This window comes from Rattus norvegicus, chromosome 4 (assembly GCF_021556685.1).
Source record: "Rattus norvegicus strain SHRSP/BbbUtx chromosome 4, alternate assembly SHRSP_T2T, whole genome shotgun sequence".
NCBI lineage: Eukaryota > Metazoa > Chordata > Mammalia > Rodentia > Muridae > Rattus > Rattus norvegicus.
Window position 1 is genome coordinate 161,224,706 of NC_141537.1, and position 72,089 is coordinate 161,296,794.

At 43.5% G+C, this 72,089-nt stretch overlaps 1 protein-coding gene across 2 annotated transcripts; it reads right to left on the reverse strand.

Moving 5' to 3' along the window:
* Window positions 1-18,912: 18,912 nt before the first annotated feature.
* Window positions 18,913-19,278, reverse strand: Psmg4l1 (proteasome assembly chaperone 4 like 1). Of its 2 annotated transcripts, XM_087659881.1 has the most exons (2): window positions 19,099-19,278; window positions 18,960-19,034 (listed from the first exon to the last, which is right to left on the reverse strand). In XM_087659881.1, the coding sequence occupies exons 1-2, from the start codon at window positions 19,276-19,278 to the stop codon at window positions 18,960-18,962; spliced, it is 255 nt and encodes an 84-aa protein (XP_087516007.1). The 2 variants fall into 2 exon arrangements, with proteins under 2 accessions (XP_087516006.1, XP_087516007.1); XM_087659880.1 differs by having other exon boundaries at window positions 18,913-19,278.
* Window positions 19,279-72,089: the final 52,811 nt, after the last annotated feature.

Consider the following 72,089-nt stretch of genomic DNA (forward strand, 5'->3'; position numbering starts at 1 on the left):
TGGTGCTCTTCAGAGCCAAGCACATCTGCGTCAGAGAAGGCGCCATGCTGAGGGACTCCCTGGAAGCCAAGGGTGGAGGAAAGGGGTGGGGGTGATGAGTACGTCCCTCAGAAGCTGAGGACACACTGAAGAGCCTGCTGCTCAGGGTTTACCAAGATATTTGCCCGGAGGAAGGCCCACATTCCTGTGGCATGTGCCTGCATGCATCTTGCCTCCCTCAGTCTCTTTTGCCTGGAGGGAGAAATAGACTTCATCAGAGGAGACTCTGACAATTCCAGTGGGTCCTTCGAGCAGATTCTTTCCATGGGTGATAAACGCATGGGGACTAAAGAGAAACAGAGCCTGCCGAGTGACTGACAGATTTGCTATGACCCCCTGTCCTCATTTGACTAGACACTTAAACCAATCATTTACAAATAACAAATATTTATATAATTTTTCCTTTTTACTATGAAAACAGTGCCTCTTTTGTTACTTATTCTAGGGTGTTATATGTGGTTTCCTCATGAGAGAAATATCAATGCCACCTATGGAAAGAGAAAGTCAAATTTCTCTTTCACTTGCCCACTCTTTTGGTCTCTCACTCTCTGTGTCTGTGTCTGTCTGTCTGTCTGTCTGTGTGTGTGTGTGTGTGTGTGTGTGTGTGTGTGTCTTTCTTTGTCTCTCTCTGTCTCTGTATCTTTCTTTGTATATATCTCTCTCTGTGTGTCTTTCTTTGTCTCTCTCTGTCTCTGTGTCTTTCTCTGTATCTCTCTCTCTCTGTGTCTTTCTTTGTCTCTCTCTGTCTCTGTGTCTTTCTCTGTATCTCTGTGTGTGTGTCTTTCTTTGTCTCTCTCTGTCTCTGTATCTTTCTTTGTATATCTCTCTGTGTGTCTTTCTTTGTCTCTCTCTGTCTCTGTGTCTTTCTCTGTATCTCTCTCTCTGTGTCTTTCTTTGTCTCTCTCTGTCTCTGTGTCTTTCTCTGTATCTCTCTCTGTGTGTCTTTCTTTGTCTCTCTCTGTCTCTGTGTCTTTCTCTGTATCTCTGTGTGTGTGTGTGTGTGCCTTTCTTTGTCTCTCTCTGTCTCTGTATCTTTCTTTGTATATATCTCTCTCTGTGTGTCTTTCTTTGTCTCTCTCTGTCTCTGTGTCTTTCTCTGTATCTCTGTGTGTGTGTCTTTCTTTGTCTCTTCTGTCTCTGTATCTTTCTTTGTATATATCTCTCTCTGTGTGTCTTTCTTTGTCTCTCTCTGTCTCTGTGTCTTTCTCTGTATCTCTGTGTGTGTGTGTGCCTTTCTTTGTCTCTCTCTGTCTCTGTATCTTTCTTTGTATATATCTCTCTCTGTGTGTCTTTCTTTGTCTCTCTCTGTCTCTGTGTCTTTCTCTGTATCTCTCTCTCTGTGTCTTTCTTTGTCTCTCTCTGTCTCTGTGTCTTTCTCTGTATCTCTGTGTATGTGTCTTTCTTTGTCTCTCTCTGTCTCTGTATCTTTCTTTGTATATCTCTCTGTGTGTCTTTCTTTGTCTCTCTCTGTCTCTGTGTCTTTCTCTGTATCTCTGTGTGTCTTTCTTTGTCTCTCTCTGTCTCTGTGTCTTTCTCTGTATCTCTGTGTGTCTTTCTTTGTCTCTCTCTGTCTCTGTGTCTTTCTCTGTATCTCTCTCTCTCTGTGTGTCTTTCTTTGTCTCTCTCTGTCTCTGTGTCTTTCTCTGTATCTCTGTGTGTGTGTCTTTCTTTGTCTCTTCTGTCTCTGTATCTTTCTTTGTATATCTCTCTGTGTCTTTCTCTGTATCTCTCTGTGTGTGTCTTTCTTTGTCTCTCTCTGTCTCTGTGTCTTTCTCTGTATCTCTGTGTGTGTGTCTTTCTTTGTCTCTTCTGTCTCTGTATCTTTCTTTGTATATCTCTCTGTGTCTTTCTTTGTCTCTCTCTGTCTCTGTGTCTTTCTCTGTATCTCTCTCTCTGTGTCTTTCTTTGTCTCTCTCTGTCTCTGTGTCTTTCTCTGTATCTCTGTGTGTGTGTGTCTTTCTTTGTCTCTCTCTGTCTCTGTGTCTTTCTCTGTATCTCTCTCTCTCTCTCTCTCTCTCTCTCTCTCTCTCTCTCTCTGGAACATGCAGTTCCATGGGCTTCATTCATTCATTTTGGGTAAATGAGGAAACCACTGTGCATCATCTTCTTTGGACACCTCCCCTGAGCTTTGCTCAAATGGACTGTCTACCAGGCAATATTTTCTTTAGGTTCAATCAGGCATTAGTGCTCTGTGGTTTCCAACTAATTTCTTCCTTCCCTTTGGTACAGTGCGTCTTCTCATGGCAAGAGGGCCTTGAGGGTTACTTGGAAGCACCACAACTTTCATTTGATTAAAAACATAGCAATAGCATCTAGAATTATGAGAGAGACCTGGGGGTGGAGTCACAAAAAACAGTTGCTTTAGGGAATTAGAGTCATCCAAGCTCATCCAGAAGCTTCCCAGCCAAGTCATGCCTCCAAGTAAGATGAAGCCTTCCATTGGGGCACACAGATGCCAGATTCAAGGGACCCAAGGGAGACTCTTATCAGAGTAGAATAAATAACAGAAGTAATGAAGGAGCACCTAAGACTCGGCTTCATTTTGAAATGGCCTCCGTGGAGGTGGATAGGAGGTCTGTGTAAATTCTGAGCCATATCCATATAGATGTCCTCCAGCTTTGGTTAATCGCAACCATATTTAACAGCTAACTTCCAGCATAAAGCTTCTAGATTTGGTTGGCTAAAATCAACACAAACTGCTAATGTCGCTATCGTCTGACTATAAATTCATAATTGATTATCAGTCTTTTGAGTGACCATAAGAATGGCTGGCAAGTCTTCACTCATTGCACCCAACACCATAGGGCAATGTGTCTTCCTTAAGTTTCATGATAGTTCTTTAAGCTCAGCACTTGCAGTACGTCTATTTCCTAACTGAGGCTCATAAGCACCATATAATTTATAGGGTCACTTCCAGCAGACTTCAAAGCCAGGCAGACTCCAGAACAGAGCCTGATTTCCAACTTTTAGGTTATTCTAACCTTTGCCAACTTAGAGACCATAATCACAGTTCTGAGAGGACCCATAACTCCCTCACTCCATGGATCTTATTAGGACACTGTAATAGTCTTCTTAAAGTTAGAAATTAGCTTCTGATCTTCTTCCCTTTTCCCTCAAAATACTCAACACAGAACTGTGCACAGAATGAGCTAACTCACGTCGCCTCCTTCATTCAGTGGGGGAACGTGGCCAACAGCTCACTTTTATCTCCTGCCATCTTTGCTAGTTGTTGGCAATTCTGCCTCACTCTTAACTGCTCAGGGCTGTTAAGATGCTAATGGGGGGATTGGAAACAGAATTGTATGTTGATAATTATTTCTCTCAGATAGATAATAATATTGAAGAAGCAAGAGCTAAGAATGGGGTTGTTAAGGGAAATGAAAATAGTAAGGGGATGGTTCAAAAGATAGGAAGAGGGAAAGAGACAGCGGGAAGGGAGAAGGTGGCAGTGTAGAGGCACCAGGTCAACAAGAAGGCTCAGGCAGGGTTTGCACTACGGTATGTGTATAGGGGTGCCACTTGAAGTTTTTTTGATACGCAGACTTCTGACATTTTGTTTGGATAACTTAAGCTTACAACAACTTGGCTCCGAATCTAGGCAAGAGAATAAAAACATAGCAAACAAATTCAACACTAAGAAATCTGGGGAGAGAACGAAGGGATTCGCTTTGTGGTCCCCATATGCTTGCAGTAGAGACTAGTGAGATGGGTTTCACATCCAGCCCCCATCCGGTCCCACGTAAGGAAACCCTTTTCTCCACAGGGATAGAAGAATTTGGCAAAAGCTCTTTGCTGTCACTCTCCTGGGCCATATTCTCTTGACATTGAATGACAGTGTTCACCCACACATAAATGTCAACTAGACAGTCCATGCATATTTATCAAGTACCTGCTTAAGTTTGGCATAGGAAGATCCAAAAGACATTCATTTTGGTGCCTCCCATAGAATCTAGCTGAAAGACCTCAAAACAAGGATGGTGAATGAATGGTCCCCATCCCACCTTTGTTAGTCTCATTCTTGCAACAGAATTTTAAGCAGATTGTGACATACACTGTCATTTATCATGCTGCCTGCAAATCTATCATTTTCCCATTCTACCCACCCATACAGATTATACAGCATTGTATCAACATCTTTAAAAAAAAAAACTCTTTGATATCTTTGGTCTGGACTGTTACATGTAGAACAGCAGCCTATAGAGTGGGTTACTCCTATGATGAACTGTGTGGTCTAGGGAGTTCAGAAGAATTATATATTATTCAGGTCCATAGTTTCCAACATGAACCACATGTCAGAAGGGTTATAACCTAGATTGGATGGAAGAAAATGGGTGCTTACCTAGTAACAAGAGCAGGAACAAGGACGTGGTTGTGACATAGCAAGCCCAGAAACCACCGAGCCCAGGTAACCTTAGGGAACAGCTAGTTTGTAGCCATGTAACAAAGGATTGAGGAAGTTTGGCTCTGGTAGGTGCTGAAGAGGACACAGATGACTGCCTAGCAACCATTGTTAAACAGTACATGATATTTAAAAAGGAGGGGTGCAGGCAGAAAGGCCAGGGGCCAGGAAGTATGTAGTCAGATATGGAAGCATGCTGTGCTTGAGGCTACCAGTCTAGAGAATGTTAGAAGTGATGAAGCAAAATGATCAGATCAGCTTCCAAAAACAGTGTATGGGAAATCTTCAAAGAGCTAAATCTGCTGCAGAAAACGTGCTGGGAGTGTAAGAGATCATGGGGACAATGGGGATACCTTGTGGGTTTCTATCACAGAGAAGAGAAAGCAGGAAGGGCAAAAGGTATTTACAGCTGCCTTCAAACACTGGCCCAGAACCAGCTGTTTTCACTTCCCTGGAGAACAATATAGAAGGGTTATCTGGTAGCAAGAGAAATTTAGGAAAGACATATATATAGATATTTTATAACAGACCTGTTGGAAGGTGGTTTGACCCAACAAGAATACCGTGGTGTTTCCCTTACTGGCCATTGAAAAAGAAAAAAAAAAGAAAAGAAATAGTTGCTAATTTGAGCTTTGGGCTGTGGTACACAGACAGGTCTATCTAGAGACAGAGAACAACTTTCATGGGTTCTGAAAATGCAGTGTACCATGCTAAGTAAGGCCATATGTTGGAGCCACTCTTCTGTCTATTGTGTAATGTCTTACAAGCTGTCTCTCCTAGCTCCTTCATCCTCACCTGTAACCACCTCGCTGCTCATGGGACTCCACAAAAACAGAAAGCAATTGGTTCAGAGATGTGGAGTCTCTCTAAATACCTCTTCTACAGTCTGAGCTGCTGGCAACTTTTTTCATAGGTATCCCCTCTTCTCATCTGAGTCGATTCTATAGCTGAGTGGAGGTGACACTGTTTTTTGTTTCGTTTTGTTTTTGTTTTGTTTTGTTTTTTCATGAAGGATGTGTTCCTATAACACTTTGAAGATATGATATGGGAAATGCCCTCAAAAACCTTCGATAGGGTTGGTGATGCCATTTGATCTAGATATTGTAGTCCGGGCTTTGTCTAATATAGACGTTAACCCTAGTGTTCCAAACCAAGGACACAATGCAGGTGTAATGGTTAGTTCAGATTCTCAGAATTCTGTTCCTGATCTACATTTAATAATCTCAAATAAGGAATTTTAACTTGCTTAGAACTCTATTCTTTACTATGAAAGTGGGCTAAAAGCCCACATAATTATCTGAGCGGAAAGAGATTGTACCCTGGCTAATCTAAAAACTACAAAGACAAACCTATTGGGCTGATAGGAGAAACAAGGGGAGCGATGGAAAAGGAGAAGAGGGAGGAGAAGGAAGAGAGGGAGGAGAAGGAAGAGAGGGAGGAGAAGGAAGAGAGGGAGGAGAAGGAAGAGAGGGAGGAGAAGGAAGAGAGGGAGGAGAAGGAAGAGAGGGAGGAGAAGGAAGAGAGGGAGGAGAAGGAAGAGAGGGAGGAGAAGGAAGAGAGGGAGGAGAGGAAGGAGAAAGAGGACAGGGAGGGAGGAGAAAGAGGACAGGGAGGGAGGAGAATTGGAGAAGGAAGCAAAAGATATGGAGGATTGGCTTGGCTACTCAGGGTCTGAACACCTTGACAAAGTGTAGAAGGGGGCTCAACTAATAAATTAAAGGCAGATGCTGATACCAGGAACAAAAGGAAGACACCAAAAATATAGCCACAATATCACCTAAAATATAGCTAGAACAACACCAAAAATAAAGTTATAACAGCACCAAATATATGGCCACAATATCACCAAAAATATAACCACAACATCACAAAAATATAGCCAAATATCACCAAAATATACCTAGAAAAACACCAAAAATAACAGAGTCACAACATAGGTTTGGAGGGAAACTGGATTCCAGATGGAGAGGATTCTAACGTGGCAGGAAGTCTCTCCTGTGCGCCGGGAAGTCACAAGTAGACCTGGGGATCTACATCTCTCCAGCTATTCTGATTGCTTTCTTTAACAAATACCTGTTTGTATGTGTGCACATGCATTGTTCTGTAATTTAACTCAGGTGCTCATGGAAGACTGCAGAGGATGTCTAATCCCCTGGATTATCCAGTGAGCCACTGGAGCTGTGTGCTGGGAACTGAACCTGGGGCCTCTGTAAGAGCTGTATGTGCTGAGCATCTCTCCATGACCTTTGCTTTCTTTCCAAAAGAGGGTGGAGCATGAAAAACTGCTACTTACAGAAGGATGACTCCAAGATGTACAGAGAGAGTTGGTACAATTGGGTTGCCCTAGTAAGTAAGATTCAGGGACCCTCTCAAAGGAAGGGAAAGATACGTATTGTAATTCGCTGAGGAATACTTTCTGCCTTTGAGATTAGGAAAGGAAATATTTCAATGGGAGCATACAAAAGAAGTAAGGAAGGCACAGGACCCTGGAAGCCAGACCTTGGGGATTTAAGAAATTGTTCAGCAGAGCCTAAGGAGATGTCTTAGTCAATCAAGTGCTTGTCATGAAAGAATACATGAAGACCCCAGAACCTATGATAAAAAGCGGGGGATAGGGCGGCATGCTAGTTCATGCTTACGATCCCAGAACCTCAGGCAAAAACCCTGAGCTTCCTGACCAGTTAGCCTAGCCATGTCATGGAGTCCTGGGCTATCAACAGATTCACTCTCACACATCCACTGTATTGTTTTCAACCTTAAACTTACTTGCACAGTGTCTCCTTATTCTGCACAGTGCTGGATGCTCAGAATTTTCCAGAGAAGATTTGTTTTATTGCTGTTGCTGCTGCTGATTCCCTCACTTCCATCATGAAATAGGGCTCCGGGCCTCTCCAGAGGATGTACAGAATTCCAGCACCAGAGAAGGACTACTGGGTCATCCTACCGTGAAGATTGAGTAACTACTCAGTGAAAGATGGCTATTGTGGGACTATTCTGACTATTGAGGCATTCAGCCTGGACAACCAGGTGACACCAGCTTATCTGCTTCTCAGGTATGATTTGGCTATTGTTTTACACACACACACACACACACACACACACACAAACACACACACACACACCATGCACCACACACACACACACACACACACACACACACACATATATATATATAATATATAATATATAATATATATAATATATATATATATAATAATATATATAATAATCTCATTGACTAAACCTCTAGGGACCCCATCAACCACTCTGAAAGTTGAACAAAATGTATGGCAGATGTTTCTCTCAGCCTTTTCTTCTGTGAGGTTACTGTGTACATCCAATTAACTCTGCCCATCTTGTGAATGGTACATGGTCCTGAAAGCAGGTTAAACTAGGGAATAGGTAGGAGTATGTATGATCTTTCAGGTCACCCTATAGTCCAGTCTCCTGTGGACCACATTGTCCTGTCTTACATTCATGAAGACCTCTGCTGGGCAGACTGCCATCTCTCTGTGGGAAAGTTAATCTCAGATCCTGTAGCAGCCCCTGCCATCTACAGGCAGAGAGTAAAACACAAAGAGAGCAAAGGGAACGACAGGACTCCAAATACTCCAGTTCATGGACTTCTGGAGCTCCCGTTGGATCAGGTGTATTGTTTTCTGTGTAAGAAGTCACCACAAATTTAAACCTAAGATGATGAATATGTCTAGAGATTCAAAGTCCAAACTCTTGCAGAGCTCTGGTCCTTCCACACACAATAGAGGAGGGTGTTCCTCAATGTCTCCAACTTTGGTAGCTTCCCTGGTCTTCTAGGGTTTGTGATGGATGGCTTGAACTAATCCCTGCTTCTGTCTCTGTACCATCCTTTCTGTTTGTCCTTTTCTGGGGTCCTCTTTTTAAGTATAAAACTAACTATGTCTAGGGAGTCTAGGAATGGCTCAGGTAATCCAGGATTGGTTCCTTCAGTCGACATCCTTAGCTTAAACTAAACCACGAACCCTCTTTTCTATGTGATGTTCTGGGCAAAAGATCCAGAGTCTTGATGTGGACTTCTTGAAGGAACTCTGGTTTTGACCCACCTGGTGGAAACAAAAATATAATTTAATTTTGCATAGCCCATGATTTCTCATATTGCCTTTTGTGCTCTCTCTGTCAGGTTTGAACTTTTATTTGTGTTAGAAACTTGAAACTCAGGGACACTTGCCCATGAATACTGAGACAGAAATCAGAGCCTCCACATTCTGTCTGGCTTCAAATTCACTGAGTTCTGTGGGTTGTGGAAGGTTGGGGGACATTACATTCTTACTAACTGTGCTCTTGGGTAACACACCACCTCTTTGTGGCTCAGAGAATCACTGGGTGATAATGTCAGTCACATCCTTTTCATTGTTCCCCTCTAGCATCAAGAGACATCTAATGCTCAAGCGGAATTGCAGTGTGCTTTAAACAGTTATTGTCAGATGAAAATAAAAAACCCTCTTTGACTTTGAAGCCACTTATAAACACTTCATGAAAAATATTCTGCTTGTGGAAGAAGGGGACTCTTAGTTTAATCCAACTGTGCATCTCCCAGCCCTTCTATCAGCCATCATTCACTCAGTTAAGGTTTCTAGGACATGATTTGTGATATCTTCCATAGCTTCCAAGGACTTCAGCAGCATGCAACACACTCCGGGCATTCGTATTGGGGATGGGGAGTAGCACTGGGTGGCCAGAGGATAGCATTGTTCACTCAAGTAGGCTCTGCTACTTGCTCTGTGAACTCCAAGGATCCACCTGTTCTGGTCTGCCCAGTTCTAGGATTATTAAAACAAACAAACAGCCCAGATTTCTTAAGAGGTATTCTGAGATTGACCTCCAGTCTTTGAACTTGGAAGGTCTGCAGTTTCCTGACTGAGCTGCCTCCCAGTTCATGAAATACCCTTTTCAGTGCCGAGACTTAGGGCTAACAAGGTGACTCAGTGGGTAAAATCTCTCATGGTGCAAGCCTGATGACTTGTGTTTGTTGCCTGGATCTCATGATGGAAGGTAAGAAACAACTTCTGGGTGTTGTTCTTTGATTGCAAAATGTGAGCCATGGCATGGGCGTACTATCTGTGCACTGATAAGAGAGAAGGCAGAGAGGGAAGGGAAGGGAAGGGAAGGGGAGGGGAGGGGAGGGAAGGGAAGGGAAGGGAAGGGAAGGGAAGGGAAGGGAAGGGAAGGGAAGGGAAGAGAAGAGAAGAGAAGAGAAGAGAAGAGAAGAGAAGAGAAGAGAAGAGAAGAGAAGAGAAGAGAAGAGAAGAGAAGAGCAAAGAAAAGTCTTAGATTTAAAGATGAAGCTCAGGGGTAGAGTAATTGCCTGGGTGCCCTCCAATATCATAAAAGATAAAAAAATTGAAAAGAATAAGGAAAGGGGTAAGAAAGAAAGTAAAATAAATTTAGCTCAATAAGACTATAGAATTCAACTGACTTTGAATGCGTTCTCGTTAATTCTAGAAAGCTGGAGAGTGATGGTTCTTAAGTATCAGAGTCTTTGTCAAAATCACCTAGAGAGTTTGTGATAGCCAAAATTCTTATTCGGAAGGTCTGGGGTGAATACTGGGGATTTGCATGTCTAACAAGTGCTGGGTAATACTGATAGACAGACCAGGGATAACACTTGGAACATCCCTATTCTGGGCAAGCAAACCCTGACTGGGGGATTTGGGACCTCTGCTGCTGTGGTATTTTATGAGCAATGAGTGTAGTCTATTGGCTGGATAAATACAAGTAAAACTATCATTCTGTGGGCTTGTTTAAATATTTTGATGTTGAAAAGAAATCCTCACTCTTAGAAGATTTTAGTAATCCTTGAACAAAAGCCAGAAAGCCAATCAGGCTTCAGCCCTGCTGCCAGCGCTGCTCTATTGGCAGGAGTTTCATCAGTGTGGTGCTGAGAATGACTCACACTGTGCACGTCGGTGCAGTGGAAAAGCCTACAGTGTGTCAGAAGTGTTTGTCTAGACAACGGCAAGAGACGAGCAGTACCTGTGCCTCCTATTTGTCGGTGCTTTTCATTTAAACACTGAAGCAGTTGCTCTTTAAGACGTGCATCCCCCTCTGGCAACTCTTGCACTTGGACAGCTCTGAAGATCCCCTGCAGGCAGATGATGCCCTTCACACCTCCTGCTCTGCCACCCCTCTCTGACTTCTCTGACAGAGATGCTGTTTCCAACTGTCTTTTTGACACCTCCCAAGGATATGGCACCTGCAAATTATACTTAGCACTCTCAACAATGAATTGTCGATTCTCCTTGCTTCAACTGCTCTCATCCCATCTTTCGTAAATGTTACAAACAGCTACCCTTGTGTCTGAGGGAAAGTTCAGGAGTGCTCTCCTTAGCTTGTTTGTAACATCCTACCCATCCTGAAGGTAAGGCTGGAGAACTGGTTGAGCACTTGGCCCTGGCTACTTAGCCAGAGAACCAGGATTTCATTCACAGCACCCACATGGTGGCTTACAACCGTCTTTGACTCCAACATGTAAAAAGGCTTATTGATCTTACACTCTGAATGCATTTTCTTCTGACCATCGTCAGATTTCCTCAAAATCATTGTCACCTCTCCTCTTTGTTAAGCCAGCCTCCTCACAATGGTTGTCCTTACTTCTATTCTTTTGCTATTCCAACAAAGAGCCATGAGTCTTACCTTAGCACATTAAGACCTTCTATTATTTCCTATTTTGTGCAAGGGAAAATTCTGATACCCATTGTCCCACGTGGTCCTACCTTGTCCAGTTGCTGCTTGGCCCACATCTTAGTGCTACAAGTCTCTTGCTAATTCTGTTCTTTCTCCATTTCTCAAAGGTCCTTCTCCACTGTACAGCTGCTCCAATTCTCTGTTTCTTCCAGGCCTTGTTTGTTCATCTGATGCTGGGTAAGGTTCATGCCAAGGTGGCTGGTCCTCCCAATGACGCCAGCCCCTCTCTAGAGGTCCCAGAGTAGGAACTCTAAACCACCCAGCTGCCCTCAGAAGCCTCAGGATACCATCCCCCTGGCTACATTGGTGAGTGCTGTGGTATGTCATGGAGGGACTGAAGTGCCTTTTACTCCAGACCACAGTGTATTCTGTGGGAGAAGGGAGCTGGCTTGAGGCAGGAGTCTTGGGATTATCTCCATGTCCTGGATTTGTCTGGGGTTTGCACTTGAGAAGCTTTACGACTCTCTAGGCATTTCTAACGTCATCCACAGTTTTGTTGCACATTCTGTAAACCAGCTTTGAGAGTAAAATGCCTCTTATTTTAAGATAAACACTGAAACAGAGAGCAAGGGTAATATGGCAACGCAGAGTGTTGCCGTGGGACACCAGAAGTCTGGGATGGCTGGAATGGAAGAAGGTAGAAAACATGGACAGAGTCCCAGGACTTTACCTGTGAAGCGGTGAATGACCCACAGTAGTAGCCTGGTATTCCTATTTCAGAGACCAATTCCTGCTACCCTCCTGTACCAGGCTCTCTGAGTGTGAGCAGGGGTAGCCCTTGGAGTTTCAGCAGTGCAGTTTGAAGTGGTTGGAAATTCTGTTCACTCCCAGGGCAGGTAGAGAAGCTAAGACAAGCTTGACAAGAAAAATCATGCATTAGGCCTGAGGTCTTAGATATCTCTTCTTCCTGTTTGCTGTATGTTTGGTTTCCAAGGGCATCAGTGATTAACAAGTTGGGCATTTAGCCCTGAACACTGGAAAGTATCAACTGCTTCTTCACTGCAGGGAAGCCTTTATCCACATCATCAAGATTCCTAGAGCCCAGGGAAGTTGAAGCTCTAACCCCCTAGTGTGTCTGGATTGAAAAGGGGACCTCAGAGAAAGTAATTAGAGATAAAGGCAGTCATGGATAATGCCTTGATCTTGTGTTTCTACGAGGAGATATCAGAGACTAATTTATTTGTCTCTCTCCCCACTTCAGTTTCCCCCCTCTTCTTCATATTTACCCTCTCCTCCCTACTCTCTACACTTCCCCCCTTTTTACCCTCTCCTCCTCTCTTCTCTCATTTCTTCCTTTTCTTCTGTCCTTTTTTCTGTCTCTCTCTCCCCCTCCTGCACCCTTTCTCCCCTGTCTTAACACGCGCATAACGAAAAGGCCAGGAGTGCATAATATGCACTGTTGAAAAAGTGTAAGGACCTAAGTTGAGATCTTCAGAACCCATGTGAAAGTCAGCATGGTAGGGCATGCTGTAACCTCAGCACCAGACAGACAGACTGGCAGCTTTCTGGGGCTTGAAGGCCTCCAACCTGGCCAATCAATGACCTACAATTTCTGTCTGTCTCAGAAACAAGGTAGAGGGTGATAAAGACAGTCAGCATCAACCCTGGTCTGTGGAGGTGAGTGCACACATGTCCCCACACACATGTACAAACATACACTGCAGATACACTATCACACACACACACACACACACAGAGAGAGAGAGAGAGAGAGAGAGAGAGAGAGAGACAGAGAGAGAGAGAGACAGAGAGAGAGAGAGACAGAGAGAGAGAGAGAGAGAATGAGAAGATAGCCATAGGCAAGGATAAATGTCTTCATCAGAAAACAGCCCTATGAGAAAGGGAATAACACTCGAAATGTATATAAGAAATACTCAAGTTAATAAAAAAAAAGAAGAAAACAGCCCTGTTATTAGTCTGATCTTGGGTTTGCAGCTTCCATAACTTCAAGAAGGTGGATACCTTTATGGAAGCTTCCCAGTTGGTCGCTGTTATGGCTTCCTGAGCAGACTAGTACAAAGAGTTCACCAAGTTGATTAATATAGATATAATACTTGAGAACAAATTTCAGTCTCCTTCATCTCCCAAGACACCTAACAGGACATAAGGCTCTTGACACTCATCATCTCAAGCAATGTAGGGACTAATTGCTTGTCTGTTACACTATGGCACTGGTTTGTTATGGTCTAGCTTGGGCTACTACAGAGAAAGCAAAAAATGAGGTAGTATTAAAGGAAGGGCAGCAGACACATTTTGGACATCTCCTCATATATGCACATGTGTGAGCTTAGTGTTTTTCTAGGCACTAGGAAAGCAATGATGAGTAAGTGCTCCCCTACCCCTTGACCCCTCATTTTAGGAAATCATCTACTGAAAGGTGAAATGCTAATTGCTAGTTATATTTTTTCTGTTATCTATGAAACTTGACTTATGAGTCTAAGCTATAATTTTCTTCTTTAAAGTCTCAGGTATTATTCAATTTTTTTTCATTTTTTTCAGAAGACAAAGAGAAATTTTCTTTAATATATTCTACCTGGAAAGCAGCCAGGTAGCTAATGAGAAATCTAGAGAAGTCCAAATAGTACATCCTGTATAGCTATCTCTCATTCTATCTGTCTGTCTGTCTACCATTTCATGGAGAAGCAACATGAAGCCAGTAAGCAAACAGCAAAGTAGGTGTTAGCAGGGTGCAAAGAGGGAAGAATGGAAAGAAACAAAGAAAACCTTACACTCGGCCAACTCTTCCTTCACAATACCCCTGAGACCTGGGGACAGGGAATGACAACTCCATAACTACACAGAGCAATTTCCAACCTAACATGTTCAGGGGATCCTGGAAGTTCCTTTGCCTCTAATCCCAGGTTAGGAAGCCATGAATTTAGTCAGGAAGATGCTTGACTGTATCTTCTACTTGTATGCCTTTATAGACTATGGTTTTTAAAATTATATACAAACACTTAGTGCATTTTTATGCTTAAGGCTTAATGCAACACCAATGAGTGACAGGATAGAAAGCAAGAGGAGCTGCACCATGCAGAAACCAAGGGAAACCTTCCAAGTTAGAGCACAGAGGCAATATCCCCAAACACCACCTTAAAGAAGGCAGGGTCCATCCTCATCTGGGCTTGCTGAATTGAGAAGTGACAGTAGGTCACACTTTGCTTACCTGCAAAACAACACCTCATGGCCTAAGAGGGCTAACATTCCCTCAAAGTTTCTTCCTTCTATCAGCTCAAGAATTTTACAGAATGGGCCTGGCTTATGAGGAAAGCAGGAACCTAAAGTTTGAATTTTGATTTAGACTTTCAACACAGAGGCCTAGGTAGGAGATACATGATGGGTTGGGAACATGTGTAGAGGAAGGATTGTAGGAAGGAAGAACTGGAAAATTCTCTGAAGCACAGAAGAATGAAACAAAGTAGGCTTCATAGCACTTCATCAGACACCTACATGCAAGTTTGTCTGCAGACAGAAGAGGTTAGCAATTTGTGTGAAGGTCAGAAATGGAAATGAGGACGAGTAGCTGGGTCTGTCACACCACACGTGAACGGGAGATAATCTAAGGTCTAGAAGAGGGACATGAAGAGCCTCTGACTGGTGCTTTGAGGTTGTCTGAGTCTGAGAGGATAATTCCTTTAGTTCCAAGAAAAGAAACTCCTTCCCATGTGTTCTGAAAATCCGAGATCAGCTGTGAGAAGCAGGCCAAGAGTCCTGATGTCTCAGAACACTCATGATGGGCTCCACATTCAGAAGTATGTGGTGTTCCTAGCATGGATGGGTCTAGTCTAGCCTCTGGTTCACAAACAACAGGTCCCCCGATAAGAAGAACTTTGGACTAAGAACTGAATGTTCAACATGGTTTTATCAATCGACCATTCAGTCCCATGAGCCAGATTTCAGTGCACTGTGGCTCTGCTGTCCGTTTAATCCCCAGAACCCATGTAAAAGATCAAACAAATAAACAATCAAACGTCATCTGCACATTGTCTTTAAAAGGATAATGGTGGGTTAAGCAACCACATTGGAGGTTATTCTCTGGTCTACACATGCATAAGTACACATGTAGAAACTCACCTATACCTTGTACACACACACACACACACACACACACACACACACACACACACACACACATGCAAGATTGCCAAGAAGGCAACTGAAGAGCACTGTGTTCCATGCCTCCTGGCATGGGGCTCCGTGTGACCACATGGTTGCTCTTCAAGATGTCTGCCTGAAATGAAACCACATTGTTTAAGTAAACGTGGTTGTCTTTTGTTATTTACAGCCGTGACTCTAAATAATAGAGAAATTGGTACTGGATAGCATTATATAAGAAGCTATAATTCGGAGATCTGGGCCCAGTAGGACAAAGAGCAATATAAGCAGTAATGATTTCCCGATCCATGGCCTGGAGTGTGAAAATGAATGCCAGGATTATTGTCCATAGTTCTCTTTAAGATTGGGCTCATAAAAGTCTTTCAAGACTACTGCTTTGAAAGAACATGAAGCATGTGAGACTACAGAAGGGGATGGGGTAGAACTCCTGCTTCCTGGCTTGGGGTACCTAGTGAGGTTCAAGGACTTTCCATGACCTTGTTAAAAGAATCTTCACACAAAAAACAGCCTCACCATGTAAACATATAGGATGGCAACATACAACCGCTGAATTCACTTCCTTATGATGCGCTCTAAATGGAAGTAGTCGGGGAACGAGCTATGAGTGACTGACAAGCTGGGAATCGGAATGGGACATAAGGAAGGGAGCCCTAGGGGCCTTGAGAGCCATTCTTGTATCCATGAGCAGAAGGCTCTCTGTCATCCCACACATCAGTTAGGCTTAGCCTGAAAGCCATGCAACTCCTTTGACAAGTCACTTCTCTCTGTGCCTCGTCCCAATTGTCCACAATTATCTGCTCACCTAGAACTACAGACCAATTTCTAGATACCCCAAGGTGTCCAATTCCAAAGCAGATTCAGAGCAGGGCTGTCTCACCTTCCTTACTTGCATTAAATGCATCTGGATAGTTACAGAGAAATCATGTGGAGGCTTACAGATGAAGGGGGTATAGGTTCACTTGGCCTCTGTTGTCAAGACACAGTATGCAAGTCTGAACAGCCAAGCTCTATTCTTATACTCTTGGTTGGCATATGGAAATCCATATTATACTGTACCACAAGTAAAATACAGCGTATATGCCATAAATTCTCTAGTGTGTTGGAGAAAAGAAGAATCTGAGAAATCTGAGAGATGGAAATGCTGAGAAAGTTTATCATGGGTGAGTGCCTTCACTCTATAATCTGGAGAAATTGGAGCCTAGCGCACTGCTGTCAGGAATGTAAAGTGGCACAATCACAGTATTAAAAAGTACAGTAGCTCATCGAAATCCTTGAAACAGAACTATCTTAAACTCACAAAACAATACCATTCCTGCATGTGTGTCAGAAGGATTGAAATCGGGACTCAAACAGATCACATGCGAACGTGTTGCGTGTTTGTAACAAAATCAGTCACAGAGGTAATAAGTTAAAAGCAACACAGTCTGTCATCTACGAGTGAGTCAACAGGAGCTGAGGTAGATAGATACTATGCACATATATAATTATAAAGTAGTATGTTCATTTAGTCTTTAAAAGAGCATTCTAACACATTCTACAACGTGGACAAATGTTGGGAATTTTACAAAGTAAAGTGGGCCAATGGCATAATGAACAAGGTCTATATGGTTTCCCCTTGTGATGGACCAAGAGCAGGAAAATTCACAGGGAGGGAAAGTACCATGGAGGTACACTGGGGTGAGTGCAGTGGCTAAGGATTATTTAACAGGTGGGGACTTTCAGTTTTAGAAAATAAAAAAAGTTTTGAGGTAAAAGGGGTACTTGCTGATAGATGTCAAATCACATGAATGTACCAAATAAATAGTTCATATATAAACTGATGAAAATAGTAATTTTCCCACAATGATGGAGTAACAATCTAAAATTAAGATTCAAGTCAAGTCATGGCACCTCAGTGGGATCCAGTATAGTCATGTGTCGCTTAATGATGGGGGTGTGCTCTGGGAAATGTATCTTTGGGCAATCGTGTCATTGTGCAAACCTAATGGATTATGCTTAAACCACCTAAGGTGGCTACAGTGTCAGTAGACAACCTTATCTGGTAGGACACCATTGGGTATGTGGCCCATCACTGGCTGAAGTGTCATGCTGTATGAAGTATGTGACTGTATTCATCGCTGGGTTTCTGAGACTTCAACAGTATTTCCCCAGAAGTGGTCTCATGGCCAAATTATGAAATATGCCTTTTTGCTATAGGAACTATTAAGTCCAAGAAAAGGTCAAATGGCAGTTCTGAGAACTCCATTTCCTTATTAAAATACTGGGTCATTAGCAGCATCACACTCCAGAATGGAACACAGTTTTCAACACTACAAATGTAGTGGTTCTGACAAATCCCTCTTTAGTACACGCATGCGGACCAGTGCACTGGTTACTTTCCCATTGCAGGAACAAAACATCTGGCAGAAATAACTTAATAGAGGAGGGCTTTCTTTTAGCTCACAGGTTTATACGTTTGTCTGTTTATCCTGGCTGGAGTGGCTCAGTTTGTGACAATGGGGACTTGCAGCACAGTATATTCATATCTCTGTGGCTCAACTATGAAGCAGCTCAGAGCAGAATCCAGAGGACATGTCACCTTTAAGGCTTGTTCCCCTGGGACCTATTTCTAGTAACTAGGGTATAGTCCAAAATGTTTCAAAGCCTCCAAAAGAGCAGTATCCAGTGGGAAATTAATGTTCTAACACACAACAAGCCTGGGCAGAAACCGCTCACATTCACAAACCCCAAATTAATAAATGAAAAAGACTTTTCATGAAAAAGAAGGCTCAGGATGCTATCTTATCAAGGGATCCTGTTTATCTTGTCCATCTGGAGGCTTCTGCTCATTTGATAGAAGAAATTAAGTCTTTAGGCTCTAGAATGTAGATTTCTCTACTAAATAAAAATACATGATGGAAATGAACACGTTCTCACTGTAGAGGGACAGTAGTCCAACTTCTTGGTCTGTCAAATGCTGGGTAACTCCTGTGTCCACCTGTGGAGTGCATGCTTAAATGAGGAGAAATTCAGTTCCCATGCTGGTCCACTGCTTTGGTGACATCATGGTGGAAGAGGCTCTTCTGTCTCGGTCACATCATTCCTCCATAAATCGTGGATTCCATGCAAGATCCTGTGTACTCACTTGTCATCTCTGAGGCTTATGAAAAAGAATCTGTGTGTAATCTGTGCCTGTAAGCCGTAGAAGTTTTCCGTTGGTCCAGGAATCTGGGTCATTTTCTTCCAAAGAAGACAGGGCTGGAGTTGTTATCATGCATTGGTGAGAAGGAGTTCTTTACTCAGATTTGATTTTGTAGGCAGCAGTAACACATCTGCGTGTGCAGCTCCAATCCACTGTTCAAGGGATCCAAATACATTCCTACTGGTACCACAAACCAGAGAAGTTGTTCAGATAGTCCAGGTCTATAACACTGTTCCGAGTTCCAAAACTGTTGAGACTGTCAAAGACATGTATCAGTTCATGTCAGGCACAGTCCTTATAGTGCCTGTGAAGCCTCAGGAAGACCATTGTTGAGGACAACGTTTAAGATTTGTGAGAAAAAAACAAGTAATTACAAGATTTTTTTTTTGAGGACAAAAAGCAACCTGTTTATTTCAATGTAATTTATATACAAGTTACAAACTCTTCCTTCTGCTGCTCAGAACTTTTCCAGAAAGGTCTCCATTTCTGCTTTGATCCTGTTTTCTATGAGTAATGTGAAGTTATTGTCTGTACTGGAGAGGTTGTAGTTGACAAACACCTGTTTGCTGGTCTTCCTGGCTAAGCACTGAGTGAGGTCGGTGGATGTCATATCAGAAGTGTCTCCAAAAAGGGAGGTGAACACAAGGATGGAGTCGAAGCAGCTGCACATGGCCACTGTGAAGTTCCGTAGATGTGGCATTGCCCCCACCCACAGGAAGAGTGAGTCCATCAGCCTCATGACATGAAAGTGGGCGAGCTGCTCCCACTGCCTCATGCTGAAGTTGTGAAGTGACACGTCCACAGCGGCTGGAAGTTCCTCCATCCCTCCAGCCACCGGGCCACAGCAAGGAGACCAGGCAGGCACCTAATTACAAGATTGATGTGTTAAGATGTTCCCCATGCCCATGAGACTCCAAAATTGAGTGAAGGTTCTGTGTATAGAACCAGGGTTCATACAAGTAATAAACACATTTGTCACAAGTGTGATCCTACACATTCCTGAGCACAAATTTTTGACTCACTGTGCCATCCCTCCTGAATGTTTTGACATATACTAGAGATTCTATGCAATCCCATGTAATCAAATGATCCATGATGAAACATCACTGGAGCCTGGTTTATGCCTCTGAAGACAGTTCTGATTTAAATCTAAGCATGACAACCTGAATCAAGGGTGCCTCCATTTTATGGGAAAGAAAAGAGCTCTGAGGAGGCAAACTAGCAAGTTTTATTTTCTTGAAAATGAAAACAAAACAGCTTGCTCCCTGAGGTCTCCTGCTGGAGGGATTCAAGTTCTAGGAACAGGATGGTCTATGACCCCAATTCTACAATGACCTTATGAGACCCACCAAGATATACTCCAACACTGTGATCAATGAGGACCCATTAAATTTTATGTTCACATCATAAAATAAGGAGAAATGATGGCCTCTGTGGTGGTTTGAATAAACTTGGCCCATGGGAAGTGCTACTATTAGGAGGTGTGGCATAGTTGGAAAGGATGTGGCCTTCTTGGAAGAGGTGTGGCCTTGTTGGAAGAGATGTGGCCTTGTTGGAAGAGGTGTAGCCTTGTTGGAAGAGATGTGGCCTTGTTGGAAGAGGTGTAGCCTTGTTGGAAGAGGTATGGCTTTGTTGAAAGAGGTGTGGCCTTGTTGGAAGAAGTATGGCCTTGTTGGAAAAGGTATGGCCTTGTTGAATGAAGAGGGCTCTGCGTGCTCAAGCTCTACCCCCTGCTGAAGAGGGGTGCTCATATCTGTCCTCATACAGACCAAGATGTAGAACTCTCAGCTCTTTCTCTAGCACCATGACTACCTGCCTGCTGTCATGCTCTCTCCATGATGACAATGGACTGAATCTCTCAAAATGTAAGTTAATGTTTGCCCTTATAAGAGTTGCCTTGGTAATGGTGTCTCTTCACAGCTATAAAACTCTAAGACAACCTCCAAGCAGAAGACACCGAGCCCACAGTTGTCTTTCCAAGTAACTAGAGAAAGTAATTCAGAAGAAAAGTCACTGGCCATGGTGCTTTCTGAGTCCAACACTGTGTCTTTGCTGTGTCTTAAACTTATCTCCTTCCTATGATGAAACTGGATTCCTTATATCTTATCACCAGAGCTGCTGGTTCCCCAAACCCTTGGGAAACCAGAAAATGAGCGTGTGTGTGTGTGTGTGTGTGTGTGTGTGTGTGTGTGTGTGTGTGTGTGTGTTTGTGTGTGTGTGTGTGTGTGTGTGTGTGTGTGTGTGTGAGAGAGAGAGAGAGAGAGAGAGAGAGCCATTGTTGATAGCTTTTATGTGAATGATTTATCAGTAAAAAATGACAATAGGAGACCTCTACTTCTGGAGCAAAAAAAGAAGAAGAGTGAAGAATAAAGCAACATTTAGCAGAAAGTTTCTTTGCATTAAAATATAGTGGCAGACCAGGCCTATGTTTCTTGTCAGAATGTAAAGGCGCATATACGGCGGCATCATTCATTGCCATGAGACGCGAGCCAAGCAGTAACAATCATAATAAACTAAGGAGACCTTGGGTTAAACAAATCATTACAGTTGACAACCGAGGTGTAAACATGACCTTAATTAATGAATCTATAATCTCTCTTTTCAAGTTTCTGGCCCTCAGCCACACTTCTAATTGAACTGAGTGTGGGAGCAGCAGGTCATTTCCCGTGGTGGAGAGGCAGCTTTGGGTTCCTGGGCAGGCTGACCACCCTGCGCTTCATGTTTAGTTTCTGTTTTATAATCTGATAAAACTCACATATGGCATTCCTTGCTCTCTCCCCCACAGCCTCTGTCAGTCTTTATCTTTATTCAGCTAGGATACAGAGCACCATGGGTGCAGAGCACAAGCGTTCTTGCTGCAGATCCATCCAGTGGCTCAGGCATGGACCAGAGAAACCAAAAAGGGAGCAGGCCCTGGTCTGTTTAGAGAAGTTACAAATGTGTGTGTGTGTGTGTGTGTGTGTGTGTGTGTGTGTGTGTGTGTGTGTATGAATGAATGAATGGGGCCTGGAGAGCTGGCTCAGCAATGCAGAGCATTTGCTATTCTTCCAGAGGACTTAGTTTCAATTCCCAGCACCCACATGGCACCTTACAACCATCTTTAACCCCACATCCAGGAGATCCAGTACCTTTTTCTGGCCTCCTCATGAATCAAGCATGTATGTGGTAGACATAATACATACATGCGCAGGAAAGAGACATATGAATGAAAAATTTTAAAAAATCAATAACTTCTCTTTAAAATAAGAGTGAAATGCTGACAGTGTGACCCCCCCTCCCCATCTCAGAGTAAGGAAAAGGTTAAGACTCTCTTGCAGGTTAGTAAGTTTGCCCCATCTCAGATCCCTTGTATCTACTAATATAGCTTTCATGCTAGTGTTGTTGGAGACCAACGCTGCTCTGAGTCCATTCTTGGCCTCCCAACCTCTGTTTGCAGAACCATGTCAGACTCCGTGAACCATGTGGGATTGAACAACTCCAAAGAATTAGTGGTTTTCTCACATACACTCCTTGGCATCTGTTCTCTAGCCTGACAGCCATTTTTGATGCTGAGGGAGGAGAGAGAGCTGTCTCCCAGACAGAATCCTTTGCCATACATCTATCGTGTGGTGTTGACAGTCCTTCATGCAGTGCCATGCGGGGGCACTGACGTCTCAGTAAAAATTCTCCCTGAGATCCAATGATTTATTTAGCTAACAGCTTAGTTAATTATGTCACTTTGACAATTTCAAGAGGGAATGAGAAAGCCACATGGCCAAGATGAGGAGTCTGACTGTCAGCGATATTTAATGGCATGGCATGGCTAGCTAAGCCAGTGAGTTCTTTGTGCAAAAATTTATCTTGAAGCGATCAGGCATCCCCCTAAAATCAAAGACCACTACTGCATTTCCAAAGAAATGTGTTTTCTCCCCACAACTGAGCATGGCAATTGAAAAAAAAAAGGAGTCAAATATTTTTCAAATGACGTAAAATTTCTCTATAAAGCAGAGGAGTGTTTGTTTTGGAATCTAGAGGCATAGATTCCAGTTTCTGTTCTTCTTCAGAGTCCCCCACTGCTGGTTCTTAGCCTTATCATCTCTGCAAGCAAAAGACGAGCCAAGTTGGAGTCAAAGAGCTCTTACAGAAACATATTCAATGGTGGTATTAGGTCTTGAATATTGAAAGAACTTAGGGCCCAAGCTGCCTTGGATGCTCTCTCCTGTAGGGCCTGTCCTTCCTTGTTAGTCAGCATGACCTCAGCACCTCTACTCCATTTGAAATAAAGTATATTTTCATTACCCTAAATTTGTTCATATATTTCATCTTTATACCCCACACGCAGGTTTGATTGCCTGCTGTAAGAACAACACCGTTCTCAGTATTAGGGATATGGGGGCAAACAAAACAATACCTGTTGTCATGGAGATATCTAGTAGAGTTTTAATACCTCCCTGTATGAAAAAGGAAAAAAATGGGCCAGGTGTCAGTTCTCACATTAGGGCTGGAAGACCAATTCAGCACTCTGGAGGTGGGAGACAAACATAGCCTGTGCGCAAACTATAGCCGAATCATTTGGAGGAGAGTGTGTAACAGAACAGCGTCTGCAGAGCCCTTGTTCTCTTGCACAGTATGATAGTAGGCGTAACTGTAATAACTAACATATGCACAGCACTCTGCGGCTGAAAAGTCCCCTTTACAAACACTCCACCATTTCTTCAACAAAAACCTTTCGCAGTATTAGTATGCCATTTAATAGGTGAAGTTGATGAATGTCCAGAGTGTTTTAAATGACTGGCCCAAGATAGTGGTTAAACAGCTGAGCTGAGATGGACTCTGGTGTTTACTCAAACCCCATACCCGTTCCATTATGATAAAACTTCACTGAACACGTCTTCTTCCATTTTCTTTCTTCAAGGACTGTTTTAGTAAGTTGATGCTTGCCAAAACCTTGTCCTGACTGCACATCACGAAGCCCATTCCCCAACACACACCGTGAACTTACAACCTGTTCCCACCACTGCTTCTTCAAGATTGTTTTAGACAATAGGTTTTTGTCTCATAGGTAAAGCAGACCTTTTAATGATATAAGAGAAACTAAGCTAAGGAACCGATGATAACAAATCCCTCTGTTGCTCATGGAGTGAGAGTTCAGGATTCAATTCAGAAAAGGACTCATGGTTCTGAGGTTGATGCAGTTGGCAAACCGAAGTTAGGGACCATAAAAGATGCACTGTTGCATGTGCAATAAGGATGGAGAAAATGAAGTGTTAAACTTGTAACTCAGGGATGTAAATGGGAGACGCAACAGGACTTCAGGACAATCAGATCTGTGGCTCACTGGAATGCATAGATGAGTTCAGAGTAGGTAGAACCTGCTTGCTGTGTGATTTCTCTACAGGGATTGAGTTGAAAGATCAAGAAAGGATGGTGATGACCCAGGTGAGTTCATGCTTCTACCTAGTAATCACTGTGTAGTTTCAAAGCAAAATGGTACTATAGAGAGAATGATGAGCAAGGACTCAGGGTGTCTACATGCTCCAGGCTCTGCTATTCTCCATCCCTATATACTTGGGCAGGATAGCAAAGAACTGTCAATGAGTTCTTCAACTTGTCCATGAAAAAAGACTGCTGATTTTTGTCCCCAGTGGTTACCGATAAGAAGGACTTGAGATAACTCCCACAATAAGGCTCATGAGGGCAAAAGCATTGTATTCATTTGTAGTGCTGCCATGTCCTGAAAAGATGGCTTGGCTATACAATGAACCTCATGCACTGTAGGCATTCAGTAAAGGCTTGGCAGATGGATGGACACACAGCACATGTAAGAGTACATTGAAATGTAGGGAAAACTGAGAAATGGAAATCCCCATAGCTATGTCCAATTTACATGTAGGTCTCCCAAGCTCGCTCTTATGAACAGCTTCATGGGAAAAATTCAAAAGGAAAAAAACAACAATATACTCACTGTCTTACTAACTTTTCTATTGCTGGGACAAAACACACACAGTCAAGGCAACTTATGGCAAAAGATGTTGTTGGGGGCTTACAGTTTCAAAGGGTGAGTCCATGACCTTTATGGTGGGAAATATGGCAGCAGGCAGAAATGGCACTGAAGCAGTAGCTGAGAGCCTAATTTTGATCCACAAGTACAAAACAGAGAGAGCTGCTAACTGGGAATGGTATGGATTCTTTGAAACCCTAAATCCCATCCTCCCTGATACAGTTCCTCGAACTAGGCCACGCCTCCCAATCCTTCCCAAACTGTTCCAACTACTGAGCAGCAAACATTCAAGCATTTGAGTCTATAGGGACATTCTTCTCAAACCACCACAGTCTCTGCAATAGGGTAAAAGTGGCAGCTGTGTGAAGCAAAACACAAAAACTCCATGCACAGTTGACAGCAGACGTAGTGCTATTGACTTCTCCTCTGTTTTCCTTGAGCTTGGTGGAAGGCTGGTGGTGTAAAGAACCCACCAGAGCTCGGTAGGAATATAGGCATGGAAATGAGGAGTGAAAATCTCCAAGCATATCCCCTCTGACACATCTTCTTTTAGCTCTTAGAAGGAGTAGCATTATAGTTTGGGTTGTATTTCTGGAATAAACACCATGAGCAAAAGCAACTTGTGGAAGAAAGAGTTTCTGGCTTACATGCCCTGATCACAGCCAGACACTGAAGAAAATCAGAGCAGGAACTGACACAATCAGGAGCCATGATAAAATGTTACTCAATGGTTGGCTCAGCAAAATCCAGGGCCACAAGCTCAGGAGGGCTGGGTCCTCCCACATCAATCACTATCAATGAAGAAAATGCCTTGCAGACATGCCCATTGGCCAATTGAATAGATGTAATTTCTCAATTAAAGTCCCTTCTCCTCAGATGACTCTAGTTGAAGATGACAGAACTAAATAGCATAGCTAGTCTGTTTGCAACCCTGCTGACCATAAACTGTTCCAGTCATATGACTCAATGAACATGTGCACTGGGTGGTGTGACCAAAAGGAGCTAATACTTAGCTAGCTCTCCACTTGATATGAGGTTAGCATTTTTTTTAATCAGACACCTCACTGTGTGATCACAGAGTTACCTCTCAAATATAAATGTCATGTGAGGCAAAAGAAATTAATTTAATATGCTTTATAGGCACTAGGTAATACCCAGAAGGCTAACAATGGCAAAAGAGAATTATAAAGGATTTGGGAATAAGGCTGCTTTATAGTCTCTGGCATATTGCCCAGGGCAGTAGAGTAAGTGAGAGAAGGGAAAGACTGTTAATTGGGGTCAGTGGTCAGCCTTTTCAGCACAAGTCATTTTTAGAAACGTCAGGACTTTTTCTAAAACAACCACAAGCCTCTTCCTTCCTTCCATTCTTTCTTCCTTCCTTCCTTCCTTTCTTTCTTTCTTTCTTTCTTTCTCGTTTTTTGTTTGTTTGTTTGTTTCCTCTACGACACCAGCATCCTAGATTTTCTGATGTGGTAGCTATTAGGTCCCTAGAGATGGCAAAGAGCCCATGCTACCAATTGAGGATCTCTTTATGCGAGGACTATGGACAGAAGGAACTAAATGGCCTTCTCTGCCCTGAAATGGTTTTAGTCCATAGTTAACTGTCTGCATCTGAAATTAAGTCACTGAGATCTATGTAAACTCAGGTCTATGTTGGTGTTCATCCACCTCAGTTTTCATATCTATAAAATAGAACTAACCCACCACATAAGAGAAGACCACATCTGTTGGTGTGTGTACGGAAGAGTTCCTGACATAGAGTAAGGACTCAGTCGGAATTGATTACAGTAACCATCCTGCCAATGGAAAGTGTGCACTTTGAGCTTTCCAGCTTTAGGTGGGAGAAAGCTGTCTTTTCCAGCATCCTTCTATCTTCTTCAGCATCAAAGACTACCATGTCTGTGATTCCATGCCCCTGTCCCCACAAGGACATCTCAGCCTTCCTCGATGAAGAACAAAACTGCACAGGCCTTTCTGAGAGGCACAGCGTGGCTGCTACCCACTCTGAGAATCACAGCATACTCTCCCATGTAGTCTTGATTTGCTCATTTTTTAGATGAGACCACAGAAGAGAAAATGCTTCTGAGTCCCAATTCTTAACACAGCTAGTACCTCTTTGGAAGCTGGGAGTTCACCATAGGTGACTTAACTTGGCTTCTGTTTTGTGCTGGGTTCCGGAAGCATGTCACCAATTCTCTGTCCTCAAGTTACATTTCAACATACTTTCTGCCTCCCACTGCCCTTCCGTGTCTCTGTCACTTAGCAACTTGGGGTTCCAGTGATAGGAGGAGGAAGTGGAATTTCCAGAGACTAGCCACCCTGAAAAGGTCTCCATTCTCTTTCCTAGGCCACCCCTGTGTTTCTTTCAGTGTCTGGACCTTTTATCCCTCGAGCATCCTCTCAATTCTGGATGACAATTCATGTGGAGAGTGTCTCATGTAGCCACAGAGCCATCATCTGCCTCTTAGTTTATCATCAAGTCAGATAGAAACATAAAATTCTAATAACATGTGCAGTCTGCATGTGTATAACACTTTATAACATGGTATGATTTCATGTGTGTGTGTGAGTGTGTGTGTGTGTGTGTGTGTGTATTTGTGTGTGCATTTGGGTTTGTGTATAAGAATTCATGTGGGGGTTGGGGATTTAGCTCAGTGGTAGAGCGCTTGTCTAGCAAGCGCAAGGCCCTGAAGCACAAGGCCCTCGGTTTGGTCCCCAGCTCCGGAAAAAAAAAATTCATGTGAAGGGAAATGTGTTGTCTGTATGTGTGTGTGTGTGTAGGCATGAGCATATATTTGTGTGTGAAGGTGTATGCATAGTATGTATACATGGGCAGTGGGTTTACTGCTGAAGCATATGTGTGTGTCAGCTAAAGGATACTGGATAGCCTCAGGTATCAGTCACATCTTCCTTCTTTTCTTTCTTTCTTCCTTTTTCTTTCTTTCCTTTTTCTTTTCTTCCTTTCTTCCTTCCTTTCTTTCTTTTCTTCCTTCCTTTCTTTCCCTTTTTTTCTTTTCTTTCTTTCTTTGAGCTCTGCTGGCCAGGGTCCGTCTACCTCTACTTACTCAGTGCTCCGATCACCATCATATATTCTCATATTTTGATTTTATAAATGTAGATTTTTTTTTTGGAATCAAATTCCGGTCCTTGTGCTCCCAAGGCAAGAACTTTACCTCATGAGCTCTCAGCGCAGCCACTATGACATATTTTACTTAGGACTTTGACATACAGAAATAATACTGCAAAGAGATTGTCAGTGCTCCTTCCCCACATCTGTATATTACTTAGCATTTGGTTTCCTCTACCATTGTATAAGTTTAAGGAAGGCAGATACTATATTTTTATTTATCTTAGTACCCCCAGAGCTGAACAGAATACCTTACAATAATGCATTCTCAGTAAGCAATTGTTGAGTGAACAATAGAATAAATATAGTTTATTCATTTCAGACCTAGAATTGTACAGTGTTGTAGTCTTGGGAAATTCTGAAGGGAAAATTCTACCAGAACGAATGGGAATTGTATAAGTCAATACCTTCTGATTCCTAATTTCTATTTTTCCTGGTACATGGCAAGAAGTTTGTCTTTGTGGACTGCACACTGCCTCTGAACTCTGCAAGTGAGCTCAGAAGACTGTGTGTCTAACCAAAGGAGCTGACACCCATGAAAATAAGGGACGTGTTTGAGCCAGTGTTATAGGTAGGTCATGGAGAACAGAGCAGCCAAAAGGCAGTTAAAAAAGAACGCAAGCATGAAATGAAAAATTAACCTGACAAAGTGGGGCTTACTCCAAGAATGCAATATTCCAGAGCAGTCAGTAAAATCCATCACATTAAAATGAAAGGGGAAAACCCATAAGGCACGCTGTCTACTAATGCCAAGGAGCATTTGACAAAGTTAAATATCCATCGGTGATAGAAACTCTCAGCGCACCGAGAGTGAAAAGGAAATCGCCCTTCTGATAAAAGGCATCCACAGAACCCCTGTGAGTCATATTACACCTAATGGTGAAAGACAGAACACTTCCTCTCTCTTATCAGACATGGTGAGACTGTCTGGTCTGATCAGTCCTATTTAACATGTACTGGAAGTCTTTTTCAGTAATGCAAGAAAGGGGAACAAAGGCTGTTTAAATTAAAAGAGGGACAATAATCCCAGTTTTGCTATATTCTAATGACTCATTGTAAGACATCTGCACAAAACTTCTTTAACTGATGAGTGAACTCTCAAGGTGACAGGATACGAGGTCAAATCATAGAAAGCAACCACACTTCTAGATCCATCCAACAATGACTGGAAACAAATCTAAACAGAAAAATCATCTCATATCTACAATAGCTTTAACCCGTCTGTACAACCTCTGAGCCCAGCACCCATGTACAGAATATGCATGTTCCAAAATGCTGGTCGGAAGAAAGCAAAGGCTTCAATAAATGAGGAGACACAGTCACCAAGTAAAGGGGTCAGTCCTGGTCAAAATGCCAGGAGGCTGTTTTTAAAAAAAGAAGCCGAGAAGCTAATTCTAAAATTCATATGGAAAGATAATGCCATAAGAATAGACAAAACAATGTGTGTAAGAAGGACTGAGTGGGTGTACTCACCCCTCTTACCTCAGATTTATTATAGAGCTATAGTAACCAACACAGATATTTATGGGAACACACAGAAATAGATCAATGAAACGGGATGGAAGTTTAGGAACACTCCTACACAAATATGGCCCACGGATTTTTAGCCAAGGCACCAATGCAATTTAATTGTAAGAGAATGGTATTTTTAGCAAACAATACTGAGACAATTGGATTTGTATTCACAAAGAGATGAACTCTGGTCCCTCACACTCAATGCAACTCCATGAACTCAAAATGCTTCACAGACCTAAGTCGACATTTAAAATGACAAAAATTCTCAAAGGAAGCATAAGAAGAAGTTGTTTTGATCTGGGAAAAGGCATAGAATTCTCAGATAACTACTGAAAGTGCGACCTCCCCCCCAAAAAAATATTGGGAATTTAACCTTTAACACTATGTATAAAATATTGGGAATTTGACCTGTAACACTATGTATAAAGTATTGGGAAATTGACCTGTAGCACGATGTGCTTCTACTCTTTGAAAAAGTAGTAAGACAAATGCAAAGGAAACGCTTGGAGAAAAAAATCTAATCAAGGGCTTCTGCGGAGAGCCCTCAATGCTCAGCGAATAAGAAAGACATCAGCTTAGAAATGGGGCAGATTTCCCCAGAGTAAAGTGGACCAGTAATCAGTCACATGGTGAGACATCCACTGTCACTATTAATTAAAGGGAATTCATCATTAAACACAATAAACTGTCTCTACTCCCTTGCTACGGTAGCTCAGTATTTTCCGTTCATTTGTTTATTTTTGTTTGTTTGCTTGTTTGAAACAGGGTCTCCCTATGTAGCCTTGGCTGTCCTGGAAATCACTATGTAGGTCAGTCTGGCTTCAAACTCACAGAAATCCTCTGCCCTGTGACTGCTGGGATTAAAGGTGTGCACCACACCTGGCTTCAGCATTTTCTGGATGGACACAGTCATATCCCGATAAGGGCATGGCACACCTGAGACTCACGCCCTGCTGGTGGGAACACAAAATATCACAGCCTCTCTGGTGACCAGTTGGACGGCTTCTTGCAGTATTAATCGTCTGACTCTGAAGTCCCAATCCTCAGTACTCAGCTGTGAGAAATGAAAATTTGTTATCATAGATGTAATGGCTCCAGCCCCAGTCACCCAAACAGTGGAAGCTACCCAGGAAGTCACGTGACCAGGGCTCCTCCGTCCTAATAATGATAAGATAAGGAACGAAGATAACAGATAACAACAGTCAACTTGGATCACTCTCAAAAGACCTCTGCTGAGTTACAGAAACTGAACTTAGAAAGTTATGTGCTGTGTGACTTCATTCACACCATCGGTTCTGAGTCATAAAACTGTGATGCTAGAAAACTGGTGGTTCAAAGTCTGGAGATCCAGAGAGAGACTATGTAGGGTGTGTGCGAGTTGTGGAGTCACAGAACTGAGCTGTATTCTGACCACAGCGAGCTGATCAATAGATCTGAAGCCACCAGCAATGTCCGTTTGTCTACACTTTAACTGCAAAACAAAAATACACACTGCTATTTCAAGGGAGATGAAAGCATATAGAACAGCCAGCACGCATCCAGGAGAAGAGGTGGAGGGAGAATTCTGGTTTATCAGCTCCCTGTGAAAGAGGAGTTTGTAAAACAACCCTGAGAGAGCTACACCCATTTCAGGCCTTTGGCTGCCTCCTTGGATCTGTGTTTCCCTCCTACCACCAGAGCAGGCATTCCACAGTGGACGCTTCTCTGCAGGATTTAAGCACAGGGCATGTCAAATTGTCTAGCGCACTACCAACCAGCAACAGCGGTCTCCGTCTTGCCCAGGTCCTCTCCTCCTGTGTACCCTGGATGCCCTCTCAGTGTCACTGACCCAAACTAGAGACAGGCACTTGTTCACTCACTTCCCTGGTATTTACGGAGTCCTGGCTGAGGACCAGGCTCAGCCTGGGACCCTGCTGCCAGGTTGAGGCCCACGACATATTCTGGAGAGCAGCTGCTCTCTTGAGGGCCAGCCATGGTATGCCCTGCTCTGTTATCTCATTCCCCAGCTTAAACAGACTCCGAATGCTTTCCAATGCCTCATTCCTTTAGTGGGTGAAGATTTAAGTGAGGGCAAACAGATCCGCAGCAGCCAATATGGCAACAGCTCTCTACGGACTACCGAGCCCATCAGCTCGTGCTTCTCCGCGCTCCAACCAGTCCAGTCTGTACTACTATGTAAAACCATTTCTCAGCTTCCTAGCAGAGAAAAAGCATCCATTCCCTCTCAGCTCCCAGAAGTACAACTAGAGGTGAGTGAAATTCGATGGCTTATCGAGGTTACACAGCCTATTGGCCTGGGACTAGAATTTAGAGTGTGAAAGCTTTGGTTTCATTTTTCCATAATCACACCAGAGAGTGAGATTTGCACACACCAAAGGACTGCTCAAATCCTTCTCTGAAAACGAGGCAGAAATGGAAGGAATAATCTCCTGAGTATGTGCAACTTTGGACAGAAATGCTTTGAAAACAGTTGTGTCCCGGGGGCAAGAGATGCTTTTGATATAAACGACGATGACAGCAGTTTGTAATAGACCCACATTCAGGGAACTGTTCCAGCATGCCAGAGGTTTGGAAGCTTTTAACTCTCATAATTCACCCTAACACACGCCAACCAAGCTCAAGCAATGTTAAGGAGCTGACAAACCACAAAGACAGGAAATGCAGAGCAAATACCGATCGGAAGAGCAATAGGAGGTAAATGCTTATCAAAAGGCGATCTGGGAGCATGGACCAGCCTTAGGATGCTCGATTTCAGAAGCACGTAGAGAGTCTTCCAGCCTGAAGGGGCCCAGAGGAGGAAGAAAAGAAAATGGAACAGTTTTGCCTCCTTGTCCAACATGCACTGCAAATGTGCCACTCGGGGAGAGTAGGCAGCGAGGCTGACCCCATGCTGAACTAGACCAGGGCCATTTCCAGCGTTCCCTTGAATTAGCCTCCATTTCCTCATGAAGAACAGAGCTGAAGGGACTGGTTTCACTCAGGGCAGTTCAGTCATATTGAATAATTTGACCCACCCATTCTGACAGCACTAACCTCCGAAGCACAGCCAACCTGGACCGGTGCATCTTCCTTCCCTTTTGTCTATCGCCTTCAGTTTCCTCGGCAAAGAACAACAATAAAGATTTTTATCCTCAAAATCACCCCTATCTCCCTGCTGCTTTGATTTCTATTAATAGTTTTGGGGAAAATGTCACCCTACAGATTAAAGACTTGAGCCACGGAGAATTAGAGAAGGCAGGAGGGTATTTTGTAGGACTCCATCTCCCACCCTACACCTTGGGGATCTCTAGCCAGTTCTGTTCTTTTCCCACTTCCTATGTGATCTGGAATACCGGGCAGCTTCTGTCCCTCCGTGAAGCACCCACACTTTTCTTCTGGCTGTTCAATAGGATGAAGTCAATGGATAAGCTCAGCGCCTACCAGATCACTAAGTAAACTTGTGGGACTAGCCACGGCTGGGAATTAAATTATAATACCTCATCTGCCACCACCATTCCCTGAGTGGTCGGGGGAGCTCTTGAGGGACCCAGGCGGCAAACTTCAATGGCAGTCCTAGCTCTAAAAAGCTGACTGACCAACATGTCACCTAGCCCCTAAAGATCTTCCTCAGATCCGGTTCCCAACCAGGTAAGGGGTGCATTGCAACATGTCCTACCCAGACAGTCCTTTTTCTATACATTTTGCATACTATCTAGCACCTCTCAGGCTTTGAGGCCCCAGAACTTTGCTTGGGTCCTTAAATATCAAAGACCTGAGTTCTCTAATGTCATCCAATGAGACCAGATTCTCAGGCCCCCTTGAGCAAATGACACACCAAAGACATTCTTCTCTAGCATACTGGTCATGTGACCCCATTCTTCTTCCCCAGCAAATCCCAGATCCCTAGTCTGTTTCTTTCCAGAGCATTGCAAAGGATTTCACAACCAAAGGAAGGAAATACTAAGAGGCTGCTGCCCCCTTCTGGTTAGGAGACATCCAAAGGAGAAGGGGAGAAGGAAAAAGACTCAAAAGGACTCAAAAGAGCATGGATTTCCTAAGTTAATATGGATGCAAATCTCATGACGGAAAAAAATGTAATGTCTGTGTTCTGGAAATGGTTAAGGCTATTCTTAACATGGAGTCACTTGAAAGCAGAAGAACTATAGATAAAATTTATAAATCATAATTATGAACACATTTACTATAAGATAGAAAAAATGTGAAAGCAAAAACAAGCTTAAGAAATGGTACAGTCACCCCTCAGCCAGTGAACAAGAAGTCAAGCATGGCATCGTCCCCAGCACTCTATCAAACAGAAAACTTCCCTGGGTGAAATTCAAACTCATTTTTCCTCTGGGTCAGTGAGAAAGTAAGTGAACTACAGTTTCTCTCATGTTACTGCGACCAAAGCATATGAACTACTGCGCATGACCATGTTGTATGAACAGGTGGGGGGGGCATTGCCCGTTCAAACCTCAACCTACTGTGTGCTTACTTAGCTTGAAGACATAAGCTGTAGCCTTATCCTCACGTGGCTGGTGGTAACCCTCACAGAGACAGAAAAGTAGCAGAAGAAATCATGGGATGTGCATGTGTGTTTACATAGGAGAGGCAGGGAGCACCAACTGGATCTATGTTAGGATCTAGAAAGGCATGTCAAGTCAGCCGTGGGGAATACATGTTACACAGGGAACATGGAGAAGAAAGGAGCTGAACTGGGGAGCGTATATGTACAGGCATGCACATGGGAGAAAAAAATCATCCTTGGTCTTTCTTCTTTCTTGATGTCTTCTCTGCGAGGATGAGAAAACAATGGGCCATCTCTGAAGGCAAGCTGGACCGTGTAGCGCACTGCAGAAAGCAGTCATGGGCTGTCAGAGTTTACATACAATCCCTTGTCTATAAATAGTGCTTGCCTCTTCTTCCACACCCCTCTAAAAATAGTGCCTGTCAATCTCACAGTGACTTTGAACTTGGTGGCAGGGTGTTATATTTGGTTTACTCTTTCCTGTCTATTTATATTTCTTTTGTTTACACAAACATCCCTGTCCAGTCATCGCTGCCATGTCTGGGCACCTGCTGCCATTAGAAGAATGCATGGTAACTTCATTCTGTGCAAAGGACAACTTCTAACTTCTCCCATCCCGCCCTCAGTTCCAATCTGTTCTTGAATACACTCAGGATTCCATGGTCTTGGGTCTGAAAAGAGAACATTCCTCTCTCCATTGCCTCCAGCTAGATTCCCAGAGCTGCTCTGTTTATACTTCACAGGCATCCCAGGAAGGGAACTGCATCCCACCCACTCTGTCATAAATCGGCTTTTTGCAGGACTGGTCTGCCTTCTGATGGCTAAAGCATCCTTAACCTGGTTCTCTGCTACTAAGGCCCATGACATTTGCACAGGTCCCACACCCATACTTATACCCTTACTCAAGCAATGTCTGTCTTCCGATCCTGGGTTCCCAGCTTCTGCTTTTAGCTTCTCTCAGCCCTTTCATGGGTTCTCAGAAACTCTGTTTCACTTTCTACTGGGTTGAGGATTCAGAGTCTTAGTGTAACTTTGGTCTTGGTTGAAGACAGAAAATGGTGCCACTGACTCCTGGGATAGAATGTTGCCCAGCTGTGGGTTCAGCAGTTTCCTCAAGGAGTCAAGGGCCTCTGAAGGATGACTGCGAACTCCAGACAGTTCTCTACCCATTCTCCCAAACATAAGAACAAAGGCTTTTGAATGAGGTCCTGACCTATCGCTCTGATGTTGGTAGTTACATACAAGCTCACAAACCTCTTTGAGTTTCAGTCTCCTCATCTCTTTGTGTGTGTTTTCATTTTATAAAGTTTATTATTTTAAAAATTACACACAAAAATTGACCAGACTCATAAGCTAGACGACTCAATGAAGTTTTCTACAGCTAGAATAAACATTCAGAACATACGCTGTGGGGCTTCATGTTAAACTTTACCCTTTTAGTATAAAATATATACTATATAGTGTATTTATAAATGTGTTTATCAAAATCATCAATAAAATGGAGACAATGACAGGTCCCTTTTAATGTTGTGAGACATAGAGTAGGGAGATGGAGTACCCAGTAATTAACTATCAAATAACACTGCGTCCCTGGAAAATCCTTAAACTCCCACACCACCCCCAGATCATTTTGAAAACTCTGGGGTGTAGAGAAGCCAGCCTGATCTTAGGTAGAACCCACACAACATAGGGCACAGGGATTGTATCATCGTCAGGGTCTCTAGAGAATGAAATAAATGCCCAGCCTTAGGAAGACACTCTTGATTGGAATTCATAATGTGATACCCAGCATCCTAGGTGGGCAGCTTTTCCACCTCTAATAAGGAATGAGCAGAGAGAGAAGAGCTAGGGTTGGGGCACCCGAAGGAAGCATGCCAGGTTGAGGATGAGAGAAACCATACCACAGAGGGGAGGCAAGACAGTGGCCATCTCTTCTCTCAGATGCTCTTTCACAATTTTGGCTCCCACCACATCTTCTCCTGGCTCCCTCATTGAGCACAAAGCCAGTCTGGTATTTACTGCAGGTAACCATGCCTTTTATTGCAGTCTCAAGCCAAGGGAGGAGAGGAGAGAATAAAAAACTCTGGGGAAAAAAACATAGTTTAAGTGTTTCCAAGTTAAAAGCTCTTCTCAGTATGTGTCTTGGATATGATAAATCACCTGATAAAATGAGGCCTTCTCTAGCCCAGTCCAGTCCTCCTGACTTCCGGGAGGCAGGTAGGAATTAAAGCTGTAGTCATTGAAGGGATACAGTGGCTGAGGCAGACCAACACCGAGGAAAACAGATTCCCTTTCCATGGAGGCCATTCACCCTGAGACAATAGCCTTGAGGAGGCCAGCTTCATATTAAAAATAGGAATTGAAATGGCTTGTGCTCAGCTGTCTCTTGTCCTCCTCCTTCACCTAGAGGGCACCTACTTACAGCAATTCCGAAGTAAGGTGTGGAGAATTGGCTCCTCACCCAGGGGATCCTTACCAGGTCTCCTCCAGAGGTCAAGGTGCGTCACTGTCTTTCGTAAATGCCTGTCCCTTTCTTCTTAAGTTTACACTGTGTACTCTGCTTCCTCAACCGTCGCCTTTTGAGTCTTCCTGGCCTCTTCTACCTCTACCCAAGGGACCTGTCACACTAGCTCCTAAGTCCTAGTGTTCTCCAACCTGGAAGTTGGTCAAGAAAGCATTGTGTCTTCCTCAGGTGTCATTTGTGAAGTCCTTTCTGTGGGCCAGGCACTGTTAGCAAGCTGTGCCACCCACTGGTGCAGTAAACAGGGAAGTTCTCCATGACTATAAAGTTCACATTGAGTTTTTAATCTGTGGCTGGTCATAATCTGGACATTAATGAGGCCCTTTGGGAGGTGGAGCCTTGCTGGAGGAAGAGGGTCACTGTGGGGTAGACCTTGGTATTTTATGGCCAGTCCCTGCTTCCTGTCCCCTCTCTGATCTGTACCACTAAGATGGGAACATGTAACCATCTGGTTCTGCTGACACAGCCACAACCTTCTCCCAATCATGTCTTCCCTGAAATGAACCATGAACCAGGCTAAATCCCTCCTCCTTTCAGTTGTTTCTTGTAGGGAATTTGGTTATTGTAATAAGAAAAGTAACCAGCGAAGTTGTGATCTGCATCAAGAACTCCTCATGTATCCTTTCACGTAAAAATGACTGGGCAGTCCTACTCACATCCCTGTCAGAGCACAGATTGACACGTGGGCATGGCAAACTGACTTCTGATAATGAGTTCAGTGCAAACATGTCGAACTGTCTGACTTACTCTGAGCTGGGAATGCTGGTAGAAGTATCCAGATATGATAACCAGGGTCAAAGCCTAGAGCAGTGAATGAGCTATTGGAAGGTGCTCAGCTTATATGCATCAGAGCGGGGTCAGGGCCCAGGCTTCCCTTGACTGCTCCAACGCATAGGCTGTAAGAACATGGTCATTATGATTCCAAAACAAAGCTCAGAGTTGTGGAAAGGGCGTGTTTCCTGTCCCCTGTTGGGGAATTCTGGAGAATGTCTATCACAGAAGGTGTACACTAATTACAGGGGAAAAAATGGCCTTGAATTTTCCATAGTTCAGCAGATCACAACCAGAGAGGAAGCAGGAGAGATCAAAGGCCAAGTTATCAGAAGATCGGTGTGTGAACCTGTGGTTTTCTAGTACATAACAGTTTCTTAACAGTTTCTGGCTATTGTCATTGGTCTCAGATGGCCAGCATCTCAGAAAACAGCAGAGGCCACTTGAGCAAAGTCTCCATTGCCACATAAGGCAGCATCTCTGAGGGTGTTGGGGACACCAGAGAGGTTAGAGGTAGGATTTCATTGGCCATAGGCATCATGCATCCTCATGTCCCGCCCCTGCCAGCATGACAACGCATGCGTATTGGTGAGAAGGGAAGCTGATGGAAGCCAAACATAAACACTGACATGCGACGCAGCCTATGAGATGCTGAGCTGGTGTGCGGCTGACTTGTTCACGGGTACATCTGTGCAGCTGCTGGTTAGGGTTTATGGAAAGAAATTGTGATATGCTAGAAAACCACAGGCTCACAGCCTGATCCTTAGCTCAGTGGCTGTGGAACATTTCGAAGTTGCTTACCTTGGAGCCCAGCTTTCTCATCCATGAAGATGTACAACGCTTAGAACAGACAGCCTATAGTCTCTTATATTTCTGACATAATAGCCAGTCTTTCCCATTTGATGGATTTAAATCATGGGAAATGAAAAGCGATTATGAATTCACATAGGTACACTAGTCTTGTTTATCTCTAGAAAAAAAATAAATATATATTACTACGGTGACTGTGCATGGTTAGAATAATGTCTGACATGTAGTGAGGCACTAGTAAGTGTTTATTAGGTGGGGGTGGGGACAGGACAGGAAAGAAGGGATGAAGAAGAGTAGGGCATGGGAACTGAAGGGAAGAGGGAAGAGGGATGTAAGGGAGGGGAGAGAGGGAAGGAAGGGATGAGGGAGGGGATGGAGGGGAGGAAGAGAGGGAGGAGGTAAAGATACAAAAATACCAGTAGAATCTACCATTGTATTTTTTCTAATAGCTACAGGTTTTGATCCCCACTGAAAGGCTAGAAGCTAATGTTATTTTGGGTTTTATTATTTCAGGTGCTGAGTGAATTGTTGTCTCTGTACTTCAATCACAAGGAAGAAACACGTGTCCCAGTTGAAGAAATGGAAGCACAAGAAGGCTAGGGAGATGAGCCAGTGGGTAAGTATTGCCACCAAAGCATAAGGAACTGGGCTCTAACCCAGACCCTACACTAAAAGGCTGCTGTGGGGGTATGCACCCTGAACGGCAGCACTGGGGAACCAGAGAAGAGGATCCCCCAAACTCACTGGCCAGCCTAACTAGTCATCCAGGGAGCTCCAGGTTCTGTGAGAGACTCTGTCTCAGACAACAAGGTAGAGAGGAAGACACGTGTCTCAACTTGCTTTCTATATCTGTGACAAAACACCACGAAAGAAATCAACTTAAGAAAAGAGTTTTATTTGGTTCACACATCCCAGGTCAACAGTTCGTCACAAAGGGAAGTCAGGATAGGAGCTCAGGGCGGGAACCTGGAAGCAGGAACTGAAGCACACAGAACATGAAGGAGGTCCGCTTACTAGCTGGTTCCTCCAGGTTTGTTCGGCAAGCTTTTTGATGCAATCCAAGACCCCTAGCTAGGGTGGCACTACTCCCAGGAGACTGGGCCTTCTCATATCGATCTCTATATGTGCGTGAAAATGTGTATGTGTATGGAAACGGGGAGAGAGAGAAAGAGAGATTCCTTCTACAATTCTATAAGTTCTGTTACTCGAGAGAACCCCGAGGAATACAGTCACTGAGAAAATGTCCCACAGACACCACCGCTAGCCAGTCTAATCAGACATTTTCTCATTGAGGTTCTTTCTTCCCAGATGATGCTAGTCTGTATCAAGTTGGCAAAGCAAAGTAACTTGCGCAACACCCGGCATCACTTTGAGTGTAAAGGTAACTTTGATTCTCCTGCTGCAATTGTCTGGAGGGTTTACTGCCTCGGTCTGCTAGCCGTGAGCTAGTCCTGGAAGCTTCTAGCTTCTGTACAATCTAATCTATAGAGTGTTTTCGGCCTGTGAGACTGACTGCTGAATCAGCTCGCCCTTTCTTGTTCTTTCTGCTCTCTGACTGGCTGGGTCAACTCAGCTGTCCTGGCTCAAACTCCTCTCCAAGCTGATTCAAACTGCCTTCTCTCAGCTTCTCAACGTGGCCTCGTGCTGGCTTTTGCAATGTGTCTAATCTTCTGGCTCCTTCTTATTCTCCCGCTTGTTCTGTCTTCACCTGTGTCTAGCTTGTTCTCTCTTCAACCTGTCTCTGTAGAACTGTCCTGGTAAAACTGCCTCCGTTTCCCTCTCTCTGCTGCTCTACTCCCTCTCAACTCTGCTGTCCTGTTCTCCATGCACTCTACTGTATCCTGTACTCTCTTCCTCACCATCAAGTACCTTCTCTTTCCTCTCTCTTCTCATGACAGTTCGGCATATTCCGTTCTGTCAAATCTTTCTCTGGCCCACCATTTTCTGCCACTCAGTTAGACATCACTTTCAAATATGGGGCACTTCCTTCTACAGACTAACTTTACCCTCATTGTTTGGGAATGAAGGTGTATACTAAGGACGTGTCCGTATTCCAGCCAGAGAGATTAAAGGTGTGTGTGGAGGACTGAACCACATGACAACTAGAAATAGTCTTTTTAAAAAAATAAATTACACAATCTCAGTTTCACAGTGTGCTCAAATATCCCATAACACTTTAGCATACACATGTACATATATGCACACACACACACACACACACACACACACACACACACACATGCAGGCATGCATGCACACATCCAAGACACCTGGATTCCTCCAACACATTCAGCCTCTACATGCACACTTCGCACATGCACACAATAGAGAGGTGAAAAGATTCCTGCCCATGCCTTCATACCAGGACTCAATATTTTAGTTCTAGGAATGAAGTGGAGGAGAACAAGGAAATGTTTGCAGTGATCTGTTTCTAAATTAGATGGTCACGGTCATCCTTGTTACAGTGGTCAGAGTCCCAGTGGAGGCCAACCTAAATGAATGACAGGCAGGAATTGTCCATCCGGCCATAGCAGTCCTGAGGGATGATGTACTAGGCAGTAAGAACAAATATGCAGAGAACGGACTTACTGAAAAGGCCGGGTTTTGATGTTAACCACCATTAGATGAGACGTACCGTGCAGCATGCTTTTGATAGTATCATTTCAGCTCTGTGAGTTTTATCTGTGCGTCTCCAGAGGGAGGCGGGCAGCAACAGAACTTCTACACAGTAGGAAAGCCAGGGACGTGGGTGTTAGGGACTCAGGCAGCTGGTGAATTCCTGCACACACATTATTCATGAATACAGGGACAGCGACTGCCTCAGGTTGGTTCTGTTGTGGCAGGTGTTTATGCATATTTGTGCTCTGGAAGTTTCCAAAATTTTACAATGAACAAATGACACCTTTTTTAAAAAAAAATTAAAAGTGAACTTACTTATTCAAAGCCAATATATATTAGTTATGCAGTATCTTAAACACATGGCTTGAAAGGGCTGCCATATACCTTACCACCTGTCAAGTGTTCTCGTGTGTGTGTGTGTGTGTGTGTGTGTGTGTGTGTGTATAAAAATCACTCAAACACACAGCCCTTTTGAATATTAGAAATCTCTGCATTGTGCCCTGTTAAGTTCGTCACACTTAATGGAACCTGGGGTTGGAGTAGTGAAAGTTCAGGGTGACTGAGAAGGAATCCCCAGCCTGCTCACAGGGAGCCAAACAACTGAGCCTACAGAGTGTCTAGAGACTGAAAAAGGGGATGAGGAGGAAAAGAAGCCTCAGCCACAGGGCAGGGGGATGAGGAGGGGATCCAGCCACAAGGTAGGGAAGATGAGGAGGGGACCCAGTTAAAGGGCAAGAAGGATGAGGAGGAGACCCAGCCACAGGGCAGAGTGAATGAGGACCCTAAGTAACATTAGAGAGTGACAATCTTCTCTCCTATAGTCAAGGACATGTTCTCCATTGAGAACAACTTCACGAATGAGTCTACAGGCAATACAGAATGAAGCCATGAGGAGGAAACGGCTTCAAAATAATCGGGTTAAGGGAATAACACTTCACGCTTAACACCAGCCCACTCTGGGCTTCATATCTGACCAAAGGACTTCCTAATTTATTTATTTGAATGGAATCAGGAATTCTATCACATCATTAATTCATCTAAAGAGCATCAGTTCATGAAAGTTCATCTTTATGATGATGTGCAGGAAATCTGATCAATACAATGAATTGGGCTAATGCCTGGGGATTATTATATTAATTTAATAATGACAGAAAAGGCATATCAGCTGCAAGAAGAAATTCTGAGATGAAGTCTCTTTGGGACCTTGCCTCATAGAGTGCTGTGCCAGCTCCAGAGCTCACCCATCCCAGACCATGCAAAAAAAAAAAAGGTGGGCTAGCTTAGTCTATCCTAGATGGCTCCTGACAAAAGGGGGTGGTGTGGGGTGTGTGTGTGTGTGTGTGTGTGTGTGTGTGTGTGTGTATTATTTTAGGAAAACATAAAGTGGTTCCTTATGGTCTTTTCAAACATTTTTGTTATTTATCCCACTTCCCTTCACCTCCCCAACTAAGGAGTACCCCTCCCCCTTTCTCCCATTTTCTCCCTCCTAGCACCCATGTCTTACTACTCCCCTCTCTAGAACTCCTATCCAGGCCCCATCCACAGTCCATTTTCTTTCTTTCTAGATTTTCAGTTATTCTAAGTTATATAGTCACATGTAAAGGACTCAGTGAAAGAAGAAATTACAGGTAAGTGGATTGACAGGGTTAGAAAACACAACAATGAGTGAGGCGACCCAGAAAGACACATGACTCACGCTCTCTCTTGTTTGTGACTCATTACTTCTCGGCTGGCAATCCAGGCCTGCTCTCTCATCACTCACCTGGTTGACGTGTGAAAAAAAAATCTTGAGCAGTTGTTTTCTTAATTATACATTTTGAAAATAATAATTTGTTTATTGCAGTGCAATAGTAATATAATTATTAGAAAAACAAGTAAATTAAGTGCTAGACAAGCTTGCCTCCTTCTCTCTAAAGCAGGGGGACTGTCCATATAGTCTCCGTGTTTAATTTTTACTTACATAAGTAACTTATATAAAATATAGTCAATTACATAAGAATGTGTTTATATATGTAATTGTAGTTAAAATTGTACCATACTCTTACGTTTCTTCAGTTATTTAACATACAGTGAAGCTAATTTTAGCACAACACTTCTACACACTTCCAAAATTATACTAAACTATTGAGTACGATGCTAATAGGGTATTGGAAGAGGTCTCCATTGTCTGTAGGTGGATAGGCTAGGCAGGATGTATTTAAATTTACAAATGCATTCATTAAAGCCAAATTCCCAGTCTCTGTGAGCGGTTAGGGTGTCTGCCTACTTGGTCCCCACCTGATGGTTCTATGTGGAAAGTTTGAAGAATGATCATGAGGTGGCGCAGGAAGGGAATGTGTCACTGCAGATGGGCTCTTAGTGATGGCATCTTAACCTGGATTCCATTCTGTCTCTATGTCCTTACCTACTAAGATGTAAGCAATCCCCCACCTTTACGGCCCCAAGCAGCCTCTGCCTCTGTTATCTTGGCATAGCAAACTATACCTCCTCAAACTGTGTGGCAAAGAAATCCCCTACTTACATTTGCTTCTTGCCAGGTATGTGGTCACGGCCATGAGAAAAAAAATCATGTACTATCTCACAGGTTCTCAACCGGTGGGTTGCGACAACAGACATCCTGCATATCAGACATTTACATTATTATTCATAACAGTGGCAAATTACAGTTGTGAAATAGCGACAAAATAATTTTATGGTTGGCGGGGGTCACCACAACACAAGGAACTGCATTAAAGGGTCACAGCATTGGGAAGGGCTGAGAAGCACTATGCTATCCAATAATGTCAGCAAGAGATTTGCCTTTCCAAACACATACCTCCTTCCTCAGTCAATGGATCCTAGGTACCCAACCTCTTGTGCCCAGCAAGAAAGCACTTTTGTGAGGGCAGCATAGAGGCATAAGTTAGGTATAAACAGGACGAAGACGGAGAGCCACAGCAGTGGGTGGAGCTGTCTATAGTGGGGGGAACTTGTAAGTGGATCTGTTGACTACTGGTATGAGAATAGAAGGTTCATTTGATAAATCCTTGAATCTTTCAGTGCAGCTTGGTCCTGGAGCCCTGGATGAGGAACATCAGGAGGGGAGAAATGAAGGACGGGAAAATTGGGCTGGGTGGGATGTGACCAATCTGATCGAGAGTACCAATTGTGCAACAACCAGGGAACTCAGGGCAGTTACTATGCACAGCACCAGGAGAAGGGGTGAGCTTGTCTTAGTGGGAAGTTCCCTGAGCTAAGGCATTGGCTTCCTTGACCTGACCACACTCACTCGGGACTTCACCTGCTCCTTACTCTCCAGGGCAGACTTTCCAACACACTCATGCACTCTCAAGTTCAAGGGTTCTCAGTTGTACTGGTCCACCCAAGACCCTGCCAGCAAAAAGCCCCAGTATATTGTCATGTGGTAGGATAGTTTCATTAAATGACTGTCATTGTACTGTAGTGTGTGTGTGTGTGTGTGTGTGTGTGTGTGTGTGTGTGTGTGTGTGTGTGTGAACCGATTCTGGGGAAGCTGTGAACATTTCAGTATAGAGTGAAGAGGACCTCCAACTGGTTTAAAATGTTCTTACCTTCTCCAGTATAAACTCTACCTCTAATCCCTATGACATTCTCCTGTACTGAGATCAAACTTGTAGGATCAGAAGTCAATACAAAGCATACACACAGATCTAGTGCCCCTGCAAAAAAAAAAAGAACCCCCCAAAACAAACAAACAACAAGCCCACAAAAATGTTGTAACTGAGAGAGCTAAGAGCTAGACTGGGAGCAAGTTCTATGATTATTAAATGTAAAAAGTTGTCAGTCACGAGTCTCTTCTCATCAATTCAAGTCTCTTCTCATCAATTCTTGTCAAAATAGAAATTCTCTCCCCTAAAAGCTATGTTCAACTTTGCCAAAAGCACAGCCATAAGTACACCATGTGTCTTTCCATTTTTTGTTACATTCCATCTAAAATAAAGCCCCTGGGAACTCCTCTTATGTGCAGGCCGGTGGGGGGGGGCTTTTGTTGTATGACATCATATATTATGTGTACCCTAATCACTGCCCTTGAACACAAATTTCCATCATGAGACAAGGACAAACATTGGCTCTTTCTGTCTATGGAAAGTAAATTAGCAAATGTGTTCTTCCAGGAAGAGGTGATTCAGTAGAAAAGAGTGGGAAGCATGTGTGAGCTTAATTAAGAACTAGATCATTATCCTGGGCTTGGGGATGTTTGTTGTACATTTTTAAATTTCTTTATTTATGGTGTGTGTGTGTGTGTGTGTGTGTGTGTGTGTGTGTGTGTGTGCGTGTGTGCCAGAAGAAGGCATGGTACCCCCCCCCTTTTTTTAAGTTATAGCTACAAAAGATTGTGACCCATCAAATCAGGTACTGGGACCCAAACTTGGGTCCTCTAAAGAGCAGCTGACACTCTTAACTGTTGGGCCATCTCTCCGGCCACCCTTTTCAAGTTTTGTTTCTTTTTACATTCTAATTAAATATACTTCTGTATTTGTAATGAAATTTTCATGCATATTTACAACCTTTTCCTAAAACCATGGACATTTTCTTACCTATCTGAGCCTGGATACATCCTTGGTGACCCAAGGGTTGTGGTGGACATAGAGAAGTTCCTCAGATAATGGCTTACCAGGGCTGATTGACACCAGACTGGAAAGCACAGAAAGGCAGCTATGGAAAGAGACAAAGTTCAGTAACAGTGTGTGTGCTCCCTCTTCTTTAACATTTACAAACATTCACATCTGCTGATACTTTCCCGAGGTCCCAGCACCTCCTGTCCCTTGCTCTGGCTCACTCTCTCCTTCCTCTCCCTCCTCCCCCCTCAACCTTTCCCTCCCACTCTCCCTCCTCTTCCTCATCTTCCTCTTCATATCCTCCAGTCCCCCTCCCCCTCCCTCTTCATCACTACCTTGTCCCATTCCTACTCTTCCCTTCCAAAGCTGCAATAGAGAACTTTGTGAAAAGCTGCTGAGGACTATAAGCCACATATCTCAGGATTGGGGACCAAGTTGTCACACGCTTCTGACTCCCTGACATCTCCCTCCAACAATGTTAAGTTCAACAGGGTCTTCTTACAAGACTGCCACACAACACCTGTTCACTCGGTGTGGGGTGGACTTTAGCTTAGATCTAGTTGGACACTTTTGTAACAGATGAAATTATGAACCCCAAGGAAGGCTAGCGATTTGTCTGAGGCTATACAGCAAGTTGATGGCAGAGAGAAATGTAGACTCAGGTTTACTGTCTCCCTGTGCTTTTTCTGTTAAATCAAGTGTGGTACTAAAACCCCTCTGAGCACCGACATTCAGTTTGCTACTGACTGTCATAGATGCTGTAAGAGTTGATTCTAGAGGGGTTCTGGGTACCTGGTACCACGGCTTCTCTAACCAGCAATTAAATCACATTAACAATAGGTATGACTAATCTTGGCTGTAACTTGATTCTCCTGGGAAGAAGAAAGACCAATTGAAGAACTGCCTTCAACAGATTCACCTGTGAGCTTGCCTGTGGGGCACTGTACTCACTGATCATGGATGGGCAAAGGCCCAGCCCGCTATGAGCAATGCTACCTGTAGGTTGTACATGTGGTCCTGGGTGGTATAAGAAATCTCACAGAGAAGCAGCATGGAAAGCAAGCCCGAAAGCAGCATTCTGTCATGGTCTCTGCTTCAGTTCCTGCCTCCCGGTTCCTACCCAGAACTGCCTGCCCTGGACTCTCTTAATAGTGGAGCATGAGATGGCACTGTAAACCAAATAAACCTTTTCTTCCACAAATTACTCTTGGCCAGAGTGTTTTATGGTATCAACACAGAAGGACACGATGTTGCGTACCTTAGTGATTTTTCCTGAAGTCATTGAATATCAAATGGTGTCTTCTGACTGTTCCCATGCACCCTTTGGCATTTCCAGCTAAAAGCTGGGTTGCAGTCTTCACAAGTAAGCAAGACTGCCGAATAGGGCAGGTTCCAGATGGTACTCAGGGACCACAATAATGGGAGATGGGAGTCCTAGATGAGGAGCAGAAAGCTTTGCACATAACACAAAGGCAGAGGAGCCAGAGGTCGCCTGTTAGCCCAGGTCTTTGCCACTCTGGAATATTTCTCTCTTCTTTCAGCCTCATCAACATCCTCACCAGCCCACCTCTTACCTTGCAGATGCCTTACTAAAGACACCCTAGGCAAACTACACTTACAGTAAAGAAATCTGGGTTCAAGTTTTGGGTTGAATTATTAACTTTCTGTGCCACGTTGGGACACATTGTCTTGGACCAGCCTCTTTTGTCTACTTGATGTCAAGCAAGCACTCATCCTGTGGCATATGAGTCAACAAGAAGGTTCTTAGAGACTGAGGACAATCATGGGGACCTTCTGTACCTCAGTATTTACTTGTTCTTCCAGTGGGTGGAAGGTCGCCTATCCTGGGGGTCTCAGCTCACAGAACCCTGCACCTACACCTGAAGAATTCCTTTAGTACTGTATGGCCTGTTTGAAAATCACCTGCTTCCCTGGTCCTTAGTCTGGCTTGTCCCAAGACCAAGGCCGTACAGGCTTCTCATCATTCACCCCAATATAGTGAGATAATAACCATGGAGAGTAAGGGGGTTTCAAGGGAGGAAGAGAGCGTGTGTTGGCCTGTGTCCTATCTGTGGCCCAAGGGCTTTCCCGATGATCAGGTAGATGACTCTGAATGGGGCATTCCTGAGATGATCCAGGAGTCCTCACACACATTATATACATACAATGCTGCTCCATCTGCCTCCTTAGAGCCATCTCCCTGCCTGCCTGGGTCCTCAGAAACTGCTGGGCACGGCCTCAGTGGGGAGAGTGGGATACAAGGAGAATTTGGCAAGTGGTAAATCTGTCTTCAAGGATCTCAAGGGGCAGCTGTGTGGGTACTGTCCACCTGGCCACCCTCCCACCACCACAGGCTTCCGGATGTTTGTGAGCCCACAGCTAGGAGTGAGAGCCAACCCACCCAACCCTGAACCAGTACAAATTCTCCCCTGATCCTCAAAGAAGGTAAGAGAAGGGGGGGTGAGAAGAAACAAAACAAAGGGACACCAAGCAAAACTTTACTTCCTCCACAAGACTTTCCCTGTCTTCCTCCTCCAGGTTTCCAGAACATTCATCAGACTACCAACTAGTTTGCCTGCATTATATATGTCTGTGTCAGACATTGAAATCAATAAGTTTGAATCCCAATACTTCATACATCTGCTGTAGGTGGAATGGCCCGGAAGCATTGCAATGCACTTTCCATGACCCAACACCTAGCACCAGAGTCACTACGCCACGCTTTATGGTAACAATAATAAGAAAGGAGGGATGGCGGAAGTGGGAACAATCCAAGGCCACCCATGCAGTAGCCTTGATGTCACCTAATCCCTGAGATCCAGATGGTACTGACAGCAAGCTTTGACAGGGACACAGAGAAATTCTGCCTACTCCTATCATCACCAATAATAACCATGGTGCATCCCACTGTGGCTCTGGGCCTGTCCGTCAAGATGGAGGGGACAGATTCCACTGTACAAAACTCACTGAGTGGAGAGTTTGATAGACCAAAGGCTTTCGAAGCATATTCCCGTTCTGAAATCGTAGGAAGCTTTGCGTGGGAAGAAGAGGAAAGAAGAAAGCATGGAAAACTCAGTCTAAGAGTCTTTCTATTCCTTGTCCACTGTCCTGTTTCCTTCAGTGAGATGCCTTCAACTAGAAAGGCTTCCCCAGGAGACAGGAAAAAAAGCACCACCAAGACTCCGACCCTCCAGAGGAATCATGCCCACAGTAGGGACTGTGTATCTATCTTCAGCCTCTGCAGAACTGAGCAAGGCCAGGCGACTTGTGTCCCTGAAACCGTGTGGGGAACGACAACAATCTCAACATAAGGAGCGGACACGCAGTGTGGAGGGAAGCAGCGCTGTGCAGAGAGGCCCTGACATTGGTGTGTGCTGGGGGTGCTCTGTGTTTGTCCCCCACTCCTTTTCCTCCTTCCAGGGGATGCTTCAGTCACACTCTGGTACTTCACTTTACAGCCCAGCCCACTCACAGCCTCCTCCCGGTCACCCTCCCCTTCTCCTCTGAGTGAGTGGAGGCCCCTCCCTGGGTATTCCCCCACTGGTAGGAACTTCAAGCCTCTTCAAGGCTAGGTACTTCCTTTCCAACCAAGGCCAGACAGCACCCCAATTAGAAGAGCATAACCCATGTACAGGCAACAGCTTTAGGGACAGTCCCCACTCCAGTTGTTTGGTACCCACATGAGGACCAAGCTACACATCTGTTACATATGTACTGGGAGACCTAGGTCTAGCCCCTGTGCATTCTTTGGTTGGCAGTTCACCCTCTGAGAGCCCAAAGAGTTAGTTGATTCTGTTGGTTTTCCTGTGGAGTTTCTATTCCTTTCAAGACCCACAATCATTCCTCCTATTCGTTTGTAAGAGTTCCCAAGCTTCATCCACTGTTTGGCTGTGGGTGTATGCCTCTGTCTGAGTCAGTTGGTGAATCGGGCCTCTCAGAGGACAGCCATGCTAGACTCCAGTCTGCAAGCATAACAGAGTATCATTAACAGTGTCAGGGATTGGTGCTTGCCCATGGGATGGGTCTCAAGTTAGGCTGGTTATTGGTTGACCGATCCCTCAGTCTCTGCTCCATCCCCCAGCCCTGCACTTCTTGTAGACAGGATAAGTTTGGGGATCATAAGTTTTGTGAGTGGGTTGGTGTCCCTGTCACTCATTTTTCTCAAACCCTCACTGTCATTCCAAACTCAGGAAAATCAGTGTCTGAGCGAGAGTCCTCAGCATATCCCAGGACCTAGCTGATTTCATGAAGTCATTGCCAATTAGTTTACATGTGACTCCCAATCTCTGATATTCAGAGCAAGTGACATGGTTTTTCCACTGCCGTGTGGTTTCCTTTTAAAATAACTGCATTAAGTTGAAAGTGGAACTGCCTAAAGAGAAAGTATTAGGTAATGACATGGGCGTCTGTAGATGTGCCAAGGACAATGAAAGCTGGATGCTCAGGGCTGATGTTAGGGGCCCCTGGGATTGTGAGGAGAAAGAAACACAAGGTGCCCAGTTTCTGTCATAGTTCTGACACTTGCTAGTGCCTGGGCTGATGCAAGCCATTGTAACATCTTATATGACTGCTTTTTTATGTGTAGAAGGGGGATTGTTGGTAGACCAAAGCATATTCCAGTTCTGAAATTGTAGGAAGCTTTGTGTGTGAAGGGGAGGGAAGAAGAGAGCATGGAAACGCCTTCGGTTGTAAAACGAGGTGCAACTTTTCTGCCTATCATCTTTGGAAGTAGTGACATGAACGCTTGTAGAAGTAACTTTTATTTGCCTGATGTAATTGTTGTCTCCACAGCTTACTGTCTCACTCTGCTAAGCTAGGCCTGGTCCTGGAAGCTTCTAGACTTTGTACAATCTTACCTAGCCCTAGAATGTTTTCAGCTTCTGGACTTGCTGCTGAGTAAGCTCACCCCTTCCTGCTTCCCTCTGAGCTCCACTCCTCTGGTTCTGGCTCAAACTCCTCTCCAAGCTGACTGCTTCAATCTGGCTTCTCTTAGGTCTCTGGCTTTTTGCTCTACTTGGCCTCAAACTAACTCTGGCAATCTGTTCTAATCTTCTGTCTCCTGTTTATTCTATGGTCCATTCTGTCTTCACCTTTGTCTACTTTGTCTCTCTTCAACCTGTCTAGTAAAACTGCCCTGGTAAAACAGCCTCCTGGGGCTGGGAATTTAGCTCAGTGGTAGAGCGCTTACCTAGGAAGCGCAAGGCCCTGAGTTCGGTCCCCAGCTCCGAAAAAAAGAACCAAAAAAAAAAAAAAAAAAAAAAAACTGCCTCCTTCTCTCCCTCTCTCTGCACTGCTCTCTCAAGTAGCTTCCCTTTCCTCTTTTTTTCACAAGGGTTGGACATATCCTAGTCTGTCCAATCATTCTCTGATTCATCCCTCACTTTTTCTGCCACTCAATTAGACATCACTTTCAAACATAGGCGCTTCCTTCTATAAACTAACTTTACCTTCATTGTTTGGGATTAAAAGTGTGTACTAAGGGTTGAGGCACACCACAACCAAAGACAGTTTTTTTTCAGTAAATGACACATTCTTGGGGTTCCCAGTGTGATCAAATATCCTGCAACAAACACTTGCTCTGATTTACCATGAACTGAGGCCTAGAAGCAATGCCAGTCCATTAATGTTTCTCTCTCCCTCACACACCCAGCCTCTTCCTCACGTGGTGGCTTTATGGTGATGAAAGGTGCCAGAAAGGGGACTCTACCTGGCCTACCTATCCTTTACTGCTCTCGTATTTTGAAGCCCACTGAAAAACAAGGCTCTGGGAATGAAATGATCATTAATGGTACCATGGGCTTGGTACCATAACCCAAAGCTCCCTGGAAGATCCAGTCAGCACCTCTCTACCCATTGTTACAGGTGAAATGAGACGCTCGCCAACTGAGAAGGCCATTTCCAGAGGTCTCACTGGAGTTCAGAGTAAATTGGGAGTAGGGACAGTCCCTGTACTGGGGTGCAGACCTTGTCCCTCTTTGACATTAGCAACTGCTTTGAAAAGAGGAAAGCAAGATTTGATCTTGGAAGAACTTTTCTCAATAGTTCCTGAAAATGATTAAGCTGGGTATCTGATAATCTGAACAGATAAAAGGCCAATGAAGCTCTGGAGAGACTGAGCAAATCAGAGAGACAAACCAGGAGGGGCATGGGCTGGAAACAGGGTAGTCAGGGAGAAAACATGATCTGAAAGTCTAAACTTCAAGGTAGAGTCTGAAGATAGTTCTGTGAACCAGACCACACATAGTTATATGGGATGTTTCTGGCAAAGAGATGTTCTGAACAGTCCATGCTCTAAGACACCTCCTCTGGCTGAACTAAGCAACTTCTCCTCATCCTCCTGGCATTTCCATTGTTTGCCCAGGGACCCTACCTGCAAATGCAACGGTGTCTTCATCCTCTGCAGTAGGGTACCAAACCCACATGAGAAGGGAGCACACTGTGTTCTTGAGCATGAGAAGAGGTGTGGAGGTAGTAAAGAAGTGGGCTCCATGGTCTGCCCAAGATGGCTGCCAAGGCGGACAGGAAGACCCCTCAAGGTTTCATCAGTATGGATTAGCAAAGGGAATCAGGAATTCCAGGTTTTTATTTTGATTCAATTTCTTTTATTAATGTAAACTAAATGTCCAGCTTATGGGTTTCACCCAGACAAGATGAAACTTGTCTGATAAGATTCATACTCCTCCATTACCCCCTCTTAGGCGTCTCCATCACAGATTCTTATTTGAAAGTTGATGAATTAGAAACAAAAACAGTGGGACAGCTGGATGGCTCATCAAATGAAAGTACTTACACAGGAGCCTGACACCCCAAGTTTGGTCACTCGGACCCATAGTGGGAGGGGAGAAGCAACTCTCAGAGATTGTTCTCTGCACTCCACATAATCCCTACGGTGCATGGGTGCCTACACACACACACACACACACACACACGATGATAAGATTTAAAGATGATAATGTGTTGGCGGGGGAAGTGCCATGTCTTCAATCCATCCTTTCTCTCAGTTTTTATTACAGAAGGCCCATCTGGGAAAAGGTTTTTGCCCTCATTCTAACCTTTGTCTCCACCTTTCATAAACAGGCATGGAGCCTATAGAGGTCGAAGAGGCTTTCTTTGCTCTCTCTACCTAGCACCACACTATCCCCACTGTTAGATTTTTAGCAGCAAGAAAATGTTTTGTTTATTTCTGCAAAGGTGAAGGATCCCGGCATGTGCTCTCTCAGCTCTTCCTCTGTCCATAGCCCCTGAGATCCCACCAGCACAACCAACACTGTGTGACAAGTTGAGTTTATAGCAGAAAGGCTCATGGATCTGACATCAGGAGAACTGGATTTGAGCCAGACAAGGCAGGTGGGGGGAGCTTGCAGGCATTCTGATCAAGGTTCGGGGGCCGGGGGATACCTGGGATGTGAACCTGTGAGAAATGAGGAATAACCTTATCTCTCTTGAAAGTCAGGTGCCTGTGAGCTGTAACCCAGCAGTTGTCAGATTTCTTGGGGATGAAGTATGAGAGGATGGGACAGATAAGTCAATCAGTTGGAGCGCTCTAGTCCAGAACTTGGGCTCCTTGGCAAACCACACTGATTAGGCCATCCTTGGGGCCCTGGGGCTGTAATCTCTTTTCTTTCTTTTTTTTCGAACCCAGGGCCTTGCGCTTGGGGGCTGTAATCTCAAGTAGTGTGTCACAAGCTTCACATTTGCAGCAGGCCCAATTTTATTTTTAGATGTAAGAAAGCTTTGTGTTGCTTTAGAGCATATGCTTTAAAGATATAAAATGTCATTTTCCTTTATGGTCTAGGAACCTTGGTGCGTGGAAGGAAATATTCGGTTTGTCTTGTGGCTTTGCTCCACCTCTAGGATTTGCCCAAGCATTCATCAGGTACACACGAACCCCTGTTGAAGGAGTACCACTACGAGCCATGGGCGAGAGAGAAGCGGGCTATGCCAGGAAGCCACTAAGTGGCACAGGAGAGGAAGACATCATCCTGGTGTAGGTTAGAGATACAACAATAAGGAGTGAACTGCAGGTTCCTGGCTGCTTTTCCAAGAGGAGCTATGGATCACTGAGCAGACTGTGACTAGAGCAAGATGATGCCCTTTGAGTCATCTTACGGAATACTTTTCACCGGCCAGGGAATGCGCTTGTGCTAACTCTGGTCCAAAATTAGAGAAACAAACCCATAAATGAATGGCAGAGGCGGCTCCCCATGCCTGCTTCGGTTTAGAGCTGGATTAAGCCTGACCGCTTTGCAGTTGAAAGAAAAGGGAAGAAAGTCCCAAATTACAGTCTTAGGCTCAAGCCAAGCTTGGGCTGTCAGCTCCTAAGAGGCTCTTTAACAGAGTGACTTTGACTAAATGATATTTTGACGAATTAAATGCAAATGAATGAGAACCATGTGTGGCGAATGCAGATCATGCCCTGGGAATAGGGCGGAGGTCCCAGGAACAGAAAATCCTGGAGATTCTGCTAAAAGGACCTTGGTAAATATCTAGTAGCAGTTGCTCCCAATCTGCTTTTTAAAATCTGAGCATTGTTCTGGGGGTTATCTTGGTCCTCATTTATAGCTGTAAAGGAGCCCAGCTTGTCAAGAATTCTCTCTGGCAAACTGAAGCCAATTCAGGCCAAGGTAGAGATAAGTAAGTGCGGATTATCATGGACTCTTTTCCCCCTCCATCATTCCGATGTTTCTATGGAAGCACACAAGCTTGGGGATTTCCAACTGAGTGCTGATAAAGGGAATTGTGAGTGGTCCAAATACCCATGTCACTGTGTATGATTTGTATCCAGGAAAAATATTGCAAACTCACTTCCTCCCTTGGTGATGAGTTGCTTTGCATCGTGGTGAGGGAGTTGAGGTCCAGAAACCTGACATGCATCAGGGTGAGCAGAGGGCAAGGGGATCTTGAAGGTGGGAAGGGCTGCAGAAGTAAGGTAAGGAGATGCTTATAATGCAAACTGCTTGTCCAAGCCTCTGCTGGTTTGTGTTGGTTGTTTGTTTTGCTTTTTGTTTTCTCTTCTTTTCTTTTCTTTTTTTTTTTTTTTTTTTTTGGAGCTGGGGACCGAACCCAGGGCCTTGCGCTTGCTAGGCAAGCGCTCTACCGCTGAGCTAAATCCCCTTCTTTTCTTTTCTTTTCTTTATCTTTATTTTTAAGTCAAAGAGCTGAAAAATGGACTGGAAGCCAAGAATGAGACCCAGAGATCCAACACCCAATTATGATGTCAGTGATACAGAAATACGTGCTCATCGCTTCTCGGCCTTTTGGCTAAGATCAAGTGCAGAAATACGTGCTCAGTCAGGATGCAATCTTGGAGGAACACAGCCCTTTCTAGGTTCCTTGTACTCTGCTGTATGCATCATCCCAACCTTACAAGAAGCTAACTGCCATGTCCACGTTATTAATGTAACCATTGACTCTTTCTAAACCTCAAGTTGCATTAAACCACTTGTGTGTGAGGCATGATGCAGTGCACTGAAACTGTAGAATAGCATGGTATGGCCTGTGTCCCTAAGCAGCGCCCATCTCTAGGCTTCCCCATTCTCTACTCTGGCTGCCTACCCTTGGCCCTCCTCTCATACACAACGAAGGTTCAGCGAATCCACAAGGCAAGTGCCATGGGGTGTTTAAGTAATCCACTGGCTCTAGGTTACCCAGCAAAATATAGGGCTCCAAATTAAACTTGAGTTTCTGGTAACCCTAATAGGACATCCTAGTGTTCTTTTGGTGTTCCTTTGTTAGCCTTGGATAGGAACTATGGAGTCTGCTCTCCAGGCCCAATCTGCCCCCAACATCTCTTAAGGCATCTCACATTATTTCTTAGCCTGATGTAAACTCTTCAAGAATTCTTTTATCTGAAGGAGCTGAAGGGATTTGCAACCCCATAGGAAGAAAAACAATATCAACCAACCAGACCCCTCAGAGCTCCCAGGGACTAAGCCACCAATGAAAGAGTACACATGGAGGGACCCATAGTTCCAGACACATATGTAGCAGAGGATGGCATTGTCTGGCACCAATAGGAGGAGAAGCTCTAGGTCCTGTGAAGGCTGGTTTCCTCAGTATAAGGGAATACCAGGGTATTGAGGTTGGAGTGGGTGGGTGGGAGTGGGGACATCTTCATGGAAGAAGGGGAAGGGAGAGGGTATGGGAGAGAGGGGAAAGGGGATAACATTTGAAATGTAAATATATACAATATCCAAAATATAGGTCCCTGTTCCAATTACGGAGCAAAGTAGTCTGTCACACTGAAAACAAGTGTCAGGTTCTAGTTGAGGTGTGAGCAGGAGCTCTTCTGTATCCTTGGAATCACACCACCGTGACCATTGGAACTGAGTCTTGGTTGAGATCAGTTTGCAGTCAACTGTCTCATTCTCTTTCTTGGTCTCTGTGATGATAATTTTCATTCTCAACTTGACTGGACTTGGAATCACCTAGGAGACATAATTCTGGGCATATATCTGAGAGTGTTGCCAGAAACACTCCCTTCCCCCTAACTACTGTTAAAATGAGGTAGATAGGGCCCGCAGCAGCTCTCTGCTCCCAGACCCGGTGAGAGAGAGACCCAACCGCCTGGTCAGGTGGGCACTCCTGAGGCTGCAGAGCGGAAGAGACCACCAACACTGCTCACCCCTGCCCACATCCCTGGCCCAAGAGGAAACTGTATAAGGCCTCTGGGCTCCCGTGGGGGAGGGCCCAGGAGCGGCAGGACTTCTGCGCCTGAGACACCGCCAGAACCTGAAAGAAACAGACCGGATAAACAGTTCTCTGCACCCAAATCCCGTGGGAGGGAGAGCTAAACCTTCAGAGAGGCAGACAAGCCTGGGAAACCAGAAGAGACTGCTCCCTGCACACACATCTCGGACGCCAGAGGAAAAAGCCAAAGACCATCTGGAACCCTGGTGCACTGAAGCTCCCGGAAGGGGCGGCACAGGTCTTCCTGGTTGCTGCCGCTGCAGAGAGCCCCTGGGCAGCACCCCACGAGCGAACCTGAGCCTCGGGACCACAGGTAAGACCAAATTTTCTGCTGCAAGAAAGCTGCCTGGTGAACTCAAGACACAGGCCCACCAGAACAGCTGAAGACCTGTAGAGAGGAAAAACTACACGCCGGAAAGCAGAACACACTGTCCCCATAACTGACTGAAAGAGAGGAAAACAGGTCTACAGCACTCCTGACACACAGGCTTATAGGTCAGTCTAGCCACTGTCAGAAATAGCAGAACAAAGTAACACTAGAGATAATCTGATGGCGAGAGGCAAGCGCAGGAACCCAAGCAACAGAAACCAAGACTGCATGCCATCATCGGAGCCCAATTCTCCCGCCAAAACAAACATGGAATATCCAAACACACCAGAAAAGCAAGATCTAGTTTCAAAATCATATTTGATCATGATGCTGGAGGACTTCAAGAAAGACATGAACACACTTAGGGAAACACAGGAAATCATTAATAAACAAGTAGAGGCCTACAGAGAGGAATGGCAAAAATCCCTGAAAGAATTCCAGGAAAACACAATCAAACAGATGAAGGAATTAAAAATGGAAATAGAAGCAATCAAGAAAGAACACATGGAAACAACCCTGGATATAGAAAACCAAAAGAAGAGACAAGGAGCTGTAGATACAAGCTTCACCAACAGAATACAAGAGATGGAAGAGAGAATCTCAGGAGCAGAAGATTCCATAGAAATCATTGACTCAACTGTCAAAGATAATGTAAAGCGGAAAAAGCTACTGGTCCAAAACATACAGGAAATCCAGGACTCAATGAGAAGATCAAACCTAAGGATAATAGGTATAGAAGAGAGTGAAGACTCCCAGCTCAAAGGACCAGTAAATATCTTCAACAAAATCATAGAAGAAAACTTCCCTAACCTAAAAAAAGAGATACCCATAGGCATACAAGAAGCCTACAGAACTCCAAATAGATTGGACCAGAAAAGAAACACCTCCCGTCACATAATTGTCAAAACACCAAACGCACAAAATAAAGAAAGAATATTAAAAGCAGTAAGGGAAAAAGGTCAAGTAACATATAAAGGGAGACCTATCAGAATCACACCAGACTTCTCGCCAGAAACTATGAAGGCCAGAAGATCCTGGACTGATGTCATACAGACCCTAAGAGAACACAAATGCCAGCCCAGGTTACTGTATCCAGCAAAACTCTCAATTAACATTGATGGAGAAACCAAGATATTCCATGACAAAACCAAATTTACACAATATCTTTCTACAAATCCAGCAGTACAAAGGATAATAAATGGTAAAGCCCAACATAAGGAGGCAAGCTATACCCTAGAAGAAGCAAGAAACTAATCGTCTTGGCAACAAAACAAAGAGAATGAAAGCACACAAACATAACCTCACATCCAAATATGAATATAAAGGGAAACAATAATCACTATTCCTTAATATCTCTCAATATCAATGGCCTCAACTCCCCAATAAAAAGACATAGATTAACAAACTGGATACGCAACGAGGACCCTGCATTCTGCTGCCTACAGGAAACACACCTCAGAGACAAAGACAGACACTACCTCAGAGTGAAAGGCTGGAAAACAACTTTCCAAGCAAATGGTCAGAAGAAGCAAGCTGGAGTAGCCATTCTAATATCAAATAAAATCAATTTCCAACTAAAAGTCATCAAAAAAGATAAGGAAGGACACTTCATATTCATCAAAGGAAAAATCCACCAAGATGAACTCTCAATCCTAAATATCTATGCCCCAAATACAAGGGCACCTACATACGTAAAAGAAACCTTACTAAAGCTCAAAACACACATTGCACCTCACACAATAATAGTGGGAGATTTCAACACCCCACTCTCATCAATGGACAGATCATGGAAACAGAAATTAAACAGTGATGTCGACAGACTAAGAGAAGTCATGAGCCAAATGGACTTAACGGATATTTATAGAACATTCTATCCTAAAGCAAAAGGATATACCTTCTTCTCAGCTCCTCATGGTACTTTCTCCAAAATTGACCATATAATTGGTCAAAAAACGGGCCTCAACAGGTACAGAAAGATAGAAATAATCCCATGCGTGCTATCGGACCACCACGGCCTAAAACTGGTCTTCAATAACAATAAGGGAAGAATGCCCACATATACGTGGAAATTGAACAATGCTCTACTCAATGATAACCTGGTCAAGGAAGAAATAAAGAAAGAAATTAAAAACTTTTTAGAATTTAATGAAAATGAAGATACAACATACTCAAACTTATGGGACACAATGAAAGCTGTGCTAAGAGGAAAACTCATAGCGCTGAGTGCCTGCAGAAAGAAACAGGAAAGAGCATATGTCAGCAGCTTGACAGCACACCTAAAAGCTCTAGAACAAAAAGAAGCAAATACACCCAGGAGGAGTAGAAGGCAGGAAATAATCAAACTCAGAGCTGAAATCAACCAAGTAGAAACAAAAAGGACCATAGAAAGAATCAACAGGACCAAAAGTTGGTTCTTTGAGAAAATCAACAAGATAGATAAACCCTTAGCCAGACTAACGAGAGGACACAGAGAGTGCGTCCAAATTAACAAAATCAGAAATGAAAAGGGAGACATAACTACAGATTCAGAGGAAATTCAAAAAATCATCAGATCTTACTATAAAAACCTATATTCAACAAAATTTGAAAATCTTCAGGAAATGGACTATTTCCTAGACAGATACCAGGTATCAAAGTTAAATCAGGAACAGATAAACCAGTTAAACAACCCCATAACTCCTAAGGAAATAGAAGCAGTCATTAAAGGTCTCCCAACCAAAAAGAGCCCAGGTCCAGATGGGTTTAGTGCAGAATTCTATCAAACCTTCATAGAAGACCTCATACCAATATTATCCAAACTATTCCACAAAATTGAAACAGATGGAGCCCTACCGAATTCCTTCTACGAATCTACAATTACTCTTATACCTAAACCACACAAAGACACAACAAAGAAAGAGAACTTCAGACCAATTTCCCTTATGAATATCGACGCAAAAATACTCAATAAAATTCTGGCAAACCGAATTCAAGAGCACATCAAAACAATCATCCACCATGATCAGGTAGGCTTCATCCCAGGCATGCAGGGATGGTTTAATATACGGAAAACCATCAACGTGATCCATTATATAAACAAACTGAAAGAACAGAACCACATGATCATTTCATTAGATGCTGAGAAAGCATTTGACAAAATTCAACACCCCTTCATGATAAAAGTCCTGGAAAGAATAGGAATTCAAGGCCCATACCTAAACATAGTAAAAGCCATATACAGCAAACCAGTTGCTAACATTAAACTAAATGGAGAGAAACTTGAAGCAATCCCACTAAAATCAGGGACTAGACAAGGCTGCCCACTCTCTCCCTACTTATTCAATATAGTTCTTAAAGTTCTAGCCAGAGCAATCAGACAACAAAAGGAGATCAAAGGGATACAGATCGGAAAAGAAGAGGTCAAAATATCACTATTTGCAGATGATATGATAGTATATTTAAGTGATCCCAAAAGTTCCACCAGAGAACTACTAAAGCTGATAAACAACTTCAGCAAAGTGGCTGGGTATAAAATTAACTCAAATAAATCAGTTGCCTTCCTCTATACAAAAGAGAAACAAGCCGAGAAAGAAATTAGGGAAACGACACCCTTCATAATAGACCCAAATAATATAAAGTACCTCGGTGTGACTTTAACCAAGCAAGTAAAAGATCTGTACAATAAGAACTTCAAGACACTGAAGAAAGAAATTGAAGAAGACCTCAGAAGATGGAAAGATCTCCCATGCTCATGGATTGGCAGGATTAATATAGTAAAAATGGCCATTTTACCAAAAGCAATCTACAGATTCAATGCAATCCCCATCAAAATACCAATCCAATTCTTCAAAGAGTTAGACAGAACAATTTGCAAATTCATCTGGAATAACAAAAAACCCAGGATAGCTAAAGCTATCCTCAACAATAAAAGGACTTCAGGGGGAATCACTATCCCTGAACTCAAGCAGTATTACAGAGCAATAGTGATAAAAACTGCATGGTATTGGTACAGAGACAGACAGATAGACCAATGGAATAGAATTGAAGACCCAGAAATGAACCCACACACCTATGGTCACTTGATTTTTGACAAAGGAGCCAAAACCATCCAATGGAAAAAAGATAGCATTTTCAGCAAATGGTGCTGGTTCAACTGGAGGGCAACATGTAGAAGAATGCAGATCGATCCATGCTTATCACCCTGTACAAAGCTTAAGTCGAAGTGGATCAAGGACCTCCACATCAAACCAGACACACTCAAACTAATAGAAGAAAAACTAGGGAAGCATCTGGAACACATGGGCACTGGAAAAAATTTCCTGAACAAAACACCAATGGCTTATGCTCTAAGATCAAGAATTGACAAATGGGATCTCATAAAACTGCAAAGCTTCTGTAAGGCAAAGGACACTGTGGTTAGGACAAAACGGCAACCAACAGATTGGGAAAAGATCTTTACCAACCCTACAACAGATAGAGGCCTTATATCCAAAATATACAAAGAACTCAAGAAGTTAGACCGCAGGGAAACAAATAACCCTATTAAAAAATGGGGTTCAGAGCTAAACAAAGAATTCACAGCTGAGGAATGCCGAATGGCTGAGAAACACCTAAAGAAATGTTCAACATCTTTAGTCATAAGGGAAATGCAAATCAAAACAACCCTGAGATTTCACCTCACACCAGTGCGATTGGCTAAGATCAAAAACTCAGGTGACAGCAGATGCTGGCGAGGTTGTGGAGAAAGAGGAACACTCCTCCATTGTTGGTGGGATTGCAGACTGGTAAAACCATTCTGGAAATCAGTCTGGAGGTTCCTCAGAAAATTGGACATTGAACTGCCTGAGGATCCAGCTATACCTCTCTTGGGCATATACCCAAAAGATGCCTCAACATATAAAAGAGACACGTGCTCCACTATGTTCATCGCAGCCTTATTTATAATAGCCAGAAAATGGAAAGAACCCAGATGCCCTTCAACAGAGGAATGGATACAGAAAATGTGGTACATCTACACAATGGAATACTACTCAGCTATCAAAAACAACGAGTTTATGAAATTCGTAGGCAAATGGTTGGAACTGGAAAATATCATCCTGAGTGAACTAACCCAATCACAGAAAGACATACATGGTATGCACTCATTGATAAGTGGCTATTAGCCCAAATGCTTGAATTACCCTAGATGCCTAGAACAAACGAAACTCAAGACGGATGATCAAAATGTGAATGCTTCACTCCTGCTTTAAATGAGGAAAAAGAATACCCTTGGCAGGGAAGGGAGAGGCAAAGATTAAAACAGAGACTGAAGGAACACCCATTCAGAGCCTGTCCCACATTTGGCCCATACATATACAGCCACCCAATTGGACTAGATGGATGAAGCAAAGAAGTGCAGACCGACAGGAGCCGGATGTAGATCGCTCCTGAGAGACACAGCCAGAATACAGCAAATACAGAGGCAAATGCCAGCAGCAAACCACTGAACTGAGAATAGGTCCCCTATTGAAGGAATCAGAGAAAGATCTGGAAGAGCTTGAAGGGGCTCGAGACCCCAAAAGTACAACAATGCCAAGCAACCAGAGCTTCCAGGGACTAAGCCACTACCTAAAGACTATACATGGACTGACCCTGGACTCTGACCCCATAGGTAGCAATGAATATCCTAGTAAGAGCACCAGTGGAAGGGGAAGCCCTGGGTCCTGCTAAGACTGAACCCCCAGTGAACTAGTCTATGGGGGGAGGGCGGCAATGGTGGGAGGGTTGGGAGGGGAACACCCATAAGGAAGGGGAGGGGGGAGGGGGATGTTTGCCCGGAAACCGGGAAAGGGAATAACACTCGAAATGTATATAAGAAATACTCAAGTTAATAAAAAAAAAATGAGGTAGATATATGTAAAACATAATTCCCTTTCTTCTAACTCCTCTACAATGCCAACCAAAGCCTGGTAAGGAAGCCTACCATGCTGGACAAAGGTTCTGGAGCTTCCTCCTCCCTGTCTGGGAGGAGGGCTCACCCACTCACTCCCTATGCTTCACTTAGGCTGGCAACAACTTTAAGAATTCTTCACCTACAGATATCGGTCCATCTGCATTTTGTGCAGAGCTTCTTAATGGTAGATGGAGAGCAGCATCTGTCACAAAAGACCAGCTGAGACATCCAGCCTCATGGACTGAACAATTAATTGATTCTTGGTTGTTAAATTAGCTAGCCCATAGCCTATAAATCATTCTACTAAATCCCCTCTCTAAATACAAAGATAGATGGATTCTGCACACTCTAGAGAACCCTGACTAATACAGGATGCTCAATGGAACAACAGATGTAGAAAATAACTTGGCAAAAATGAGGACTCTCATCCCCACCATATAGAAAGCCAACATCTAGGGGCATCTTAAGAGAAGCAAAGAGAGATATGCACAGAAGACATGGGCAGAGTCAGATGAGTAAATGGGACAATCTTGTGTGTTTCAAGGTGAGTGGAGTGTTCACAAAATAATAAACTGGTTCAAAAATATTCACACAAAAATTCTAAGTCTGCAAAAATGCATTAATGACAAGTATAACTATGTGATTCTGAAAAAATAATGTTTATAAGGAGGCAGGTTATAGAATGAATCATAAAATAGGAGGCAAGTTTATTTCATGCCTATGTTGTGTGCCTTAGGAAAACACATGTACATGCTTGGGAATTGTGAACTAAAAGTTCAAGGCAAGAACATTGTGAATGTTCTCAGATTCTTCATTTCAGCCGAGTCCTCTACTGTTCTTTACACTCACCATCTAATAAACCAAATGAATTGGTTTTTTTCCCAAATATTTTACCCCAAGCTGTTCCTTCCTTATTGCTTCTTTTGCTTTATAAACTGAATCTCTACCCACCTTCCCAAACACAACTGGCACGTTGTGGTTGTTAACCACGCCCTCTACTGTGGCAGCCACATTTCCAGCTGCTTCCAGTACAGCCTTTCATCCCACCAAACGACAACTAAGACAGAAGACCAGCAGAGCGTTTCTACACTGGGGCTGTGCTCTCCGACTTGACTCCAGCACCAGGTCCATCACTTCTCGCGTGACCTCCAGCATATCTGCAGAGATTCTCAGGGCTCCTTCCTCTCGTGATTATTTAGGTGCTGGTTGCTGTCAGCTTTCAGGGAGCTTCAGGGTTGGCCAAGGAACTTCTTTGAAGGGGAATGTCTTAGGGTTTTACTGATGAGAACAGACACACTTAAAGGCAACTCTTATAAGGATATTTAATTGCGGCTGGCTTACTGGTTTGGAGATTTAGTTCATTAAATTAGCAGGAACATGGCAGCATCTGGACAGACATGGTAGAGGAGGAACTGAGAGGTCTACATCTTCATCCGAAGGCTGCTTGTAGAAGAGTGACCTTCAGGTAGCTAAGCTTAAGCCTATGCCCACAGTGACACACCTACTCCAACAAGGCCACACCTCCTAATAATGCTACTCCCTGGACCAAGCATATGCAAACCATCACTGGGGATTGGAATTAAAGTGGCTCCATGGGACAGTGATATAGTGACTTGTAGGATGATGTCACAGGTGAGGCAGGTACAGGATAGAAGGAGGCCTGTCATTGGAGGATAAGGAAGGATGGGCGGGAGAGAAGTTTGAAGGAAGAGGAGGAGACTAGGGGAGAGAGGAGGAGACAGGGCGGAGGAGAGGGGCCGAGAAGCCGTGGCAGGACAAGATGGCAGGTGATGTTAAGATTCTGCTCTGTGTATCTACAGGTTGTTATTAATGTTCTCAAGGGATGGATGGTACCGGGCTTTGTATGTTTAAGTGTGCAATCATATCTTACCAATTGGATCTAAGATTATTGTGTTGTGTGTTCTTTTATGTGAGGGTTTGAGTGTAGGGAAGTGTGCGGCTGGGCTGTGTTTCTGCCAAGATATATAGCAGATATCTTGGGACACTGCAGTGCAGACCTAGCGGGGTAAAAAACAATGATACTCTATTATTTTTATATTTTTACAACAACAGTGACTTGGGACAGTGATTTGGTGACCTGGGACAGTTGGGATTGGTATGCACTTTGCCTACTTTCTCTGTAAGTTTCTTTTAATCTTAACATTCTTTCATCGGAAGAATTGCATTTGCAAACCCAAGCCTTGATGTAAGAAACAAATCCCCAAAGACTTGTGGTTCAAAGTCTTTCTATGACCACCCAATAATACAGTGTTGGCACACACATGGAGGTTCCATATATGATCACAAGCTACACTGGGCATAAGTTGTTACAACACCTTTAAGGGATGATTTATTGATTCCTGTTAAATGTAAAAATGCACGTGCTTTTCAATCCAACAAGTTCACTTAAAGGAGTATTCCAGCAAATGTAAATAGTGAAAATGTTTATGTTAACATCACTAAGTACGGTGGTAAATTGAAAACAGCCCAACTGTTATCCAATAGTTGAACTGGTAAAGAAATTATGGAATATTCTTATAATGGAAAAATAATAAAGCAGCAAATTACATATCTAGAACTATGTGTGTTGGAATGAGTAAATAATAAAGTGCTATATACATATGAAATGTCTGGAAGGGAAAGAGTCTCTCAAGCACCTACCCTTAGCTGAGGAGCTATGACAATTGACAGTAACTCTTCCTCAGGGCTGTGCCCCTTGTTACTTGATCATGCTCCAGGGGACAGCCCCTAATCCCAAATTGGACCCAATGGGTTATAAAAACTTGCAGTTCGAAATACATTGCATGCATGCACAAAATGCTCAAAGAGTTAATAAGATATATTAAAATTATGTTTTGCAATGGGACGTATCATCTCTCTGGAAGGCTTAAAGATTCGAGATCTAATATGTGTCATTTGTCAATGTATATACACAAAGTAATACGAATAACTCATTGGGAACACTAAGCTCAGACAGTAAAGTGTTAGGATGGGATGAGTAGGAAAATAAGAATGAAGACAGAATTCACTTGGAGACTCCACATGTCTCTACTATGGTTTTATTCTTATCGATGTTTTATTGTTTTAAAGCAAATGTCCTGTTTTGTTAGTTGTATCCAATAGTGGGCATTTCCCCGTATGATTATAAATCTATTGTTAACCCAACCAAAATTCCATGTTCTATGCCATTCAAAGTATGTAGCATATTAAACCTATACAGTGCCTTAAAATTTCTCTATTTTCTAAGATGCTTTTTGTTGACCGGGTGAGACTCAAATCTTGAGCTTATGTGGATCCTCTTGCTTCCGCCTCCCTAGTTCTGGAAGAAAATAATTTTTTAAAAACTAAACTTGTACAAATCTGAATTCACTTGAGTTCTACACAGTAGAGTTTATAGAAAAGTCACAATGTGCTTTAAATGAAAAGCTGGGTCTCTCTTTGCCCAACTCTATATGCCTGGTACCATTCACCCCTGCCTTCTCAATCCTTCTTCGTACACACTAGATCCCTGGGCCTTTGCTGTCCCCTTATTCTGTGTTTACCTGCTTGTGTCATCTAACTTGTGATCCCTCCCTCACACAGGGAATGTGAGTGTATGAGAATTGGTTGCATCCCAATTCAGATTGTTTTGGCCAGAAAACTTCCTGGGTGGTACTGAATCTGCCCAACACAGGCCCTGGAGAAAGGAATACTGGTTTAGTGTTGGGAAAGGTGAAACCAGATAGTAGATGGTGGCAGCTAGCTCCCTCTACTGTCTGCTGTCTAGTGTCCAGCAGAATTTTTGGTCCTTTCTTTCTTTCTCCTTTTAAAGATTTTGCTTATCTATCTGTCTATCTATCTATCTATCTATCTATCTATCTATCTATCTATCTATCTATCTATCTACCTACCTACCTATCTATCTATTAACTATTCATCCCAATCACAGCCCCCATAACTCCTCACCTCCCAGTCTCATACTTACAAATCCCTTCCCCATTACCCCTCCTCTTCTCCTCAGAAAAGAGAAAGCACACACCCCTTGTATGCCACCCCACCCTGGAACATCCAGTCACCTCTGTAGCCTAATTGCATCTTCTCCCACTGAGGCCCGACTAGGTAGTCCAGTTCTGAGAAGGGGATTCAATGACCAGCAACTGGGTCAAAGACAGCCTCCTATTTATGAGAAGATACGACTATTTCTCTCTCTCTCTCTCTCTCTCTCTCTCTCTCTCTCTCTCTCTCTCTCTCTCTTTCTCTCTCTCTCTGTGTGTGTGTGTGTACTATGTGTGTATATGTGTGTGTATGTGTGTGTGTCTGTGTGTGTGTCTGTGTGTGTGTCTGTGTGTGTATCTGTGTATGTGTGTCGGTGTGTGTGTGTGTTCTGTGTGGAGTTTCCGGCAGAGGTCAGAAGGCAGTGTTGGATCTACTGAAGCTGGAGATATAGGCTGTTGTGAGAATTGGAAATTAAATTCCAGTTCTGTGTAAGAGTAGCAGGCGCTCTTAAACATAGTGCCAACTCTCTTGACAGGGTCTTACACTGTCAAGTTCCAGGCTAGCCTAGAACTCACTGTGTAGCTTAAGGTAGCTTCAAACTCATGACAATCTTCATGTCTCAACCTCTGACGTGCTGGGAATGGAGTTGGGAACTGAGGTGCCAGGATCCTAGTTGCCTTTCATTCATCAGTTTCAATTATTCATGATTATTTCCTGGATTGATGACTTTATTGGAGGTTAAAAATTGTGATTTTAAAATTCTATTGTATCTCCACTTAATCACATTTAATTCTCCAACCAAAAAGGGATTTCTCCATTATCTACAAAGGTTTTTCAGTTAGTTTGAAATATAGCTCCCATAAGGAGGATAGAAATCACACTCAAACTTAAGAGTTTAATTTTAACTGTCAATTCTCAGAAGTAGGAGTTAGGGTGGTAGCATTTTCCTTCTTTAAAGAAAACTCAAACAAATAAAAACAAACAAACAAAAACAAACAAACAAAACAAAGAAACCAGAACAAAAGGAACCCAAAAACAAAAACAGAAAAACAAAACCTGAGGCAAAGGGCTGGGATGTGTGTGTCCACTCGCCCTTCTGCCTTCCAGAAGGCAGGGGTACTACAGCGAAAAGTCCCTTGCAAAACGGTAACCCATTTATCCTGAAATTTCTAGCCTCCGGAACTACAGAAGAAAAATGAATTTCTTTTCTAAAAAGTTACCCCATTCTATGGTATTCCGTCACAGCAGGGCAATGCACTAGAGCAACAAAGCAATGATCGGAGACACATTTGTATCAGCTTGTACAAACGGCCATGTTTTGTCATAAAAGAAACTCAAGTGTGACAGGCTGTTGCTTTGATCATCCCTTGATTTGGTCAATTCACAAATTAATTTTCACTGAAATCATATGTGTGGTAGCAATAAAGAAATGCGTCCGCATCATTAAAGATCATCAATAAAGAAACATGTCATTTTTGTTTATGGACATTAGATGTGCACAAGGGCTCAGAATTCTTTCTATGTTTTACAAAGAGGAGTGGAGAGAAGAATCTGAGGGCAAGATATTGCAACTGGTCTCCAGTCCCTCATCGGCAAGTTCTACAGGGATGGGGTGCATGCGGAATAAATGTTATTTCCACAGAATTTCAAAACAGATGCTTAGTTTGACATTTTATTAATAATACTTTTATGGGTATTAATTAATTAATACTGGGTTAATTAATTAACCTAACTCTGACATCAGCTAGACTTGGAGGGGGATATGGAAAATATAGAGCCGAAAGAGCTGCGGAGAGAACACAGATGGTGGTAGACGGGAACAGAGGGGTGCAGTGCTCTCTGGTGCCCCTGAGCTATGGAATGAGTGGCAGGGGTGACGTTCACACAAGTAGGAGTACCACAGTTATCCCAGTCGGTGGTGGTGATCGTCTTGCTGATCGTCATGCTCTTCAGTGCTCTGGAGGCCCCTCAGAGGCTCATGCCCTGGCATTCTTCCTCAAAGACCACATGCTTGCCAGGCAAATACTCAGCAGGGCAGTGCCAATGAAAAACTGGGAAGCGTTTGTGGTTGGTCCAGCACTTTCCATAGACAAGATGCTAAGACCTATTTGCTTGAGGATTCGTGTCCTCAGATCTCCACCCCATATGGTCTTGTAGCCAATACCATTAAGGAAAGGTAAGTCAAATCCTGGCACATGAAATATTCCTAATATAACTCTATAATATAACTCTAAATATAACTCTATAATATAACTCTAAAATATTCCTCTGAAAGGAGGAACTATTTCATTCCTGTGCCCAGAGAACAAAATCTTTCACAATCTTTAAACTTCACTATCAAATGACTCAAAGGAGGAGATGTGGGCTAAGGGCCCTCCATCAGCTATGATGTTGAAGAATGGGTCTGACAATAGCTGAGAACAACCCACATCTATTCTGTAAAATGGAGGCGACAACATCCAAAGCCTTTGATTACCCAGAGCCAAAGATGGTGTTATGCACAGAATGGACAGCATTCGTGAATGGATGCCCCATAGGCTGCCTATCTCCAGAGCACCCTAATGATCCTTACTTCTGCCTATATCCTTCAGTGCAAGCATCTGCAAAGTGCATGGCTTCTCAGTGGTCTGGTGGAGTCTCTAAGTCTCAGACATGTTTATTTCTCTTGACGCATGTGCATATTGACATGTTTCTGTCCATGGGAAAAGTTTCTATCTGTACGTCCACCTGTCTTCTCCTGTCTGTGAGTCTTTCTGTATCTGATTCTCCATACCTTTGCTTGGAACTGGGTCAAGGGTTTATAGCTTCTGTCACCTTTCATCACTAGACTCATCTTTCTCTGCACTCCCCACTCTCTCTTTTATCCCTACACTTCATAGCTGTGGAAGGGACCATGTAGAAGCAACCATGGCTTTAAAGATCACAGCAGCCCTAAACATATAGAGACCTTTTCTCACCATTATTCCCTAAGCAAGGCAGCCCAGCTACGTATAGATCACCGACATTGCATTCGGTGTTACATGTTCTCTAGAGACGATTTAACATGTGCAGGAAGGAGGTATGTAAGTTACATAAAAGTAATGTGTTACATAAGGGACTGGAGTGTCTGAATTTTCATGCTCATGGTGGCCAGGATTCTGGAGGTGAGAGTAGGTAGGAAGGCAGTGACGTATGAAATAACCAAGGGGAGCGTCAGCTGCGTCTTGGTACCAGTATCTCCTGACTAATCATGGAGTCAGATGTGATGTGTGTGTGGTACCCATGTCTCCTGATGGACAGAGGGCCGCTTTGTATTTAAACATCATTGAAGTTGCATTTAGACTCCTACAGCTACAGCAGAAACAGGTGCTACAATCTCCCCTAGTTGACAAACATACACACTAAACACAAACAAGGGGCTTGCATCCTCAAAAGATACCAACCAGCTTCATAATCTAATTTGCAGTGTGGTTTTGGTCCCTCCTTTGGGGTGTTTCAACAGGACCACAAGATGGATTTTTCTAAAAGGGAAATGTTGTTCATCATGATTTGAGAGGGGAAAGGAACTTATCCCCACTGATGCTCCAGCTATCTCATAAATATTTATAAAAAAAAATCTTTAAAATACCTAACACAGAACCCACTGGCTTGCTACTTGTTAAACATTTGAGTCAGCCTGCTATGGTGTCTCCCTCCAGTACATTATTGTTTCTCTTTGCTTTGCTAAGTAAACTATTTAAACTGTCTGTCTCTCAGCAAGAACAGAAGAACTGAGCCAGTGGGGTGACTCGGTGTGTACACTACCTGCTGCACAAGGCTGATAACCAGAGTAGGGAGGAAGCAGAAGGCCATACTTGTTTAGACATATGGTGCTGATATAGATATTTGACATGCACTGAGATAGCTAATGCCGAACATCCAGGGGGCAGGGCTATGAGCCAGCATAAAAGGGCTAGTAAGCAGTGGTGTGATCTGCTTTAGAAGTATGTTTATAAGGGGCTACTTTTGTGCGATTCTGTATAAATATGACCTTGAGGTTAGAGCCTTCATCTCTCTCTCTCTCTCTCTCTCTCTCTCTCTCTCTCTCTCTCTGTCTGTCTGTCTTATACACACACATGAATATAAATAAATGTAATAAAAAACTTTTAATAAAAATATATCATGTGTAGCCAGTGATGAAATTTGATCAGGAAAGATCTTATTGCAGAAGAGGATGACCCTGAAGAGCAAGTCCTCCATAGTCCAGGTCTTCCTGGTTCCCTTTTGGGAAGAGAAGTGTGAGGTGATGAAATGGGAGAGTTTTCTTCCTCTCTCAAGAGCTACACACACACTACTGAACACAACCTTGTCACAAGGTCGGCTAGGAAAGATGAGGTAGGGGTGGGATGAGTGCATTTGCTTGGCTGAGTCCAACAGAGGAAAGCTTAGACTGACTGGGTAGATGCTAGCACTCCACATGATTTTGTTTGTAGTCTGCTTTATATGTGTTTAGGATATTTGTCGTCACCGCCCAGGGAAGTAAAAGCATGTATATTGCTCATTCTTCTTTTCAAGAAGTTCTATGACTGGGGAATGAATTTCTAGTGTAGAAGCAGAGTCCTAAAATCCCACACCCTGCTGGACAGCCAACTTGAACCTTCTGATGCTGCTAACTTCCTCTGCCTCATACGCACCACTTAAATCTCCAGCTTTGATCAGGGAATAGTGGAATTCCCAACCCTTCCCTACATTTGTGCTAGCCTAAGTCTCCAGGCAGGTGTGTCTCATGGGGCATGTTCTACAACTTGTCGTTAGAACATCACTGAGCTCGTCTACCAATCAGCCGCCTTCCACTCACAAATCACACACTGTTCTCATTCTGTCTTTCTAGAAAGCCCCTAGTGTCCAGATTCTCCCACCTTTGACAATGAGTTTAGTGGTTGCTTGAAGGCTGATGCCCATCAACTCTGTCTTCCTCTCAGGTTCTTCATAATATACCAAAGGTGGCCCAGAAAGCACAGCTATGTTTTTTTACCAGTGTCTGTGCCAGCCCTTCATCAAACTAGGAAGCTGGGCTCCAAACAGAAACCAGGGCTTCTGTTGACTCCCCTTCTGAAAGGCTCAATTCCACCAGCATGATCAGAAAGTCATCCCAGGTGGCAAAATGTCAGAAGTGGAAAAGAATTGGGAGCTCAGTGCCCTTCCTATTTCCTCTTGACAGTAGTGAGCCTGTGTTGGACACAGATCCATGGACAATATAAAGGCCTTGGGTGGTTTTGCATTGGATGACTCTTAGCCTCCCCATCTTAGAAAGACTAGAAGAAGCAGGTGCACCTCATTGATCTCTTACTCCAGGTCCTCTATTATTCACAAAAGAAATTCCTGTCCCCTCTGGCCACAGTCCAGCTATGTTTCTCCTTGTTCTTACTCTCTCAAGATTATGATCCTTTGAACCTGCATCAACTTGAATTCCAAGGTACCCAACTCAGCAATTTCAGCTCACTCTCACCATCATGAATGCAAAGCCTCCTGCAGGATGGATGTGTCCCAGAGACCCAGCAAGCAGCAGTCTTGGTACTCTGGACCCCTAAGGACTTAAGACAGGAGCTTTGCACCCAAGTTCAAAGCCCAACTGTTTGACCTTAGGGATATGTATCAGCACTTCTATGACTTAGATTTTTAGATATGCCCTCATTCTGATAGGATGTGTAAAAGGACTTCACTAGGCAGTAATACAATGTTGTGTTGTCATTTCCAGTGACAAATACATTGAAACCATGAAAGTTACTCATTTTGAAGATTAAATGAAAAACAAATGCACTTAATAACTTGCAGCTACTTGGCTTTTTCTATTCATTTAGACATGGATACCATTGTAAATTACTCTGAGAACAATTTCACAGATCAGTAGAATAACACGATTTAAGCAATTAATCAGAGCTTAATGTCAATTTGCAAATAATTTTGCATAGTCAAAGTTTCCAAAGCACAAAAGTCATCTCAATTAATTGGATTAACTATCACTCACTCAACCATCCATCCATTCATTCATTTATTTATCCATTCATTCATTGACACACAGCACCAGGTGGAGTGTTAGATAGTAGGCTAATATGGGTACACTGTGAAAATTGCAAGGAACTTGTCTCAAGAAACAGGAGCTTGTTCGGGTGACATCAGGCAGGACACACGACCTTAGCAATTCATATGTATTTGTTCCTTTATGTGTTGGATATTGGTGTACGAATCAAACAACTGGAAACATTTTGAAAGCTGTCAAGCATATTGTTTCAAACTCAGTTCT

Excerpts from the sequence above, each read along its gene's own strand:
- Psmg4l1 (XM_087659880.1), bottom strand. The coding sequence starts at position 19,278 with ATGGAGGAACTTCCAGCCGCTGTGGACGTGTCACTTCACAACTTCAGC.